This window comes from Lygodium microphyllum, chromosome 12 (assembly GCF_053477565.2).
Source record: "Lygodium microphyllum isolate KBCC chromosome 12, Lygodium_microphyllum_v1.1.10, whole genome shotgun sequence".
NCBI lineage: Eukaryota > Viridiplantae > Streptophyta > Polypodiopsida > Schizaeales > Lygodiaceae > Lygodium > Lygodium microphyllum.
Window position 1 is genome coordinate 155,227,458 of NC_141146.1, and position 72,089 is coordinate 155,299,546.

The 72,089-nt window shown below is 39.6% G+C and overlaps 1 protein-coding gene across 2 annotated transcripts; it reads right to left on the reverse strand.

Annotated features, from left to right (window-relative positions):
* Nucleotides 1-24,715: 24,715 nt before the first annotated feature.
* On the reverse strand, nt 24,716-35,022 carry LOC148028471 (agamous-like MADS-box protein AGL3). 2 transcript variants are annotated; one of them, XM_087689065.1, is made up of 7 exons: nt 34,622-35,022; nt 33,241-33,300; nt 33,090-33,156; nt 32,912-32,970; nt 31,758-31,857; nt 31,597-31,682; nt 24,716-25,062 (listed from the first exon to the last, which is right to left on the reverse strand). In XM_087689065.1, the coding sequence occupies exons 1-7, from the start codon at nt 34,804-34,806 to the stop codon at nt 24,915-24,917; spliced, it is 705 nt and encodes a 234-aa protein (XP_087545191.1). In that variant the 5' UTR covers nt 34,807-35,022; the 3' UTR covers nt 24,716-24,914. The 2 variants fall into 2 exon arrangements, with proteins under 2 accessions (XP_087545191.1, XP_087545192.1); XM_087689066.1 differs by lacking the exon at nt 33,090-33,156.
* Nucleotides 35,023-72,089: the final 37,067 nt, after the last annotated feature.

The window sequence follows — 72,089 nt, forward strand, 5'->3', positions numbered from 1 at the left end:
TGGTTCAGATAGTAAACAATATATTTTTGCAATGATGAATGTGACCAATTCCATGTTTGTGTTTATCAGTTTTCTTGTTTAAGAGAAGCATTAGCACTTAAGTGTCATGCTCAATGTCTAAAGAAATCTCTTTGAAAATATAGGTAATATAAGATTTTTTGTATGCAAATAAATTTATCTTTTTCATGTGTTTTTTTGCAGATGTCGTATCCTGGTTCATCTAGCAATGACCCAGATGTGGATCGCATGAATGATACATTGGCCTCCTTTGGCAGGGGGGTTAATGCATTTTTTGGAGGTTTTTCTAGTAGGGAAGACTTCATGGGAGAGATGACTAGACACCTTGGCCGCTCTCCCACAGCGGACGAGGTGTTCAGTGTCATGTCTGGGATGCCTCTGGCGTCTTTACCTGGCACTACTTCCCAGACTCCATTTGTAGGTACTCCACATACAAGTACTCCTTATGCAAGTATTCCATTTGCAAGTACTCCACGTGCATCGGTTGAAGCACAAGCATCTGCAGAAGTACGTGCATCTGTAGAAGCTCGTGCGTCCAGCGAGGCAAAGGGCAGTCGACAGAGAGGGAGGAGGGAGAGTCGAGGGGGAGGACGAGGCTTGTGTGGGGGTTTCCTAGGAGGTGGCGAGCGATCACCCTCACTAGTAGATCACGTAGAGGAGTTTGTACGCCAGCACTATAGAGTTACAGATGCTGGTGGCATCTTTCATGATGATGAGGGAAGGGATGTAATGGCGTATATGAGGAGCGTCGTGCATGCGACATATAAAGATTGTTTCATTGCCTTTAAAAATCAGAAAAGCGGCTTGTGCCAGGAGGGTTGAGGGCAGTCCATAAGAGGAGCACCATACCTCCTCATGAGGCCTTCTTTTCTTGTTTATGTATGATATCTCTTTGAGCCTACTGCTTGCGGCCACGCTTTAGGTTGCAAGCACTTAAACTTCCCTTGTAAATGCTTTGATATATAATGAATACATGGACTTTTATTTTCAATTCTCGTGCCCGTAAGATATATTGTCTTTTTCCCAAATACACAATCTGATGTATGGGAGGGGGAAAAAAAAAACAAAAGAGCATGATGCTCTTTGGTTTTTTCTAAAGAGCATGATGCTCTCTGGTTTTTTTTTCCAGTTCTATTTCGCGCGTCTATCAACGCGTCTAAATTGCAGATAATTCGCGTTTATTCGCGCGTCTATAATGCAGACTACATGCGCTTATACACGCGCTTCATAATTGAAATTAAAAAATAAAATTATTTATAAAAAATGACATTTTTTGTTTTCTATTTGCGTCTATCAGTGCTTGTAAAAGCGTGTCTACCAGCGTGTCTATATGCGCGTGTATATGTGTGTCTATTGTGCGTCTATTTGTGTGTGTAAATTTGTTAATACATGCGATTATAGATGCGCAATTGTAGATGCGTAAATAGACGGGCGGATAGACGCACCCGTAATAATTTCTCTATATTCAAAAATCGCATCTAAATGTGCGTCTATGGGCCTTTTTGTTGTAGTCGTACCTTCTATGTACTGCCTGCAGCACCTCTTGCCACAAACCATTTTTTGGGTGCTTGAAGGGAATCATGCAATCTTTGTATGTGGCATGCACGACACTCCTCAAGTAGGCTATCACTTCCCTCCCCTCAGAGCTATGTAAGATACCGCCAACATCAGTGATGACAAAGTAGTACATTTGTGGAGGCTCACCTCTCTCATTTTTCGATGAGGGTGATCGAGAGCCACCACCTCCTCGTCCTCCCGCAAGACTCTCCCTCCTCCCTCGAGGGGCACTACCCTCTACCTCACTCGATACATGTGCTTTTGCAAATGCACGTGCTTTGGCCGATCCATGTACCTCAGCTGATCCCTGTGTAGGCAAAGATATGATAGGTGTCCCATACATCACACTGAAAACCTCCTCTGCAGTGGGAGGGTGACCAAGATAATTGGTCATCTCCCCCATGAATTGCTCCTTGTTTGGATCAGTGCTGGAGGATCCAGGATTCCACATCTACACAAGAAAAATCATATTACCCTGTGCAGATAAAACATATTACATCCTACATCTATATCTGTGTCTCTGTGTGCATCTGTTAGCACGTCTATTTTCCCGTATATACCTGTGTCTACACTGTCATCTGGATGCGCTGATAGATGCGCACAGTCGGATCATTTCTTTTCAAACTTGATTAAAAAACGTGTAAAAAAACCTCCATAGATGACAGGATCCAACATGTGAAGAGAGAGACAAACATACAGAGAAAGCAAACAAGATTGAGAGAGAGAAGAAGAACTCACCTTCTTTGCTTGTTCCAACGGGTGGTGGCTAGGTTGCAAGATCCTTGTTCTCCTTCTCCCTTCCCTTGGTAAGTTGCTTGAATCTTCTTCTTTTCCTTGTTGTTTGGCTCTTTTTCTTTACTCTTTGGCTCTTCTTTCCTCCTGTCCTCTTTTTACTCTTATTTCCTTGCCTCTTTGTCTTCATGAAGTGATAGATAGACATGAGTAGTGATGTCGAGCTCGAATTGCAGAAAACACGCAAAAAACGTAGGAAACCACAAGTTTGAAAAGAAAGCCACAAATTTTTTTAAATTTTTTTAATACCTGCGTGACGCGTCTATAAGCGCGTGTAATTGCGCGTGTATATATGCAGATAATCCCTATTACACGCGCTTACAGACGTGCAGGAACAATTAAACTGATGAGATGCTAGCTTTTGGTTATTTTTGGATCAACATGACATGACTTTCCTAGTCTTTCAATATCAAAATATTTGCCTCCATGTTGTAAGTATCAATGCATGCATTTAGGGAATATGACATATATAGATTGTATGTGCATAGTGGTCCAACAAATCAGGCCTTATTCTTATTTGCAGGCATTATATATTGTAGTTAAACTCTAACAGTTAATATTGTGCAAAAAGGTATCATTGATTTAAGCTAAGATCTTGATTTACATTGCTATTCAAACAATTTAATTTATGTTGGGTTGGCAAATCTGCTTGATTAATGCACGATATGCTTGATATGATGTTTTTGATTGAGAATACTGGTGAAATATATAGAAAATCTTGGGATAAGAGATGGTACACTAGCAAATCAATTGACCTATGTGGTGACATATATAACAAATCTTGAGGATAAGAGATAACACATTGGCAAGTCAATTGGCACATATGTGGTGACTTACTAGACCATCCCACTTACAATTGCATGCAAGTATCAATAGGTGGATAAAGCACGAATGGTTTTTAGCTAGAGAGAGATAATGCAATGAAGGTGTATATGAAAGAGATAGAGAAAGGCATATTATTCATCAATCAATCAAAGATATGTACATGAAGTGACTTGATATAGTAATTAGAGTATCGTCATTTTTAGAATGCTCCATTGACTTTTGTAAGTATATGTGCAGATAATCCCTATTACACGCACTTACAGACGTGCAGGAACAATTAAACTGATGAGATGCTAGCTTTTGATTGGTTTTGGATCAACATGACATGACTTTCCTAGTCTTTCAATATCAAAATGTTTGCCTCCATGTTGTAAGTATCAATGCATGCATTTAGGAAATATGACATATATAGATTGTATGTGCATAGTGGTCCAACAAATCAAGCCTCTTTCTTATTTGCAGGCATTATATATTGTAGTTAAACTCTAACAGGTTATATTGTGCAAAAAGGTGTCATTGATTTAAGCTAAGATCTTGATCTACATTGCTATTCATACAATTTCATTTATTTTGGGTTGGCCAATCTGCTTGATTAATGCAAGATATGCTTGATATGATGTTTTTGATTGAGAATACTGGTGAAATATATAGAAAATCTTGAGATAAGAGATGGTACACTAGCAAATCAATTGACCTATGTGGTGACATATATAACAAAGCTTGAGGATAAGAGATAACACATTGGCAAGTCAATTGGCACATATGTGGTGACTTACTAGACCATCCCACTTACAATTGCATGCAAGTATTAATAGGTGGATAAGTCACGAAAGGTTTTTAGCTAGAGAGAGATAATGCAATGAAGGTGTACACGAAAGAGATAGAGAAAGACATATTATTCATCAATCAATCAAAGATATGTACATGAAGTGACTTGATATAGTAATTAGAGTATCGTCATTTTTAGGATGCTCCATTGACTTCTGTAAGTTCCTATAACCTTGAAGTAGAATATAGCCAACCACACTAACCATGGAAGGAAAACTTGACCTCATCAAATTAACCAAGTTAATTTACTTATACATTTCATAGATAAAAGATTTGTAGTTGGCTTGTTGGTATTGCAAAGTATCCTTAAAGTGATCTATTTTAGTCACCAACAAGTAGACACACTGGCTAAAGATGATGAAAAGAGGACATGTGCACATTGGTTACATATGGTCCACCTTATCTAAAATTATATGTGAACTATAAGTGTACCTTGACATGATTGGAATAGCTTGCACATGCACAAGCCAACTGATTTACATCAATCTACTCATACTATGAATTGGCATGCATGGCTAGGTTAAGTGCACAACAAATGAGACATGTGAGTGTATTGATCAGTTCTCTCTCTCTCTCTCTATATATATATATATATATATATATATTGCAAATGCACAAGTCAACCTTTGATCTATAAGTTTTAGCCATGGCTAGGTTTAAGTGCACAATAGATGCAACATATGAATATATCAATCACTTCTATAATAATTATGTCGTATATATATCCAATCATCATGCCCTATCCAATCACAGTTGTATAGGGCATGATTGGATGTATATTTTTAATACTCAGAAAGAAGTAAAGTTGGTAATGTATATCATGTCCTATGCATGTATATGCCCTATACATGTATATCATGTTGTATATACATGTATATCATGTCCATATGATCCTATACATGTATATCATGTCCTAGCTTATGATCCAGGTGTAATTATGTCGTATATACATCCAATCACGTAACGCGGATATATAGACGTGTTCTTTATACTAGCGTGAATAGATGCACTGATACATGCGCTTATAAACGCGCACGTTTTTTCGCGTGTACAGTGCGCGTCTATAGGGCCTTTCTCTTCTAGTGGATTGTATTACTAAACTTACCGATTGGATTAATACCCAACATACTTGTATAGAACATCTAGTAGAACAAAACCAACAAAGCCTTGTATCTACTCCTCCTACTGTTTCATATTCTCCTTCTCCAACTGTATCTAACCCTTCTACTAAAACTCTACAGTCTGGTTCCCCTAGTGCTGATGTTTCTCCACAATCTCATCCTCTTCTTTCCGAAGATAGGAATGAACATCTTGCACTCACTTCTCTTGATGTTCCACCACAGGCTTACCATAAGCAAGAGAATCTTACATCAAGTTCTTACGGTGGTCCTAACCAACATTTCCTATCTAGTTCTTCTTTTGTCATGCTCCAACAGTCTCTCCCTGTTGCTCTTCAAGCCAAACACAGAGATCTTACATCTAGTTCTTCAACCGAGCTTCAATTTGATGATTTCCACAAGGTTTTTGTATTTGATTCTTTTCCTGTTGCTAAGGGAAAGAATTCAGGTATTCTTTTGCAGTCTTGTCTTGGTGATACTCAACTTGGCAAACGTAAAGATCAAGTGGTGCGCAGATCGGTCGCAGATAGCTCACGTGATGAATCCCGGAAGGTCCCCAAGAACAAAGTACTCTACTTTTTAGCACAAAAACCCATGTAAAAGCAAGCACGACAAGAGGCAAGAGACAAATTGGGTTCAATCTCCCCCATGCCTTGTGTGAGCGCTTCACAAAGCATGTATTTTATGTATATTGCCAATCTTCATGCTCAATAATAGCCCAATTACAAAAATATGACAAGCTTTTAGCTTTTGAGTTTGCTTTCTACAAAAATAGTAAAATAAAGCTAATGGACGGTGCCCATAGTGTCTGGCACGCCCAATCTCAATGTCCAAATAGAAATAACATATCCAGGCGCATAAACTCATATAAAATAATAATAAATAATCGATGTCTCAATAGACATAACAAAATATAGGCGTGGCGCATATCAAAATCTAATCCAAGAGTCAAAAGCCCGCTAGACTCCAATGCTTTCCTCCGCCACTGCTGCTATCTCTACACATCAACTGAAGCATTCACAATCGTTAGTAAAATAACACAATTAAACCGACAAAAGTGAATACCTAGCAGTCTTCAGCTACATAAATAAATCAACTGGTTAGAAATAAATCCTAACCTTAATTTATTACGAGTGCGCACTCTAAACTCATAAACGTTTATTAATTTAATATGCATTTTGCGGAATCACCCGCTATGGAATCACCCATGTACACACTAAATTAATGAAACGTCCGAAAAGGACAGGCGTCCCCATCAACTTCTCGCACAAAGAATCCTCTTTGCGTATGAGCCCCGGTCATCTAAGTTTACGGAATCCACCGTAAAACCTCACGGAATCCACCGTGGCACGGAATCGACCGTGGAATATGCCTCCTGGCATCATACCCCCGGGGTGGGATAGCAATTGACCTCAATTGCTATTAGCTCAATGTGGAGCTAACAGAGTGGGGAAATCATTTAAGTCTCTAGCGTGCATCCATTGTGCTTCCTCTACAGGATGGTTCTTAAATTTCACTAGATATCTAGAATACCTTCGGCCAGTTCTAGTGGTCATGTAGTCAGTGTCTATAATGGCTTCTGGTTCAAGTATTTCAGTCTCTTCTTCTAGTAAAGGTGGGTTTTCATAGACAGGGTGGATAGGTAATTGGCCTCTAAATGGTCTCAATAAACTAATATGAAATGTATTATGAATTTTCCAATGAGATGGCAGTTCTAACTTGAATGCATTGTCATTAATCTTATGAATGATTCTAAATGGTCCGTAGAATCTAGGAGCTAATTTGACAACTGGATGTCTATCTACACTTTGCAGTCTACGCTTTTCTATTCTAAGCCAAACATAATCATCAACTTTGAAATTCATGGCTTGTCTTTTCTTGTTGGCTTGTTTGGTATATGATTGTTGGGCTTTAGCAATCATATCCTTTACCTCATAAAAAATAGAGTTATGCATAGTAGCAATATCATCGGCACTTTGTATTCTATTAGACAAAGATGCAACAGGTGTAGATAATCTATATCCATAAATAACTTCAAAAGGTACTTTCTTTATAGATGTGTGCGGTGTATTGTTATATGCAAACTGTAATAAATGTAAATGAGTATCCCATGTCTGAGGTTTAGAGATAGTGTATGCACGTAAAAGATCTAGAATGGTGCTATTTGTGGCTTCTGTTTGTCCATTCGTTTCTGGATGAAATGCAGATGAGAAATCAATCTTTGTGCCTAGATTTGCAAACAGTGTAATCCAAAAATTATTACAAAATCTAGAATCTCTATCTGAAATAATCACTTTCGGCAATCCATGGTTAGTAAAAACAGTTTTCAAAAATAACTGTGCTGCTTGTGATGCTGTTAAAGTTTTCTTACATGCAATGAAATATGCTTGCTTACTAAATCTATCTACAATTGTCCAAATCATGTCATGGTTAGATTTAGTATTTGGTAAACCAGTAATGAAATCCATAGATATATGTTCCCAAGGTTTAGATGGAATAGACAAAGGCATTAATAATCCATACTGTTTACCATGATGTCTCTTTATTCTTTGACAAATCAAACATTCAGAAACAAAATTAGATACATCTGCATCCATATGCGGCCAATAAAAATCTTCAATTAACATGCGTAATGTAGAAATGATACCTCTATGACCTTGATATGGGGGACAATGAATTTCATTCAAAACAAAAGATCGGAATGGAATAGTAACACACAGTCTCTTTTCAAAGAACATGAATCCATCATTATATGACAATGAATCAACAGGAATGAAATTATTTTGAACTAATTTTTGCCAATCAGAATGAAAAGTAATATCCTGGTGATATGTGTCTTTCATAGCAATCAAAGAATCAAAAGATATGATAGAAATGTTATGAATTGCAGGTCTTCTACTCAATGCATCAGCAACTACATTTTCTTTTCCAGGTTGGTATTGAATGATAGGATGGAAACTTTGAATGAATGAAGCCCATTTGATATGACGGTCAGAAATTTGGGGTTGGCTAAGTAGATGTCTAATGCTTTGCTGGTCGGTCTTTATCATGAATTCTGAACCCATTAAATAATGCTTCCATTGTTTTAATGCTTGGACAACTGCTAAGAGTTCCTTGTCATAAGTGGAATATTTAAGCTCAGAGGGTTTCAGCTTAGAACTAGAATATGCTATTGGATGGTTGTCTTGCATTAGCACGGCTCCTATTCCTGATCCGCTAGCATCGGTCACAACTAAAAAGAATGGTCTGTTAAAGTCAGGCAATTGTAGAACAGGGGCATTGGTTAATGCACGTTTGAGTAAGTCAAAGGATTTCTGCTGGTTTTCAGTCCATTGATAAACAATGCCTTTCTTAAGAAGTTTGGTCAATGGTAAAGCAAGTAATGAGAAATTACGTACAAACTTCCTATAGAAACTAGCAAGACCAAGGAATGAGCGTAATTCATGTACATTTTTAGGAACAGGCCAATGCAATATTGCATCAATTTTCTTAGGATCAACTTTTATTCCTTCTTTTGATACAATATGACCTAGATATTCTATTTTTGTCTTAAAAAATTCACTCTTGTCAGGATTTGCAAACAATTGATTTTCTTTCAGTAATTGAAAAACTAATGATAAATGCTGATAATGCTCTTTTTCACTTTGACTGAACACTAAAATATCATCAAAGAAAACAATCACACAATATTGATATTTAAGAAAAATACGGTTCATCATTCTACTGAAAGTGGCAGGTGCATTAGTTAATCCGAATGGCATGACTAAGAATTCGTAATGGCCAAACTGTGTCCTGAATGCAATCTTAAATATGTCGGATCTATCTAGCCTCACCTGATGATATCCAGACTTAAGGTCAATTTTACTAAATATAGAAGATCCTTGCAGTTTGTCCATAAGGTCATCAACTCTAGGTATAGGATACCTATTCTTTACAGTGATCTTGTTTAATGCTCGGTAGTCAATACACATCCGATAAGTATTATTCTTTTTCTTGACTAAGAGCACAGGTGCACCGAATGGAGAACTGCTAGGTCGAATTAAGCCTCTATTTAGTAATTCTTCAACTTGACTCTGGATTTCTTTTTGCTCTATTTGATTGTGCCTATATGGGGCTTTGCAAGGTGGTTGTGTGCCAGGTATTAGGTCAATCTTATGGTCTTCTGGACGTGATGGAGGTAAACTTGGTGGTAGGTCTTCTGCAAAACAGTCCTTAAAATATGCGAGAAATTCCTTATGCCTAGGGTGCATATGATTTTCCTTTGCGTGCAATTCATTTACCCAAATGAGATTTAGTATTCTTGCGTAGTGCACGTTTTGCTTGAGTATGCGAAAGCAGTGGAAACATATGAGATGCATGAATACCAAATAATGTAATAGATTTTCCTTGAAAATTAATATTCATTGTGTGTGTGGAATAATCTATATTGGGATTATGTTGGTGTCTCCATGGCATTCCTAGAATAATGTCGCTTGACTGTAATGGGACAACTAAGAAAATTCTTCTTTCAATATATGGACCAATTTGAATTTCTAAATCTTGAACTTTTTGTGTGCCATTGTACCTAGTGCCTAAAAATGCAGCTTTTATGCGATAGTGCGTAGGTACAGTATGCAGTTTCAATTCCTTTACCAATTTTGCTGAAATAAAGTCATGGGTACTACCGTCATCATGCAATATAGTTCTTTCTTTTCCATGCACCATACATTTCATAGTCAACAATGAATGTGAAGTAGGCATACCTGGTAAAGTGTCGGAAGTAGTAGTAGGATCATCCTCATCTTCAGTGAAATCTGGCATATCCTCATGCTCTTCTTCGTCCATGGCCCCAAGGTAGTTGATATGTGCTGATGGCTTCTTTGAATGACAATTTGCTGCGAGATGCCCTGGCTGGTGACACTTGTAGCATACGATGGGCTTGGCTTTGATCACATTATTTGCAATGGCTGGGAGTCTGGGTATATTTGGATTTGCTTGTGGAATAGGTTTAGAATTTGGATTGACAATGGATGGTAATGCAGGTGGTTTAGGCCAATTCTTGCGGAAAGATGGTGATGAGAAACGACCTGGATTAAACCTTCTGAAATTGGAATTGAATTGTTTAGATCCATAATTACCGTTTACTTGGAATGGTTGTGGTCGTCGATCTCTTCCGCGTAACTTATCTTCAGTGTCGTGGGCTAAGGAGATGGCGTCTTCAAGGGTAGCAGGCTTGAACATGTTCACTTCAGCGTAGTAATGTCCAAGAAGTCCAGACATATACTTCTGCTTATGTGTCGTCTCTGGTACGTCTTCAAGCATGCGTAACTGTAGGAGTGGATTCCAAAAACGCTCTGTATACTGTGGAATAGGCTCACGATCGCGCTGTTGAAGTAAATCCCATTGCTTGATAGCCTTCTCATGAAATTGCGGTGGTAGGAAATTTTGCATGAACTTCTTCTTGAAATCTTCCCATGTAGCAGGACATTCTATACTCTTGCGGACTACAGTCCACCAAAGTGATGCTCTGTCTATCAAATGATTAGTAACATACTTGATTTTATCTTTTTCGGGATAAGTTTTCTCATGGAAATAGTCATCAAACTGGCTAATGAATGATAAAACAGTCATTCCTTCTCTTATGCCATTGAAAGTGCGGAACTTGAAACTTCGTTTACTTATCTTGGATTCCTTGCGAATGGTTTGTGCTTCAAGAGTGGCGTCGATGGTACGGCGAATCAAATCTTCAGCTTGGGGTTCTTCTTTATCAGTGGACGCTCCTTGTAGCTTTGTCAATTGTGCTTGCAAGGCTTGCCTAGCTCTTCGCTCTTCTTCCAATTGCAGCATGATAAGATCCAGCTTTTGTTCCATGGTAGGCTCGAGTAGGTCATCTTCAGCCATAGGATCATCCATATGTGGGGTAGTCATCCTGTAAAACTCAACAAACCTTTCTCACTCAAAATCAGTTAGCGGGATGAGCGTAGCTCAAATTTGGGGTTACAAGGCTATGTATTTTTGGGTATTTCTTCTTCAATTTTCAGAAATTCTGCAATATTTCTGTCTCTGTTTGCTGAAAGTACTTCAATGAACTTGTAGATAGGTAGAACAACTTGCTGCGAACAACTTTCCAGTTCAGAGTTTTTGCATATGAACAAGTCTTCTATGAGTTTTAAGCACTAGTCAGTTCTGATTTAGTCTGACTTGCAGAGTTGCAGACTTAACAGACTTGCAGAGTTGTTGACTTGCTGGACTTAGGTCGACTTGCAGAACTTGCAGTACTTGATTCCAATTGACTTGCTGAACTTGACTTTTGATGCGTAGGACCCGGAGTTTACAGACTTGTTTGCCCTGTGTGACTGGAGTGATTTGGCTTAACTTAAAGAAGTTAAGCTTAATAGCTTAATGGCAGGCCGTCATCGATTTCGTGAGGGGGGGGGGGGCGTTTTTTGTGACGGCGTGAAAAACGCGGGCATCCTCTGATAGCACGATGATAAATTTTGGAAGCTTAAAAGCTTCTTAAGCTTCTTCTAAGCTTAACTTAAGCTTAACTTATGAGAGATGAAAGATATTAATTTTGTTTTCTCACTGTTTCTTCACAACTTGTATGTGAGGATGTAGGAGTGGTCCTCCGCCTGCAGAGCCTGGTCCTTCGCGATCTGACAGTGGAAACAGGGGTTCTTGATCGCCAGAAGTCTGTCTGTATCGACGGTTCGCGACGAGATTGACTGTAGAGGCCGTTTGTTCCTGGAGCTCCGCCTTCGTCCGAGATTGGTAGCGATTGGAAGCTCTTGATCTCTGCTCCGCTCTGATACCACTGGTGCGCAGATCGATCACAGATAGCTCACGTGATGAATCCCGGAAGGTCCCCAAGAACAAAGTACTCTACTTTTTAGCACAAAAACCCATGTAAAAGCAAGCACGACAAGAGGCTAGCAAGACAACTCCCCCAGACAATCGATGGTCTTTCACTCACTCAGGAGATGAAGTAGACGTTGAAACCAAAAGGCAACCCAGCATGAAGATCTCAAAGCCTACAATGCTAGTCTACACTAAACTAGCAAAGAAAAAGAAGGACCAAGATGCCACATCCAAATCTGATGGTGACATCATCAAAGAACCATTTAAGGAAAAGAAGAAGCATCACAAAGCTGCAACGCAATCCGATGGTGAGACTTCATCCTTTCCTTATTTTCCTCCAACACCATTTAAGAAAATTTTTCCAAAGGAGGATGAAAAGGAGTTTTGCTATGAAGAATGGGGCAACACTCAGGGAGACATATATAAAAAGGGTACTCTTCATTGACAAAACACTGAAAACCAAGATGGCTCGCTTGACAGCCTGTCAAGCTCAGAAGACTCTGATCCTGGACTAAACTATGCAGTCAAGGATGACCTTGCTTGGCCTCCAGAAGGTAACTACCCACATAACCTCCAGCAGTTTCATACTGAAGGGCAACACACATGTAATATTTTTGCTCAATGGACGGATGACTATGGTTGGGAAAATTGTGAATCCCAAGCCCAAGCCAGACCGAATGACCTTGGCAATGATCCTGGTTGGGATTACTATGGAGATGATGAATATGAATGCCCATATCCATACAACCCTAACTATGATAAAATACGCCAATTTGAAAAAACTGTCCTTGGCTCCACTAGCGTCCTGCAGTATGTTCCTGAATATATTCTATACCATCCTCGCACAATGGGATGCCCTACTTATAATCGGCTGGATTATGATCCACCCAGCTCTACAGAATTAGGGAGCTGTGAAGGATGGGACACTGAGGACAATGAAGACTATGTGGGCGCCCTTGACTATGCAGACTTCGACGAAAACCTACTTCTGATGATTTGCGGGTCTGACTGTCTCTTCAATGCATTTCTTAGATATTAGCACACCCCATTTCTAACTCTAAGTATGCTTTCAATAAGGGACATTCATTAGCTTGGCCATCCCTGCAATATTCGCAAACCAACATTGCATACACGGTGCTCTTCTCTATAAGCATTCAACGTTTTTCTATGTATGCTACTTTTGGTTTAAAAGCCGATCTCCGAAGATGGTGGGAATCCCTAAAAGCAGTTTACAAGATCCAGGGGTTCTCTTTCTTCTGGTCCCAGAACAGGCTCATGGCAAGAGCAATGCCAAAAGGTTCCATGCAAAAGAACAACCCAAATCAAGCATGGAACACTCCAAAGGCGTATCCTTCGCAAGACAATTTCCTTTTGGCCCTCTACAACACCCTACAATGGTGACTGTCATGCCCACGAATTCAAAGGATAAAATAATCCTAAGTAAACGCATTTATAGCCCCATTGATAAAAAACCTACTTTACTTCCACTAAAAAGGAGGGAAAAGAGAGTCCTCCAAAGGGATCCAAAATGTGAGCAAATGTGTAGAAATGCACATTTGACTAAAAATCTTGGAAGGAACCAAAAGCATGCAAAAGGAACAAAATGTGAGCAAATGTGTAGAAATACACATTTGAACAAAAATTTGGAAAGAAAGGGAAGCATACAACAATCCTTAAAAGGGTACAAAAGAATTGTGCAAATGTGAACATTCACATTTGATTCAAAAACAACCCTTAGGAGGATTCAAAAAAAATAAGTGCAAATAAATGTGCAAATAAATTACACATGCACATTCATAACTTGTCCTAATACAAAAAATGGAGCTATACTTCCTTTTGAAGCTCCAAACCATGCACAAAAGCACATTAACAAAAATTAAAGGGACAAGCCATCCATAACAAAGTATTGTCAAAAGAATAGAAATATGCATGGATGCATGGTTGTAATAAAAAAAGGTATGGATGAGAAATAAAACAATAGATGGGAAAAAGCGACCATAGGTTTAAAAGAAAATCACCTCTTTGACCCATGGACCAAAAAATACCATGTGCAAAAAAAAAAACTTTTTGAAAAGGCACATGGAAAACCAAGAGTGGGCACATGGAAAAAGCAAGAAGACAATTCGTATGGAAATCGTACTCTCCCACGTGAAGAAACAGGTGGCTCCCCATATGGAAAACCATTTTACAAGAAAACCATGTGGCTCTCCCATGGTTTTAGAAAAACCACCTTCTAGAGAATTCTTTCTCTAGAATAAAAAATCCATCTATTTTATTGTAAAAAGGGACTCCCTTGCAACTATAAAAGGGGGATCTCTCATCCATAGTGGGGGTGGAGTTTTTGTGTGGAGTCTTTCAGTTTCTCTCCGCCCTTGTACAATTCTTTTTCTTTCGAGTGTATTACTTAGTTATTAGGGAGTGCTCAACAAGCCTTACTTACCTTCTTCCCCAAGCTTCCTTGTACACATACCTTCTCCTCCAAGATTCCATCTCTCTCCCTCTTCAAGCTTCCCTTGTATACACCATCTCTCCAAGCTTCCATATCCCTCAAGCTTCCCGTATACACCATCTCTCTCAAGCTTTCTCTCCAAGCTACCCTTGTACACAAGCTTCCTCTCCAAGCTTCCCTTACACAAGCCTACTTCCCCAAGCTTCTCTCTCAAGCTTCCCTCACTACCTCAAGCTCTTACCTTCTAACTGCTTCAAGCTTCCTTCCTCCATAGCCGTAAGCCTCTCCAAGCTTTCTTCCTCTCCAAGCTTCCTTTCTCTTCAAGCTTCCATCCTCTCCAAGCTTCCTTTCACTTACCCTCACACCACTCCAAGCTTCCATACTCTTCCCTTGTCCATACCCTCGTCGTATGAAGCTCTTCGCCATACTCCTCCAAGCTTCCAGACTACCTTCCCCATCAAGCTACCTCCACCACTTCTCCCAAGCTTCCTCCTTTCTTTACCACTTTAGCCTAAGCCTCATACCTCTTCATCTAGCCTACCACACACTCTTGTAACTACCCCTTCCACCATATCCACCTACCTCATGAACCCTTCTCTACCTTGTACAAGAAGCTTCATGCTTCTCATGCAATACATATCGGCTTGGTCTCCTACATCAAGTGGTCTCTGTCTCCTATTTGGTTCTCTGTTCTTCATTCGTGTTGGTATTTCCGTGCGCTCGCTCTGAATTTTGGTATCAGAGCCTAAACCCTAAATCCTAAACCCTAAACCCTAAACCCTAGTAAACCCAGTAAACCCTAAACCCTAAACCCTAAACCTTGAACCCTAATCCCTGAACCCTAATCCCTAATCCTAAACCCTAAACTCTAACCCTAAACCCTTAAATCCTAAATCCTAACCCTAAATCCTAAACCCTAAAGAGCCAATGAAAGGCCACTAAGATAAAGGGCACCCGGTTTGGCATTCTACTTGGCCCAAAAGGCACTGGACCTTTCGACACCCGCCCGACACATAAGCCGACCTACCACACGGGCCACCCACGGACCAGCTCAAAAGGCGCCCACTGTAGGATTGTCGCCCTCTACATGGGCCACCCGATGAAACGGGTCGCCCAGTACGAAGGACGGACACCCGACATAAAAGGGCACCCGCACGTGCCCGCCCGGACCACCCGTAAAAGGGCACCCGCACACGCTCGCTTGGACCACCCGCCAATGGACAACCGCGCCCAAATCACCTAGGCCCCAGCCCTTTCCGCGTCACCCTGGGATCTTACCACGTCAGCCGATGATCGCCCATGTCAAAGGCTCGTCCCCGCCATACCACTCGAAGATCCTGTCGTGCCCACACCACGTCAAAATGGGCTCGTGCCCATTAAAACACCACGCCAACATGGACTTCCAGCAAGGCGACACATGGGAGCAACTGTAAGACTGCCGCCACCCCGTCCCAGTCTCACGCCTTCACTCTCGAATACACCACCTCCTGCACCCTTAACCATTAATCATCAGCCTCCCTAAATTCTATGCGCCCCAGAATCTCATCTGATAGCATAGTTAAGGGTCGAAACCAATGTATTCCCCCACTAATTGTGGGATTAACGGCCATAAGCCTTCCCGCCACAACAGCCACCACACCCATAGCCACCCTGTGTGTACATTCGTATAAAGCCCATCTTATCTTCTATGGCCAATACCCTTTTTTCCAAAAGAAGTCCCTGATGAGTGACCGAAAGGTCACCAAACGCGTTGGAACCCCCATCTTCTTTTTTTAATGGAAATCTTTTTTAGCCCAGGCTTTACCTCTTGTACACACACTCCATATTCCATATTCTGAGTCAAAATCGCATACACAACTCAGCATATCTCCTCTCTTCTCCACGCATCACTCCTAGCTCTCCTCTTTAAACCTTAAATTTAAACCTTAATTTAAATCTTAATTTTAAACCTTAATTTAAACACTAAATCCTAAACCCTAAATTGGTTGTGAGAATTTAGGGTTTAGGGTTTAGGGTTTTAGGATTTAGGGTTTAGGATTTAGGGTTTAGGGTTTAGGGTTTAGGGTTTAGGGTTTAGGGTTTAGGCTTTTTTCCAATTCACCTTGCTCTACACATCGGCTACCAAAAATTTAGAAAATTATGTTAGAATAATAACCAATTGAATAATTGCAGCTAGCCACATAAGTAAATTAATTTGGAATTCCATACAATAATGAAATCACGAAGACGTTAATATTCGTTTGGATAAAATGGTATCACCCACGTTCACACTTGCATTGACGCCCGAAAAGGATAGGTGTCCCTATCGACCTTCCGCCTAACACAATTCTTAGGAATGTGTCCCGCATTAACGGAGAACCATTTAAGGTGCTCATCCCGCCAACGTACACACAAAGGAGAACCATTTAAGGCACTCATCCCTTTGCGTAGATGCCACCTGGCAACATACCCCCGGGGTGGGATAGCAATTGTCCTCAATTGCTATTGGCTGGATGTGGAGACGATAAATTGGAAAAATGTCGCAAATCACGAGCATGCATCCATTGAGCTTCCTCAACAAGGTGATTGTGGAATTTGACAAGATAACAATGATAAGTATTTCCAGTTCTAGTGGTCATATAGTCAGCATCGATAATTGTTTCAAGGATTAGGATTTCAAGGTCATCTGCAATGAAGGGTGATGAGTCATAAACAGGGTGAACAAGAAGAGAACCTTTGAAGGGACATAAAAGACTAATGCAAAAAGTGTTGTGGATTTTTCAATGATGAGATAACTCTAATTTATAAGCATTAGGATTAATACAATGGAGAATTTTAGAAGGTTCATAGAAACGAGGAACTAATTTTACATTCGGGTTCTTTTCTACACTATGGAGTCTACATTTTTTAACATGTAACCAAACATAATCTCCTTCTTTATAAATCATGGCTTGCCTCTTTTTATTCGCTTGTTTCACATATGATTGTTGGGCCTTTGCTAGCATTTGTTTAACTTGCTCATAAATACTTGAATGATTTTGAATCCAATCATCAATAGAAGGTATTTTCTGTGCTAGACGAAATGTGGAAGTTGGCAATTTGTGACCATAAACAATTTCAAAAGGTGCCTTTTGTGTAGCAATGTGAGTGGTATTATTGTAAGCAAAATGTAGAAGGTGCAAATGATTATCCCATGTGGCTAGAGAAGAAATTGTGTAAGCACGGATTAAATCCAAAATTGTGCTATTTGTGGCCTCTATTTCACCATTAGTCTCTGGATGAAATCCAAAGCTAAAATCAATCTTAGTTCCTAAGTTAGAAAACAATGTAATCCAAAAATTATTACAGAATCGAGGATCTCGATTGGACACAATAATTTTCGGCAATCCATGGTGCATAAAAATATGCTTGAGAAATAAGTTAGTGGCTTGTGCAGCACTTAAGATCTTTTTACAAGCAATGAAGTAAGCCTGTTTACTAAATCTGTCAACTATGGTCCATATCATATTATTATGTGAATAAGTTTGTGGTAAACCTGTAATGAAGTCCATAGAAATCTACTCCCAAGTTGAATTAGGGATAGGTAATGCAAGTAATAAACTATATGACTTACCATGATTTTTTTAATGCATTGATATACAATGCATTCAGAAACAAAATTAGAGACATCACATTGCATATTTGGCAAAAAAAAAAACCTTCTTGTAAATTTCTAAGTGTGGAGATAATACCACGATGTCCCATATAAGGAGGCTCGTGTACTTTTTGCATAATGAAATGACGAAAAGGATTAGTAATACATAACCTTTTTTTCATAAAACAGAAAACCATTGGAAACAGAAAAGTTATTAGTAGAGATCCATTGATTGTTAGATAAATTTACCCAAACATCATGAAAATCGGGATCTTGAAGATAAGTATTTTTCATTATGTCTAACGAAGAAGTAGAAGTGACAGAAATATTTTTTAATGATGACCTACGCCTAAGTGCATTGGCTACTACATTTTCCTTACCTGGTTGATATTGAATGAGTGGATGAAAGGATTGAATAAATGATGCCCACTGTATGTGTCTATCAGATATTTGTGGTTGTGACAATAAATTTTTAATACTCTGCTGATCGGTTTTAATCATAAACTTCGAACCCATTAAATAGTGCTTCCATATGCGCAATGCATGAACTACGGCTAATAATTCTTTATCATATGCACTATATTTAACTTCAGAAGGTTTCAGTTTACAACTAGAGTATGCTATAGGGTAATTATCTTGCATCAATACTACACAAATGCCAAAACCACTTGCACTAGTAACCACAAGAAAGAATGGTCGATTGAAATCAGATAACTACAAAACTGGTGCATATGTGAGTGCATGCTTAAGTATTTCAAACGATCGTTGTTGGATGTCACCCCAACAATAAACAAGACCTTTCTTTAACAAAAGAGTTAATGGTCAAGCAAGCAATAAAAAGTTTCTAATAAATTTTCGATAAAAGCTAGCTAGTCCTAGAAATGAACGAACTTCATGTACATTTTTAGGTGTTGGCCAAGACTTAATTCCTTCAATTTTATGTGGATCTACGTGTATGCCTTTGACAGACATGATATGACCTAAATATTCTATTTTAGATTGAAAGAAAGAGTTTTTGTCAGGGTTAGCATATAGATGGTTTTGCTTTAATAAACTAAATACTAAATATAAATGTTATTCGTGTTCTTTTTCAGTTTTGCTGAAAACAAGAATGTCATCGAAAAAGGCTATTACACAATGCTGAAAATGAAAAAATATTCTATTCATCATTCTACTAAATGTAGTTGGTGCATTAGTAAGTCCAAAGGGCATTACTAAGAATTCATAATGTCCAAATTGTGTACAAAAAGCTGTCTTAAAAATGTCAGGAGTAGACATATAAACTTGGTGATATCCTAATTTTAAATCAATTTTACTAAACATTGTTGCTCCTTGTAATTTATCTAGAAGGTTGTCTACTCTAGGTATTGGATACCTATTTTTAACCGCTATTTTATTAAGTGCTCTATAATCTATACATGCGGTAAGTTTTATTTTTTAAAAAACTAATAATACAGGAGCTTCAAAAGACGAACTACTTGGACAAATTAATTTTCTACTTAGAAGTTCTTTAATTTGCTTCTGAATCTCTTTCTGTTTTAATTGGTTAGCTTTGCAAGGTGGTTGACTACCAGGAAGTAAATCAATTTGGTGGTCTTTGGGTTGTGATGGAGGAAGCTATAAATGTAAATCATTAGAAAAATAATCAAAAAAATTAGCAATAAAATGATGTTGCTTTGGAGTTAGTTCAATTTTCGTAACATCAACTTCATTAATCCATACTAAGAAAGCTTTTGATTGTTTACGCAAAGCTCGCTTCGCCTGTGTATAACTAATAATTGGAAATAATTTGGTTTTTGTTAACCCTTCGAGTAAAATTTGTTTACCTTTGTGCTCAATGTGCATTGAGTGTGTGTTGTAATCTATATTGGGGTTGAATTGGTGACGCCATGGCATTCCTAGAATTTCGTCAGCAAATTGCAAAGGTGCTACTAAAAAAAATTCAATTTTCCTTATAAGATCCAATAAAAATTTCTAAATTATGAACTTCTTTAGTACCATTATATCATTGTCCTAGAAATGCAGCCTTAACTTTATAGGCAAATGGAATAGTTTTGAGTTGTAATTTTCTAACTACTTTTTTTGAAACAAAATCATGAGTGCTTCCATCATCATGCAAAACAGTCATATCATTATTATTGATTTTACATCGCATCTTTAATAAGGCATGCATAGAAATTTTACCAGAAGGTCTTCAGGTTTGTTAGAATTTTTGCCCATAAGTGTAGCCTCATCGAAGTCGGACATTGCTTCAAGGTCCTCGTTGGATTCTTCAGCTCTAAGAAAATTCAGACGCGCCATGGGTTTCTTCCAATCACGGGTGTTGCCCATGGGACAACAACTCGCAATATGACCAAGACGCTTACAATTATAACAAATTACATTTTTGGAAATGGCATTGGAGACACTTGGGTTAACATTTTTAGGTTCACCAGATTTAGGCAAATTTGAAGGTATATTGGGAGGTTTAGAATTGGAAACTGATTGACTATGATTATTAAGAACATTTCGCATACATGACCGTCGGTTAAAACGATTCTTTCCATATTGAGAATTGAAGTTACGGAAAGAATTAAAACAAAAGTTGTTACCCATGTTGTTAGCGTTGGATGCCAGAAATTGCTTTCTAAATATAATTGCTTTCGGTATTTAGACTGCTTCTTTTCAGCATCGTGAGCTAGGGATATGGCTTCATCCAGATTATTGGGCTTGGACTTCGGCTTGGATGGATGGAATTAAGCCGGACATATACTTTCTCTTGAAGGTAGACTCGCCACTGGCTCCACCATTTGGAGTTGCAAGAGAGTGCTCCAAAATCTTTATGTATATTGAGGAATAGACTCACGTTCCCATTGCATGAATAGGTCCCATTGTTGTTGCATGCGGAGCTCGAATTGTGTAGGGAGAAAATTTGCAAGAACCTTCTTGTGAAAGTCATTCCATGTGAGAGGAGGATCAACACTTTTGCGCGTGATATCCCACCATAATGCAGCTTTCTCAGTAAAATAATGAGATACACATTTAACTGTATCACCTTCTGAGTATTTCTCATTGTCAAAATAAGCTTCGAACAGACTTAACCATGACAGAATTTTGCGACCATCTTTAAGACCATCAAAAGAACTGAATTTGAATGTACGCTTTCTTATCTTGGACTCCTTTCGACTAGCGTGGATATCCAAAGTAGCGTTGATGGCACGAACTAGGTTGTCGTCGTTGGTAGAAATTTTAGTGGCAGGATGCTTAAGGGACTTCAGTTCTTGCTCCAGTTGTATGCGGTGTTGACGCTCTTCTTCAAGTTGCATGGATATTAAATCCATACGCTACTCCAAGGTTGGCTCAGGAAGCTATGATGCAAAGTCGAAATTGGTAGTGTTGGATGGCCCTTCGTGTGACATGATTGCTTGATGGAGAAATTCGGAGATTTAGGATGCCTTGCAAATGAAAAAACACCTTGCTTGTTGTTGAAGAATTTTGGCGTGTAAGACCAAAATTTTAAGCGGGCTTTGGACAAGAAATTATGGATGGAAGTAGGCAAGAAAGGCAGGAATTTTTAATGGGAATTTTGTGAAATTTATGAAGGTGGAAAGAACTGCGCGAGAACTACCTCTATGGAAGAGATAGTCAGCTGTGACTTGTGAAGATTTGCAGAGTCTATGTATGACATAGAGCAAGAGAAGATGAAGTTGATTATGTAAGTGATAAAAGAGGTAATGTAACTTGCTTAATAAGGCTTTAAGCCTTTAAAAAAGAACTTGACGCTTTAGGACAAAAGGATGTCGTGAATGTTGCCGTGATGGCAAAAAATGCCCCCCCAACAAAATCAAGATTGAGCTTAAGCTCTTGATTAAGCTTAATCAAAGCTTTTAATTAGGCTTTAATTAAGCTTGCCAATCACCTTAAAGCTCCAGTACTTCACGAAACATGGCGCCATGATGTGGGAGTGGGTCTTCTTCAATGTCTGAGAAAACAATAGAATTTCTTGACTGTGATAGAGAGGTTGGGGGTTTTGAAGGCTTGGAAATCCAGCCGTGTAGTTGGTTCGCGATGAGACAGACCGTAGAGTTCATTTGCAGCATAGGGCTCACCTTCACACCAAAGGGTATGCAATTGGAAGTCCAAGAGGTAGGTTGGGTTCTAATACCACTGTTGCGAGAAACGGATGTGTGGTTTGCGCATAACGAATGGAAGAAGCTCTCTCTTTCTCTCTTTTACTCATAAAATTTCATACGACTCATGAGAAATTAAAAGTAGACTAAAAGAGAGGGTAAAGTAAGATGAAGCCACACAAGATTGGGTACAATCTCCCCCCGACATGAAGTGGGCAGCTCCCTTCATGTCGTATTTAGAATAATATTATAAAATCTTCATTGCCCAAAATTTAGGCCCTTTATAATCACTCTTTGCATAAAAAGTTTGAGTGTATTGGAAAAGTGATAGAGTATTCTGAATTAATGGATGTTAGCAGTTGTGCATTCTACAACTCTCTAGAACCATTAATATTTTATTGGACATATCTTCTAAAAAACTATTTTGCTAATAAATATTTACATAGAGGCTATGCGTACACTTTATAAGAAATAGCGGTGCGTCGAATACAATAATCCAATAATTGCCAAATAAAATTTTGAGGAAATAATCTTTAAAATGCTTGCGCGTGGCGTGCCTTTCCAATTCACCTTGCTCTACACATCAGCTGTCAAAAATTCAAAAAATCATATTAGAATAATAACCAATTGATTAATTGTAGCTAGCCACATAAATAAATTAATTTGGAATTCCACACAATAATTAAATCACGAAGGCGTTAATACTCGTGTGGATAAAATTATATCACCCACGTTTACACTTGCATCGATGCCTGGAAAGGATAGGTGTCCCCATTGACCTTCCGCCAAAGACAATTCTTAGAAACGTGTATCGCATTGACAGAGAACCATTTAAGGTGCTCATCTCACCAACGTACACACAAAGGAGAACCATTTAAGGTGCTCATCCCTTTGAGTAGGTGCTACCTGGCAACAAGAGGAACATGATGCTATTTCTTTAAGTTCTTCTTCAAGATCAGGAGGAGGAGAGTTTAGAGAGGTATCAAAACACCGAGATGCATCATTCTTGGTTTGACCTTCAGGTTGAGACCGTAAAGTAACACCAAGACAAGGCTATAGAGTAACATTTGAATTCTTTTTCTTAGAAATAGGCAAAGAACCAAATGCAAGATTCTTGTGAAGATCAACAAAATAAGACTATTGAGGCTCAATTCAAGAACTAGATGTAAAATCTATTTGGTTGTCTTGAATAGCAACAGGATGAGATTGTCAGATTATAACATAAGAAGAAAAAACTAGGTACATAATTATGGTTTTCTTCTTTAAGAATATCGTAAGAACTTAATGCAAGATTCTCTTCTTGTTTTTCATGAATCTGTGGAGAAACATTGGGAGAACCAAATGCAAGATGTTCATTCTTGTCTTCAGGATGAAGACAAGGACGAACATCTTGTCTTCAGGATGAAGAGGATGAGATTGTTGAGGAATAATGGAAGAGTTATATGTAACAAGAGGAGAGCAATGTGGAACAGTAGGAGAACTGGATGTAGGACTTTTTTGTTTTTCTTTTAGATCTAGAAGTTTTCCTATACAACTAGCTTGAAGACTAACTCTATTCACAAGATCATTAAGATCAAGGAGAGTAGATCCTATAGAGGGATTGTCTAAATATTGCATACTAAAAGTAATTTTTAATGAACATTAGTGGAGTGATTAGGATAGGAGAAGGACTCAATAAGATTATTTCTTTGGAAAGATTTTCTAGATTTTGAAGAAATTTCATGAGAGGATATTTCTTCTAAGGATTCTTCAGGAACAGAGAAAGTGAGTTTTCTTAAGAGATAGTGAGGTTCAAAAAGAGAAGATACTCATTTAAGGATAGCAATAAAATTTAGATCACTAAATTGTATCTTAGAAGCTTCAGAATGCTTGGAATTTCTTGCGTTCGAATGAAGTGCATCTGCTTGTCCTCCAGAAGTAGACTTTGCTTCTTCTTTAGTGTTGGAGACACGCGAACTCATTTGACCTTGAAATGAAGCCATACTATTTGAAATGGGAGAGCTGAGATTGCAAGAGAAGATGGGAACTAGAGCCAAAACACCAACGCCACCATAGCCAAGGGCAAACACTGCAATAACATCCTTTGAAGATCTCTGATTGCAAGTGAACACACACTCTAAACCCTAAACCCTAAACCCTAAACGACAAACACAACAATAACGTCCTTTGAAGATCTCGAATTGCAAGCAAAGACACACTAGAACTCGAAAAGCTACTGGCTCTAATATCGATTTCATCCTAAATCCTAAACCCTAAACCTGAAACCCCAAACCCTGAACCTAACCCCTAACCCCTAATCCCTAAACCCTAAACCCCTAAATCCCTAATCTCTAACTCCTAAATCCTAAACCCTAAATCCTAACCCCTAAATCCTAAACCCCTAGATCCTAGACCCTAAACCCTAAACCCTCGAGTATGTCCATAGACATGTTCCTAAAACAACTGAAAAGTTTAACTTCTTTCCTTTTCTCTATCTTCTCTCTCACCCCTCACACACACACACACACACACACACACACACACACACACACAAATATGAACTCTATAGTTGGAAAATTTTTGGTATAAAGTTATGATCTATGTAGTTTCATACATAAATGAGCGCTTGGTATATACAATAAGGTTGAAATACCTAAAGGTCTTTATATATTGGAATGGCCTCCACATGTTGGTTTATCATTAGTCAAAGGTCAATATCTATTGTTATCAAACATAGAAAGTTTTCATTCACTATTATTCTAGAAAGAGACCCTTGTGTCTATGCTAATTTAATCATTGTCAACACATGATTGTGTATCAAATTCTTCAAGGACTCCATCTGTTTCGATTTGATTTGATTTTGATTGGTCTTCAAGGGAACTTGTTTCATCACACTCTATATCTGCAAACATTTCTAGTATGTCCATAGACATGTCCCTAAAATAGTAGAAAAGATTAGCATCTCTCTCTCTCTCTCTCTGTCTCTCTCTCTCAACCATACAAAAAATAAATATGATATTAATATCACCACAATATTACACATATATATTGATGTGTTGCTTTATTAACTAGACAATTTGGATTTCTTGAAGGTGCATCTTTAGAACTATTGTATTTGAAAATGGGTGTATCACAAGTTATTAACCTTGAAGAAAAATTACTACTTTTGAGGGTTGTGATGCACCATAAAAGAAGAGTGCTCTAAATTGTTGTATTTGTGAATGTCCCCATAACATGGGGAGGTTAACAATTAAAGCTCACAACTCCCATTTTGAGATTTTTTGGGCATTTTAGACTCCCTCAAGCTTTAATTTAATTGCCTACTATAAATATTAATAGCCCTGTGTAGATATCCATATTGACTAGCTATATTATTTTGATTTAATCTTATTACTATATTATTTTGGTTGTAGGTTCTGAAAGCCCTAAACCTCAGGGCTTTCCAAACCTCCCTTTCAAAAATTAAAACCACCTTCCCTCCCCTTTCTCTCAAGTGTAATCTCTCTTTTTCTCTTCCCCCTCCCATTTTTAATTAAAAGCCCCTCCTCTCTCTCTCTCCCCCCCTCACATTGTAGGGCCTAGGCTCTCTCTCTCTCTCTCTCTCTCTCTCTCTCTCTCTCTCTCTCTCTCTCTCTCTCTCTCTCTCTCTCTCTCTCTCTCTCTCTCTCTCTCTCTCTCTCTCTCTCTCTCTCTCTCATGCATAATCCATCTATTTCTTTTCCCCCTCCCCTTTTTAATTAAATTCCCTTTCCCCCCTCTCTCTCATGTGTTTAAGAGAGATATAGATAGGAAAATAAAAAAGGAAAAGAGGGTGGAGAAGAAAAGGGGGAGAGAGATAGAGAGAAGAAAAAGAGAATGAGAAAAGAAGACGAAGAAGAGAGAGAATTATAGAGAGAGAAAATATAAAATTTTAGAAAAGAGATTTTTTTAAAATAAAAGAGAATGAAGAGAGAGAAGAAGAGAAAAAAGGAAAAAAGAGAAGAGGGAGAGAGAAGGAAAAGAGAGGAGAGAGGGAAAAGAGAGAGAAGAAAAGCAGAGAGAGAGAGAGAGAGAGAGAGAGAGAGAGAGAGAGAGAGAGAGAGAGAGAGAGAGAGAGAGAGAGAGAGAGAGAGAGAGAGAGAGAGAGAGGAGGAGGAGGAGGAGGAGGAGGAGGAAAAGAGAAAGAGAGATGGGGGAAAAGAGAAAAGAGAAAAGCATTTTTTTAAATTTATATATTTTTGGAGAGAGAGAGAGAGAGAGAGAGAGAGAGAGAGAGAGAGAGAGAGAGAGAGAGAAGATACAATTTAAAAGAGAGGGAGAGAAGAAAAAAAGGAAAATTAGGAGACAGGGGAGGAGAAGAAAAGGGGGCAAGAGAGAGAGAGGAGAAGAGAGAGAATTATATATAGGAAAAATATATCCAATTGGGTTAATTCTTATTAAGACACCACCTTTAGAAAAACACTAAAAGGCCTCATTCAATGTGTTGGGTTAATTCTTACTAAGATATCACCTTAAAAGAATCATCCCTTTAAAAATTAATCCCGGTTTTATGATTAGATAATGACATGGTGAGGAGGCTTGTAACAAATCTATTTATGAGGAAATCTTATAACTATTTTGAAAAAGCTTCTTGACAAAAAGGCCTTTTGGGATGCTCTTTGAGACAGTGTTCTAATATGAACTAAAAATACTTCTTCCTTTTTCATTAACTGTTGAGAAAGGCACTAAAATTGATCACTATTTTCGAAGACAATTTATAACTAGCTTTTAAACTAAAATTGATTGAGATGATAATTTCTCTTCACTAAAGAGATATACTTATAAAAATATGAAAATATGAAGACATTTGGAAATTGTATCATCAAGGTCTTAACTCTAGAAGCTCATAGAATATAGATACTAAAAAAAAAAGACTAGATAACCTTTTTTGAGAATACTATTGCTTTGTCTAGAAGGGAGCAATAGAGAAGGTGGTGCATAAGAAAGATAGAGCTTAAAGATCATTAAAACATAGATACCTCATACAAAATATTATAAGACTTATAAAGGAATATGTTTTAGACAAATCTTACTACTATATTATTTTGTATGTAGGTTCAGAAAATCCTGAACCTCTAGAGGGCTTCTTGAACCTAGCCCCCCTTTTTCAAACCTCTTTTTTTAAAATTAAAACCCATTCCCCTCTCTCTCAAGTGTAATCTCTCCCTAATTAAATCCGCATGACTTGTGTTCTACAAATCCGCATGACTTGTGTCAATTATCTAAGGTACCTACTGCCCTACAAAATATCTTAATGGTAGTTACAAAGGCCCTAAAGTTACTCTCATCCTTGTCTAGATAGAATGTTGTGTCATCCATAGATTCCACATCAAGAAGCTCCTTAACCTCAAAGTATGGGTAACCTAATACCTTTGATATGGCTCTAAAGAACGAGCTCACGACCTTTGCTACAAATAAGAACAAGAAGAGGTCACATGGATAATCCCATCTAACTAATATTTAAATGATGAATTTGTCTGTAAAGAAGGAGCTCGAGGCCTTTGTTACAAATAAGAACAAGAAGGGGGACTAGTGGATAACCCTATTTAACTAATCTCTAAATGTTAAATTTATCTTCTCACACACCACTGGTCATAACTTGGTTATTTTTTGAGAAGTAAAGAGCTGCTATTCCTTTAACCCATAATTGCTCTAGAAATCCCATCTTGAGCATTGTGCTATCTAAGAACTCCAAGTCAACATAATCATATGCCTTCTCAAAGTCAAGAAGGAGCACAATAACATCTTGGTTCCTAGATTGAGCTAAACATGTGGACTCCCAAAAAATAAAGATGTTGTCGAAGATGTTGCACTCTTAGATAAAACCTATTTGTGTGGGGTGTATAATACCTAGTATCAATGGGACTAGTCTAAGATTGATCACCTTTTCAAGGATCTTATAGGTGATTCCAAGCAAAGTGATTGGTCTCCACTATGTGATCTCTTGTTTGTCTCCACTTCCTTTGGGAAAATGGTGAATCAATCCCTCGAAAAGTCTCTTTGGTATTATACCCCTGATACCATAATTCTTGGAAAACTAAGAGGAGGCTTGCATTGATGAGATCCCAACAGCTCAACAAAAGGGATACTTGCTTGAGGACAATGTTAGAAGTGCCTTCTACAACTTTTCCTCTACAAAATGGGCCATTAGATATTGGCTCAGCTTATTTGTAATCACCTTTTTTGTGCTTTTCCATATTGTCTCTCTATTCCTCTCATAGCCTTGGGGCCTAGCAGTGGACACAAACAAAGCCTTGTACTATTGTGTAGTGACATGTCTCACCTTTGAATGGGCCATGTGCAATGGATCCATCTACTCTCTTGAGTCTCTTAACACTCTATCTAGAGTGTTTTAGCCTTGTGGCGTTTTAAAAAAAAACCGTTGATCACGTTACTAGATTAAGTCCAGAAGGAGACTCTCGCATGAAACCTATACTCTGATCTGGCCTCCTTTATATAATCAATCTCTACTTTGGGAATGTGCAACCTCTCAATTATCCATTTGCATCCAAGCTTTCTCTCAGCTCCTCTCTATAGGGCAACCAATCATGATCTAGTATATCTCTCCTTCTTTAAAAGACATTTTGTCCTCCTCACGGCATCGTCCTTGAAGAAGAAACTAATCTCCCATAGGCTCTCATCCAAGTCGCTAAGTGTGCATCCAATCGAGAAGGGTCAAGATCTCTAAATCTTTGTGACTAACTCTCTGAGATTGTCCCCAAACACAATATTAGTGAGTTTCCATTTTTTGAATACTAAAAAGGTGGTACCCGGACATCATGCCCATAAGTTTCTCAAAACTATATGATGTAACCTATCATTGGAAAGTGCCTGAAAAATGGAATCTGTTGAGCTATAGACCGCTCAATTTGGAGTTATAGTATTCAAGTTATGACAAATCCAAAGATTTGACCACGTGTCCTAAATTTATCGAAAATTCCCATATTCCCCAATATGATGTTCCCATTAAAGAAGTGCTATAGAATATTGACACTATTGCCACCCCTATGGGAAGACCAATCATCAATATAAAATTGGTTGATCTCCTACTCTCTTATATCTCCTAGAAAACTAGAGCAAGTCTATGGACTGGACAAACTCTATTGTGAACCATGGGTCCTTGCCTCTCATCTAGAATAAGAGCTCCTCCAAAGTAGCTTACTCTCCTCCTTTAATAGTTTTAGCATATCTGGCTCCTCAAGGGATTCCACCATAGTAAAGTTCCCCCCTACTATCCAATGATGTAATGGAGACTAACTAAGGGTAGGCCAAAATTATATCCTATCTTCTTGGCCATTCGAGGCATAAATGATCTATAGAGAGCAACGAGACTCCTCCACTCTCATTAAGAGCCACATACCTCTCCTTGAAATCACAATACCTCTCCTTGGAATCACAATACCCTAGTCTTATACTGAATGGATCCACTACTCTCAATGCATATGCATACTCTAGCGTATATATCTATATCTCCCATGGCTGTTATCCAATAAGTGTGACTTTGACCTAGCAGTATCTTCCTACATCATTGAGATAGCCTCTCTACCCAAGGATGGTGCTCATGCAACATGAGAAAATCAATCGATCCTCCCACTAATGCTCTGTGCAAATATCGACTCATGAGGCTTTGGCCATGCTTGAAGTGTCATCCTCTGAAGCCTCATACATTCCATATCCTCATGGAGTGCATCTCACCCTCCCAAACTAGCATGGCTCTACCACCCATGCATGTCTCTATTGTCTCCTAGAATACACCCTCTCATTGTCCTCTTTGCTAGCTCTGTTGTAGAGTGTAATGGGGGGAAGTACTCAAGTATGTGTCCAAGTCCTCTACCTCCTGGTCACTCTCGTGTGCCTCCTCAACCTCCCCAATCTTTTAGATGTTAAGTACTTGATATGGAATTAGCTCTAAGATCTTCATCTAGTGAGTTGAGAGTCTGGGAGATGATGGTGCATGCGCAACTTGCTACATCACCTTGATTAGGATGGTGTCACTACCTCTTTGGACTTGTCACATCTATCTATGGTGTTGCTCTATAAATGAAGGGATGTGGAATCTCTAGCTTTTTAGTAACCAAGAGAGTGGTTGTGGAAGCTGTAGGAGATTGAGATGGCACCATATGGATTGGTGGTGAAAGGATCTTAACCACTTTCCATGGTCAATTTGCGTGTATCAGCTTTAGGCCTCTCTGCTTGTACCCCTATCCCTCATCTACACACTCTCGCTATATCATCGGTGCTATCTCCTACTTTATCTAGCATTGCACTAGCTCTGGCGCTCTGCATCATTCCTCCTTCATGTCCTAGGTGTAGCACCTCCCTTATCTTTGAATGAGGTCTAGTGCTATCGAGTCTTGGGGCACTCTGCTTATAACATGTCCAATCATCTTGCAAGTGAAGCACTGGGTTGGGAGTCTTATGTGTGTGACAAGTTGGGTGGGAAAACCCCCATGGATAAAGGGAAACTTGATGGTCGAGGGAGATTCCTCAAGGAAGGACATAAAGGACTCCGTTGGAATGATAATGTGAATATATGGGTATTTGTGTGGGCCTTCTGAGACTACATCTACAAAATTTCTCTCTCATGGGGGAATGTGCTATCAATGTCAGGAAGGTATGGCATGAAGAAGCAACTATTCCACAAGGGTACCACTCATGTGACCGTGGCTAGGGTGTCAGTAATAGTTGATTAGATGGATTCCTTGAGAATATGAATGGATAAGAAATTTCCAACCAATTTGTAGGCCAAACAAGATGCCTCAACGGCTGTTACTCTATCCCTAAGTGCCAACTCTATGTTGAGAATGAAGCAAATTAGCACAAGAATGCATCAACCATGTGTGTGTGTGGGGCTACACTAGAGCCCCCTTGTGGTGGTGATGGAGAGCTGTGGCTGTAATCTCTTTTGACACACTAGTTCCATGTTACTATGGTGTTGACTATGACTGGACAATTGGTATTAAGCTCTGCTTGGTGATTTTGGTACATGAGGGGGATGTGCTGAAGTAGGGCACACACTATGATTTAGATTGGGTAAGGGATAATGATTCTAGAAAATTAGTTTCTCATGATTCAAAGCAATATTGGCTATAAGATTCATTTATACTTTTGCTTTGAAATCATACTATTAGTGAGTTCAAGTCACATGTTCATTCAGGGGTTACTATTAAGTAGAATACTACTGTGTAACTTTTGTATGAATACCTATAACAAGTGTTGGACCTTTGGCTAAAAAGGACTATTTTCTCTTACTTTCATTGAGAGAATGAAACATATCATATATATGTTTCAAATCTATTGGAATATTGATTTTATTTAGTTGTGTTTATGTTAAAGTTCAACTTTCTTATCATCTACTACTATAATACGTGTTTGGCTTAGCCAAGAAAAGAACTAAATAGTCATCTTGATAGCTTAGTGTATGCTTATAAAATATAGCTAACTAAGTCGTACCTTTCTTCTTTCATTGGATGATTTTCCAAGTTAGTCCATGAACTAAAGATTTGCCCTGAATCTATTTGATCCAGCATTGTCTTAACCTGAAGTTCATGCAAATATCATTACTTACTACACAAATCATATAATAAAATTTTGATAAACAATTTATGGATTACCTTCCAAGCTTGAATTGCTTGTAGTTTTGCATGTATATATCGTTCCAAAAATATAAGTTGTTGTAATGAGAATGATTTGTTTGGATGCCCTTCCCACACACTACAAATAGTTTGACCATGTTAAGAGCATAATATGTGCAAGTTTTCCAAAATTTGACAATGAAGAAGCAAGCATAAAGCAATCATCAAAGTAACTCTTATATTCATGGATGGATTGATCCTTATATGGAGGCCAAGTGGAATGATGGATTCCGAAGTATAACTAGAAAAACATATATTTCAAGTGCATTTTACAAGGGTCATACATCACACACACACTCTGTGTGTGTGTGTGTGTGTAGAGATGCATATGGACAAACAAACATAATATTTATATGTATACAGATGCATATGGGCAAACAAACATATATTAGTGTGTACAGATGCATATGGACAAACAAACATAATATTTATATGTATACATATGCATATGGGCGCACACACACACACACACACACACACACACACACACACACACACACACACACACACACACACACACACACACACACACACACACACACACACACACACACACACACACACACACACACACACACACACACACACACACACACACACACACACACACACACACACACACACACACACACACACACACACACACACACACACACACACACACACACACACAAGCGCCATGTGCAACTATCCAACAATTTGACTAAGTACTACGATCCTAGACAAATATAATTTTATAAAATGATCCATTAAGTCTTTAAACCTTTATTTTGCAATGTTAGGCTTATAATCCTTCAAACATTAGAGCAAAAACATATACCTCAAGCAACACTCGGCTTTATGAATGATTCGTCGTAATTCTTGTTCATGGAATTGTAGCTCCTAGAGAAATTTGTAACACTTCTCTAAGCACAATATTGTGACCAATAAGACATGAAATGCCAAGAAGCGGCACAAAATGAGATCTATTCTTACCAATAGGTATCTTGCATCAAAAAAGGATGTATTGGTTTTTATCCAGCATCATGTGTGTTTAAGACCCAAGACCATTAGTAAGACATCATTTGATATTTAAACAATCTAACTATAATTCAATGTGCGAGTAGATAACTAGGATCTAGTCATGAATATACCTCTCAGTTTGTGGGTCACGGAGTTGGTAGCTTAGTTTGTGAGCTGCTGCTAGAAGAATCTAATCAAAAGAACAAGAGATATGAGTGGTTAAACTTTTGTATAGGCTTTGATATTTGTATGATTGATGAAGCAAATAGAAAGAGATTTAATGAAGCACTTTTATTAGCTTCCATTTACCTCTTCTTGTTCTATCTTCCTTGGCAAGTTGTTTATCTCAACTTCATTTGATAACTTTTGAGACTGACTGTAGAACCAAAAGAAACTTGCAACAAGACCAATACAAAGTCTACACGAAGTTTCAAATAAAGAAATTCAAAACCATGCTTACTTTTTGTCGCGCTCTTGCTTTGGTAAGCTTGCAAATTTCACAAGGACATCTTCTACAGGGCTGCAACGTATCATAAAACGATAAGATACTTATCACTAAAATTGTAAGATACTAAAAGAAATTACTTAGATTTGCATGCCACGATCAAGTACATGTGAATATATGTGAGTAGGTAAAAGGAGGCTACAATGTCTCCATTCACTATTGTTTTTAATGGCAAAATTTGATGCAATCAAGTACATGCTTAATATATGTGAGTGGGCAAAAGGAGGTTGCAACGTGTCCATTCACTATTGTTTTTCATGGTAAAATCTAATGCACTACTTCAACACACTAAACAAAATTTTGAAAATTAGTTATAGAGATTTTGGCACTTTCCACATACTTTAGAATCCTTTCTCATGCATGTTGGCTAAAAAATAAATGTGGCTATTGGCAATAAAGCTCGTTTAAAAATGGACAAGAGTAGTGAAGTTTTGTATTCTTTATCCGAATAGTACATGCATTGTAGCATCTGTTTACCCAAATTAGCTAATTTTGTCTAAGTTGAACTAATATCTTCATGGTCTAAAAGTATTTGAATGTCATTGAGTTGAGTTACTAATATCTAGCTACCGTGCCTAAAAACTATGTTACAAATAGAATGTGGTGTGTGAAATATTATGGTATGGGCTTGTTGCTTGAGTGGTGCTTTTGAGGATACATTTATGATATAATACAAGCATTAACAACACAATAATGTTGATGCATGATGCTTTATGTACTTACACAAGAAATTTTGGACAAATTTCCAAATTGTGGATTCTGACAACATCATGAGCTTCTTGTTTGAGTGGTGCTTTTGATGATACATTTATGATATAATACAAGCATTAACAGCATAATAACGTTGATGCATGATGCTTTATGTACTTACACTATAAGTTTTGGACAAATTTTCGCTATAATTTCCAAATTGTGGATTCTGACAACATCATGAGCTTTTGCAAAGGGGTTGGACCTCATACTTAGCTAGGTGTGGTTAGGATAGTGGGACGTGTCTCCAAACGTGCTTGGTTAGGACTTTAGTTTAACTTAAAGCAAGAAGCCCATGGCGTGGAGCAATATAAAGGGAAAGCAAGAGAAAATATCCCCTTTTGTCACATGGGAAAATGTCAGAAACCGCTATTGTGGCCCTTTTGTTTCAAGGTATTTGGTTTCAAAAACTTGACAACGCTCATGTATCACAATCCATGACACTATTCGATCGGTTCTGGACAGTGATTAATCTTTTCTGTTAGGAGCCATGTCTAGTCTTCTTTTCTTCGTATATCCAATTGCTCTCTTGAATATCCAAGAAAATTTTAGCGTATGTGATTGATTAGACAGACTATGAATGTACCTTTGCCTGCCGGAGAAGTAGGTAAGGTCTCCTGTAGGGGAAAAGAGGATGAGAGCCATGTCGATGTCGCAAAGCACAGAGAGCTCGTAGGCTTTCTTGAGGAGGCCGTTCTTCCTCTTGTTGAAAGTAACACGACGGCTCGATTCCTTGTGGATCTTCTCGATGGGAATGGGCTTCTTCCCCATGATTATCAATCATCTATCTTTCTCTCTCAATTGGTCGCGAGGAGAAAGGGGGATTCTTAGGAAGAAAGAGTGCCTTCTCACCCGGCCCTTTTCGGAAGGCACAAGAGAACTTTTAGGGCCAAAAATAGAGCATCTTAATAATCATACTTCGTGCATTTCCGAACCTTTGCAGAAATTTTAAAAGTTCTGAAACTTTGCTAAATTTCATCTCACGGGATTTACTGCTCACTGCAGAACGATCTCCTTCATGCTTACCCGTGTAGTCAGTCCTTTACTTTATCATAAGTGTCCCTTTGTACCTATAGTGGGGGTACCTTCTACTTGAGGCTTGGCTCTCCTTGGGCGCGTTGCAGCATGGGGCCCTAGTGCGTGTCGCTTGGGTATGGTTAAGTGGCTGGGGACTCCCACCACGAATAGGTGAGCGGGGATGGTGAGTGCAAACAGTGAGAGTGAGGGGGATAGGTAGTCTTTTTCATGGGGCGAGAGGTGAGTGGGGTGTTGTGCTACCGTGAAGGGTTTCGGGGATGCGTCCTTGCATAAGCACAAAGAAATATCAAGTGATATGAGGGATTCCTTGCCCGATGGGGGGAGGTAACATGGTGGACTGCTGAACCGCATCGGCGCTGGGCCGTGTCGCATTACCGTGCCGTGTCGACCTCCGTGTCGTGTTACCTTGCCGTGTCGACCTTTGTGTCGCGTTAGGCTGTGCCGTGCTGTGGTGCTGTGACGAGTTGGGGAAAGCGTGTTATGTTGTGCCATGCTGTGTTATGGTGTCATGTTGAGTTCCAAGGGGCGTGATACGTCGTGTTATGCCATGTTATGGTGTCGGGGCATGTTGACATGATTTTTGGAGTTTATCACACTTGGTATCAGAGCTGGACCCTCGTGACGCTGTGGTGATGTCCTGAGGCGAGGGGGGATTAAAATATTCAAAAAATTAAAAAATTCAAAAATTCAAAAAATGGAAAAAAACAAGAAAAGTGGAAAATAGTGAAAAGTGACCAAAAAGAAAGGGAAAAAGCACGAAACGAAGCTAAAAAGTGTAGAATTGAGAATTTGTATGATTCAAAACACAAAATTTTGGCAAGATGGCATGATTGTGAGGATGAACGCAGGATTCTATGCGCAACAAAGGTGAAATGGCTAAAAAGTGGATACGGATTTTCAAAGGGGGAAGAGGAGGATTTGGAAAGGAGGTTGAATAGAGTAAAAGCCAAACAAGTTGAGTTGAAAGGAGAACTGCAGGTGCTGAATGGCAGGTTAGAGGAATGGTACGAAGATCACAAAAAGGATACTAACCTTGAACTGCGGTAGTTGGAACAACAATTAAGATTGGAGATCATTGAAGAATATGGCGAGATAGTGGCGCAAGGGAGTATGCCCGATGAGAAGGAAAAAAGTATGAAACCCCATGCGAATAAAAAAAAACCAAGCGCTAAAATGCAAAAGATGTAAACTGAAAATGAGTCAGATAGTGAGAGTAGTGAAAGTGAAGTGGAAAAAGGAGAAAACATGTGTGCTGCAATAGAGGCCCAGTTGGCAATGGCTGAAAAGATGATCTCGAGGGGACAACTGAGTCATGCTCAACGTATAAACTTACTGCAGCTGATGAACACATTGAGAAAAGGGTTGGTGGAGCGGAAATGAGAATGTGGAGTAACGACAAAGCCACCAGATACCTTAAGTGAGTCAGATGACGAATCAACAACTGATGAACTGACTGCATGTACAGATGAGATTTACTTGAATGAGCAGATAGATTGGGAGGCCGAAAGACGAATACGGCAAGAAATGATGTAGGATGCGCAACGGATGGAAATGGAAAGGGCTCTAATAGAAAACGATCCAAGCCAATTTGAAGATGCGATCGAAGAGGATGAAATGTGCGGGGTGAGTCAATGGAGAGAAGAGGAGTGGGGGGGGAATGAGCCCTACCACGAATATTGTGACCAACCCGAAGAAGCCTACTTTGGAGATCAAGAAGAGATGTTTGAAGAGGGTAGGTGGGAAGAAAGGAATCAAGAATGGGCTCCAGACTATTATGCACAATCTCAAAGATCCGAGCATGAAGTACAGGACAACGATTGGCGCCAAGGGGAAGAAGAGGAGGCCTACGGGCCATATTCTTATGAAAGCGACCACGAAATATGCCAAACGGAGCAATGGTGGGCCGATAGGCCATATGATGAGGAGCAACTTGAAGAACTCATAATGGAGCGGGCGAGTATAAACAAAACCGTGGTCATAGAGTCTCCAGGAGGACAAGAGGAGGCCTGCGGGCCGGGTATCATGTTTGATGGAGTTCTTATTGAAGATTGCATGGAAGAGGAGATAGTCTACAAATCAAATCTTCTACCAGATGGAGTGATCTTAGAGGAGCGCGAAACGGGGAATGAGGGCGAAAGAGACAGATTTCAACTTGAAATTCCCAATGAATTTGAAGCGTACAGACCCGATAATAGCAGGAATGAGGAAGTGGATGATCTTAGCACCGAAGACTCCTACACCTGGAGGGAGTATAAAGAAATCAGGGCAGATTATTCAGAGACTTCTGCACCTAGGGGGAGTATAAACAATCTAGGACAGGATGGGCTGGAGGCCCTGATTTGGAAGAAAGGGATGAGGATGGCACAATTGTGATAGTTTGGTGGAGGATGTAGATAGTGAGACCAGTGGGATGTGTGATGACGAGAAGGGTTGTGCAGAAAAGGGGTAGAGACAAAGGCATGTGCTAAGGAGCAAATTGAATCTAACAGTGCTTCAATGTCTAGGGTGGAGGGGGAGATGACGGAGTCGACTCCAAAACCGCAAAAGACTAAGGTAGTAAGAAAGGGGAATCATGTACACTTTAGTGAGGAGGTACAAATACATTCTTATAGAACCAATGAGCACGAAGACGGAACTACATCGGCTGATTCCGAGGGAGACAAGCCCTCATACAATAGAGAAGACAGGGGTACTGGGGTGCCCCTCGTATGGACAGATAGTGACGAGTGGATTTTTTGGAATAGGACTCAAGTCGCGGAGGTGCATGAGGCTGGGGACCTTGTGTTTCGGATGAGAGTGTCTTTCAGGGAACCCACTCCGACCTTGAGGTCTACTGGCGCATTCAAGCCCATTCCGGTCTCAGGACCAAAGGGGTGCAACTTGCTAGGCGACATCATTGTGGTCGGTTGGCTTTAGGATCGAACCGAGCAGGTTGCACGGAGGCTTCACCCTCCAGGTTCGCAAAAGCAGATCCGACTCAATGAGGAGCCTAACACAAGTGCCGAGATCAGGTGTGAAGGCTTGGTCTCAACCTGGGTCACTAAGGTCTATCCCAGCATCAAAAGGCCACTATTCACAGCCAAAGAAATGAATCTGATTGTAAGGGCAAGGCGGCATGCGAAAACTTCGCGTATCGACTTGTATAAGCTCTTCTGGTCCCACTTCCAAAATCAGGCCATATAGGGCCACGTAGAGGTGGACATAGCAAGGGAGTTGGCCCTCGCGCTTCAAGCTAGGCAGTTTGATGGTTCTCATCAAGTCCCTCTAACTTATACGCAGGTGATTCAGCTCAATCTGGCCAAGTAGGGCCCTTTAATGCAAGCAGGCGCAGTTTGGCTACCTAATAGCAATGGCCGCTGCATGTATTTGCGCATCACCAAAGTGAATCAGGTCAGAGAGGGCCAACACAAAAGCTTTCGGCACAAGTGGGCAATCACGTCAGATCTAGCCAGGCAAGGCTTATTACTTCTCCACACCTCCTTTGTACAAAGTGGTGTAAAAAGGAGAAGGATAAAACATGCAGGGACTATGGACCACGCTAGGAGGGCGCGTCGACATTCAGCTTCAAAGACTGAAGGTGCGTACTTTGCAAAAGCATTCCCGAAGATCCATGCCAGTGAGGGCACTTCAAGGAAAAAGCAAAGGGCGAGGGATGGCACAGCGAAGTGGGATCGCATTTTCCGAGGTAAGCGTTACTCAACCTTTGTGAGGAGACGTCCTACTGCAAGAGGCGTGGATCCGCGCAGCCCAACGAAGACTAAGGCGTGAAGCAGAGGACTCCTTCATGCAGGAGCAATGGATAGAACAAAGAGAGCAAAAAGGTACGTGGCCTTCAAGCGCATCACCACGACATCCTCTAGTAGAGCAACAAAGAAAGATCCAGCTACAAAGAGCACAAAGAACAAAGGAGCTTGCGACGCCGACACCACACTTTAGCATTGGGGAGATCTAACCAAGTGGAGGCGTCACAAGGCGGCTTGTAAGTATACTTGAGAGCATAACTACGTAGGGGCATTCGTATAATTACCTTCACTTTTTTGAAGTTAGGTATGAGTGTTGGGATTACTCTTGTAAATAACAAACTTTAGTACCTACTCAACTCGAAGTGGGCTTCTAGTTTTTTGTAGGGGGTGTGTATAGTGGGGTACCTTCTACTCGGGGCTTGGCTCTCCTTGGGCGCATCGCGGCATGGGGCCATAGTGCGTGTTGCTTGGGCATGGTTAAGTGGCTCGGGGCTCCCATCAGGAATAGGTGAGTGGGGATGGTGAGTGCAAATAGTGAGAGTGAGGGGGATGGGTAGTCTTTATCATGGGGCAAGAGGTGAGTAGGGTGTTGTGCTACCGTGAAGGGTTTCGGGGGTGTGTCATTGCGTAAGCACCAAGAAATATCAAGTGATATGAGGGATTCTTTGCCCGATGGGGGGAGAAACATGGTGGACTGCTGAACCGCGTTGACGCTGGGCCATGTCGCATTACCGTACCGTGTCGACCTCCGTGTCGTGTTACCTTACCGTGACATGTTACCATACCGTGTCGACCTCCGTGTCACGTTGGGCTGTGCCGTGCTGTGGTGCTATGACGAGTTGGGGAAAGCGTGTTACGCTGTGCCATGCTATGTTATGGTGTCATGTTGAGTTCCAAGGGGCGTGATACGTCGTGTTATGCCGTGTTATGGTGCCGGGGCATGTTGACATGATTTTTGGAGTTTATCACAGTACCATTGGTCGACAACATGGTCATCATGCGATGGAAAGCTTATTATAACCTGCATTATCACACTGAACAAATCATGATTCACGATTACAAGGCTATTATATCTTGAATGAATATACTATTATAGTCACCAATCATGGTCACGAACTTATACATTGTATGAATGCATTATCATAATCATAATAATTATCATCATAAACACAATTTAGGGAAGTTGCCATCATCATCAACAATCACGACCATAAACTATATATGTATGATCGCATTGTCACAATCACGACCATAAACTATACATGTATGATCGCATTGTCATAATCAATAATCGTGGTCACAAGCTTATATATTGTATGAATGTGTTATCATAATCACAATTGTTATCATCATAAACACAATTCTAGAAGGTATCATCGTAATTAACAATCAAGATCACAAGCCTATTCTAGTTATGAAAGTCACTATGCATGTGTCATTGATAGATGAGGGATGGATAACAAAAATCCTTTACACATCCCAACTTCACAAAACAATGGAGTACATGTAGTCAAGATTGACCTTGACAAGACATTTACTACAAGGGGATTTTTGCAAGAACCATGCTCAACCAAAGTACATGGGAAACATAACCCCAACAATCTTTATGCCTGTTATAGCTAGGGTAGAGCATCTAGCTTCATGCCTTCTTCAACACAAAACACAATGGCTATCCTCACATCCAAAACACACAATGATCACACACAATACAATATTGTTTTGTCAGAGAGTAAACTAGAGAGAGAGAAAGGGGAGAGACAAAATTACAAAAGAGAGAGAAAGACTATAGGAAGAGAGAGAAGAAGAGTGCAGATGAGGTGTCACTAAATTGATTACTTATTACACATTCTCTATTTAATAAATCCATGTCAATAAATTAATGGCTCAATTTTCTTTAAGTGCTGATGATAATCTAGCATGGCCATGAGACCATTTAGAGACCAGTATTCCTAGTGCATCACTTAATGGGGTGATCAGAGCACTATGACTAGGATATCTGGTACAGGTAGTACAAGTTATGAAGGGGGGAAGAAGTGTCTGTCAAGTGTAAGAGTATACACAAGAACCAAGGAGTTACACATAAATGAAGATGGATTGAGTTCTAAGAAGAGGAAGTGCATTAGCATTGTGTTATGTATTGCATCCAGGAATGCCTGGAAATGTTTTACTTGTGTGTAATGAGCATTGCATTCATTTGGGGTCATCCTCTCCCCTACAAGTCAAGGTTTAAGGTCTTTTCTTTCATTAAGAAAGACGAGAGAGGAAATTCTCTCATTAAGAAATATGAGAGACGTGATCCTCTGGAAGTGAGGAGAGAAGTGATTTTCTCTTTCTAAGGTCTAAAATGACACAAGCTTTTGTGTGGAATTCAATCTTAAGGTTGAGGCCCAAGGAAATCTAATGAACACTCCTTATCTATGACTCAAGGTGGTTGCATGGACCATAAGTTAAGAGTATAGTTTAAAAAGCTGTTTTTTGAAAAATCAATTTTAAAAATATCTCGAAATAGAAAAACGATCTCTAAAAACAGGCCGCGAAGGTTATCGAAAACAGCGAGACTACAACTTTCGTGTTGGATGTTTTTTCATCCAAACAACGCACAAAGAGAGATCTTGAAATTAGTGTTTCAGAGTGGAACAACAACATCTTGCATGAAGAACAACTCAACTCTCCCCAAGAAGAGAAGCTCTTGAAAGCCTATAAAAGAGGAGGCTCTCTTTGGGTGTAAGGGAGGGGGCGAAGGAAGCATCACTTTGCATGCATTCAAGAGGAGAAGAGAAGGTGCAAGTGCTGTGAAAGCCCTGCTAGAATCAAATGATGCGGAAGCTCTAGTGAAATAAAGTGCCAAGAGGAGAGCCCTACACAATATGTGTAGGAGAGAAGGAGACTCAAGAAGGATCAAAAGGTGCCAACTTCCAAGTTGTGAAAGTGTTAGCCGGTTGTATACTGTGCAAGGAACCGTGATCTTGTTTCCAAGATCTACAAGTAAGAACTGGCTTATGTCTAACGAAGGAGCTTGCTCCTTGTCAATAATATAACTCCACAAGAGGAGGGACTGGCCCATGTTCTAGTCCCTAGTGTGTTGCCAATTTCTCTACCTCTCTCTCTCTCTATATCTTTCTTTTCTCTCATCTACTCTCCCTTTGTGCTAATATAATATTCGCTATATATATTTTAAGTATATAAGAAAGTTGAGCGTGTATCTTGGATTTTATAACAATGATATCAGAGCAGATCTCTTTGCTTTTCTCAAAGTAAAGGTGATCCTTGCAAGAAGAAGGTAAAGATAGCAACTGATGAAGCATCTACAAGTGAGCAATTACATGCTCAATTGACAGAGTATCATAGCTTGTTGGAGATTCCCAAAGTACGTCAATTGATTGATAGCTTAAGGGCAAGGGAAGAAGCTACTTATGAAGGATCGAATCCTCCAAAAGATGGTGATACTGGAGGAAACACCATTGCACCAATTGATGGGGGTCAAGAAGAGTAAAAAGACCTCACCTCGAGTGAGGCGAATAAGGAGGGAGTCATCTCCCTCAACAACCAGCTACTCCCATGATTACTCAAGTTCCTCCTCCTCCTCCTCATCTTCTAGTTTCTAGTCTCTTAGTTCTAAGTCTCGTGCAATCCACAAACAGACAAAGAGGGACCATAAGAGGAGCAAGCTTAAGAAGACTAAGACTTTCAAGTTTGGGGATAATGACATAAAGTTAGACTCTTACTCTGGTAAAAGAGATCCTGCTAAGGTGTTAGCCTTTGTTAGGAAATTTGAAGTTGCTTTTTCTGATGGTAATTTCTCAGAAAAGTCCAAGCTAAGGCATGTAGGCATGCACTTGAAATACACTGCTAGAAATTGGTGGTTGACTCTCATTTTGGAGGGAAGGAAATCTACGACTTGGAAAAAGTTCAAGAAGAAGTTTTATGCTCAGTTCTTGCCTCTTGATTTTGAGAATGATGTCAAGAAGAAGTGGGATTGGCTAGGCCAGAAAGAGCATGAAAAGGTCACTAGTTATGTGGACAAGTTTTGGTCTACTCTTCTCAAGGTTACTCCTTTCATGGAGATCAGCGATGAGGAGAAGAAAAGGAAGTTTGAAGCTGGCCTACTCTCTCATTTACATAGAACCATGAAGGTGTATCCACATGAAAACTTATCTCGCATGATGGAGTCTGCCATCATAGCTGAAAGTTTGCATACACCTGGTACATCTCGAAAGTTGGAGATTAGTTCTTATAGAGCTAGATAAGAGCAGCTCTATGACCAACCAAGAGACAGGACTAATCAAAGAAAATCTACCTTTACCCATGACCAATATTCAAAGCTAGAGGGTAACAAGAAGAAGAATAAGTATCTCTCACCCTCTGAGATACAAAAGTATAAAGAGGAAGGAAGGTGCTTTCTTTGTGGTGAGTTAGGGCATATGAAGTCTGATTGTCCTCACAAAAGGAAGGAAGCAAATGTGGTTAAAGATCCTACTCCACCATCCTCAAATTCTGTTCCGGATGTGCAAGCTAACACTCATTCAAATGAGAAGAAAAGACGACTCTTAAAGGGTTGAGGGACACTCAACAATCAATGAGTTTTGATACTCTTTGATCCAGGGTCCACATATAATTTTGTGTCAACAGATACTGTTGAAAGGCTACAAATTCCATTGGATTGATTGGGAATACCAATTGGATCAGGTTCGGTATTTGAAGGACTTACAATCAATTCTACTCCTATTCAAGGGAAGTTGAATCTTAGAATTGGGGATTACCGCGACCAAGAATCTTTTCTACTTGCACCCATAGGTAACTGTGATATTATCTTAGGCATGCCTTGGCATTACAAGCTTAGACCTCTTCTCGATTTTGTTAAGAAGACCCTTGCATTTCAATTCAAGGGTTGGAACATAGTATGTATTGCTGATGCTAGAGATTGGCTTGTGCCAATGGTTAGTCATGTTAGCATTTCTAAAGAAATGAAGAAAGCTATTTCTACGTATATGATTTTTGTGAGAGAGACAAAAGAAACTAATGATTCAAGGGCACTTGGTGCCTCTAATGAACATACAATACCAATTAATGTTTCTAAGTCTTAGACTTTAAAAGAACCCCTCTCTTTAATTGATCAAGCTAGACATGATTTTGTTAAACAATATGAATATTGTTTTAGTGATTCACTCCCAGGAGAGTTACCTTCTAAGCACCCAGAAGATCACACAATTGATCTTATCCCAGGCAGTTCACCACCTAACCAACCGCCTTACTGAGTAAGTGCAAGTCAGCAAGAGGAGATCCTAACACAAGTAAACGAATTGTTGGAAAAAGGGTTAGTTCAATCTAGCTCTTCTCCATACTGCTCTCTAGTCTTACTTGTTCAAAAGAAAGATGGTTCTTTTCGTATGTGCGTAGACTACAGATCTTTGAACAATATCACAATCAAGAATTGTTTTCCTATCCCAAGGATAGATGATATCTTGGATAAGTTGCAAGGGGCTAGTATCTTTAGTCGCATTGATCTCAAGAGCGGCTATCACCAGATACAGATAGCACCTGAAGATGTTCATAAGACAACTTTTCGTACGACATTTGGACTATACGAGTTCTTAGTCATGCCATTTGGTTTGACTAATGCACCTGCCACATTCAATCGAATGATGGAGAGAATTTTTAGACCTCACTCAAAGTTCACATGTGTCTTAATATTTTCACGGTCTAAAGAAGAGCATAGAAAACATATATCTATTGTTTTTCAAGAGCTTCGCAAGCATAGACTACAGGTCAATGCTAAGAAGAGTGAATTTTTTTTCTTTCGAAAATTCATTACTTAGGCCATATTGTTTCTCACAATTTGGTGAGAATGGATCCTAAGAAGATTTGAGCCATTGCTGAATGGATCCTGAGAAGATTTGAGCCATTGCTGAATGGCCTACACCTACTTCTGTACATGAAGTTAGAAATTTCTTGGGCCTATGTTCATACTATAGGAGGTTCATACAAGGTTTCACGTATGTTGCATCTCCTCTACATGACCTTACTAAGAAGCGAATGCCTTTTTGCTGGGGATCAAGGCAACTACAAGCCTTTGAAAGAATTAAGTTGCTTGTGACTCAAGAACCAGTTCTCATAGTTTCGAATCTTCAAAAACCTTTTGAAGTCCACTGTGATGCTTTTGGGGATTGCATTGGAGCTGTGCTTAACCAAGAGCATCATGCAGTAGCATTTGAGAGCTCACGCCTCAAGGACCATGAGCTACATGCTCCAGTATATAAGTAAGAGCTTATGACGATGGTACATGCTCTTCAAGTATGGAAACACTATTTACTTGGTGCAGATTTTGTTATTAAAACAGATCACCAAAGTCTAAGATACTTCCTCACTCAGAAGAAGCTCTCAGAGAAATAGATGCGTTGGGAAAATTTCTTATCTATGTTTCATTTTCAAATCCTTCACACATCTGGAACTAAGAATGTGGTAGCAGATGCTCTATCATGGCGACCTCGAGTAAATGCAATCACAATTGTTTACCATACTAAGTTCATGGATTTACCCAAAATGTATGCAATTGATTTCAACTTCTCAACCATATGGGATCAGCTTAACTCAGGTTAGTTGATTACCTTACTCGATTCGAGATGGTTATTTGTATCATCATTAAGCAATTTGTGAAGCATTACCATTGCGACACAAGGTAATGGATGAAGCATATGCATCTCCATATGTTGAACATAGGGGTTATTCTGCCCACTACTCAAGCATTGGAAATATATTTCTTTTGGCCCACTCTTAGAGCTGACATTGAAAGATATGTCCGTGAGTGCAAGATATGCCAAAAAGTAAAGTATGACAGGCATAAACCACCTGGTCTACTGAAGCCATTACCTATTCCCAATGAGCCTTGGGAAAGTATAGCCATGGACTTTATCATGGAGCTTCCTTGCACACAAGCAGGAAATGATGCAATATGGACTATCATTGATAGATTCAGTAAGCAAGCTCACTTTATACCTGTGCGAAATACAATCAAAGCCGATCATATGGCTAAGCTATTCATTGCTCATATTTTCAAGCATCATGGCATGCCTAAGTCCATTATAAGTGATCGAGATCCCTGCATGGCCAACCTCTTTTGGCAAGCTCTCTTCGAGAACCTCGGGACAAAGTTAACGTTTTCATCCTCTTATCATCCTCAAATGGATGGGCAGAGTGAAAATACTAATTCTATTGTTTTGGACATTTTCCTATGTCTTTGATAATCAAAGAGAATGGAAAAAGTATTTTCCTTTAGTAGAGTTTGTATATAATAATACGGTGCACTCTAGCACTGGTAAGGTACCCTTTGAGATCATATATGGTAAGCCTCATTTACCACCCATTCTTCTTACGAAGGATAAGATCTTTGCAGCAGATGAGTTTTTAGAGACATTGATACAACTTTCACTCAAGTAAAAGCCGCTATCCAAAGGACACAAGAAAAGCATAAACACAAAGCAGATAAGCATCGTTGTAAGTTAGATATCAAGTTGGGATAGTATGTTCTTCTTAAGTTTGAGAAGGCTCACTTGAAGAAGCAGAAAGGTCAAAAGAGTAAAGTGGTTAAGCTTTCTAATCGCTATTATGGCCCTTTCAAGATCACAGATAAGATAAATGATGTGAATTTTTGTTTGGATCTACCAATTCATTGGAACATTCATAATGTTTCCATATAAGTTTGCTACGTCCCTATATTGGAGAACCTCCAATGGAACCAATCAAGGAAGATTTACCTGAAATAGAAGAAACAGAATAGTTCCTTGTGCCTGAAAGAATTTTACACCATCAGGACAATACTCTAAGGTCAGGTAAGGAATTATAGAAGTATTTGGTTAAGTTTAATAATTATCCCCCATTGGACACTCAGTTTATGATTGAGAGAGAACTACAAGACTTTCCAGATCTTCTTAAGGACTATGTATCCCCTCTATAGTTGAGGTCAACTGTTTAGAAGCTAGAGGGATGTCACTAAATTGATTGATTATTACACATTCTCTATTTAATAAATTCATGTCAATAAATTAATGACTCACTTTTCTTTAAGTGTTGATGATGATCTAGTATGGCCATGAGACCATTTAGAGACCAGTATTCCTAGTGCATCACTTAATGGAGTGATCAGAGCACTGTGACTGGGATATCTGGTACACGCAGTACAAGTTATAAAGGGGGGAAGAAGTGTCTGCCAAGTGTAAGAGTGTACACAAGAACCAAGGAGTTACACATAAATGAAGATGGATTGAGTTCTAAGAAGAGGAAGTACATTAGCATTGTGTTATGTATTTATGTGTGCATCCAGGGATACCTAGGAATGTTTTACTTGTGTGTAATGAGCATTGCATTCATTTGGGGTCATCCTCTCCCCTACAAGTCAAGGTTTAAGGTCTTTTCTTTCATTAAGAAAGACGAGAGAGGAAATTCTCTCATTAAGAAAGACAAGAGATGTGATCCTCTGGAAGTGAGGAGAGAAGTGATTTTCTCTTTCTAAGGTCTAAAATGACACAAGCTTTTGTGTGGAATTCAATCTTAAGGTTGAGGCCCAAGGCAATCTAATGAACTCTCCTTATCTATGACTCAAGGTGGTTGCATGGACCACAAGTTACAGTACAGTTTAAAAAGCTATTTTTTGGAAAATCCATTTTAAAAATATCTCACAATAGAAAAACAATCTCTAAAAACGGGTCGCGAAGGTTATCAGAAACAGCGAGATCTAAAACTTTCGTGTTGGACGTTTTTTCATCCAAACAACTCACAAAGAGATATCTTGAAATTAGTGTTGCAGAGTGGAACAACCACATCTTGCATGAAGAACAACTTAACTCTCTCCCCAAGAAGAGAAGCTCTTGAAAGCCTATAAAAGAGGAGGCTCTCTTTGGGTGTAAGGGAGGGGGTGAAGGAAGCATCACTTTGCATGTATCCAAGAGGAGAAAAGAAGGTGCAAGTGCCATGGAAGCCTTGCTGGAATCAAGTGCCTGTGGAAGCTCTAGTGAAATCAAGTGCCAAGAGAGGAGAGCCCTACACATATTGTGTAGGAGAGAAGGAGACTCAAGAAGGATCAAAAGGTGCCAACTTCCAAGTTGTGAAAGTGTTAGCCGGTTGTATATCGTGCAAGGAACTGTGATCTTGTTTCCAAGATCTACAAGTAAGGACTAGCTTATGTGTAACGGAGGAACTTGCTCCTTGTTAATACTATAACTCCACAAGGGGGGGGGGGACCAGCCCCAGTCCCTAGTGTGTTACCAATTTCTCTACCTCTCTCTCTACATCATTCTTTTCTCTCATCCACTCTCCCTTTGTGCTAACATAATATTCGCCATATATCTTTTAAGTATATAAGAAAGTCGTGCGTGTATCTCGGATTTTATAACACGAGAAGAGAGAGCGACTAGATTTGGAGAGAGAAATACATGAAAAAGAGAGAAGCTATGGAAGCTGTGAGTAAGATGGGAAAGAAGGACAGTAATTGTATTAATGTGTCAAAAGATATGAAAAATTACACATCCTCTCCTTTTATACTAATGTTAGTGTGACATGGCATAATATCAATACTATTTACACTAAGTCCTTATTTCCAGCTTCTTACAATCCATCCCTTCCCAAAAGTTTTTGTCCTAAAAACCAAACTTGAAAGACTAGAAAATGATGGATAGAACAGAGTACTACTCTGTTTTTACAGCTTTACAAATGGAAAAATGAATGAAGTATGATCAATCATATGGACAAAAATTGAAGAACAAGAGTAGGCCTAAGCTATATACATGATCTGAAATACTTTAAAAGTATATGGAACCATAAAATCTTCAATATATAATCTCAAAATGAAGTAGATAGCTTGTTGTGTAAACAGACCCTGCTGGACCAAATCTGCCATAACTTCTAGTAGAAGTGTCCAAATGAGGCATACCATATATCAAAACAGAGCTCTTGAAGAGTACTTTAAGCCCATGTAGATAGCTTAATGGAAGAAAATTAGGCATGATAAAAACTGTTCTAAGACAACATGCCATCCTGATCCTGTCTGCATCATCACTAGCTCCATAATCAATAGGCTTCAGCCACCAATGTATCCCTTAAGAAAGGAAACCATCCAGTATATAATCAGGCCTCTAAGAAGCTTCCTCAGGCAGTAAACCTCTCCATTTGATCAAATATTCCACGATAGAATGAGATCGAAGCTTCTTCTCACGCTAACCTATAACAGCCTCTGGGATGTACTGAATAAGACATTCTTCATCAATAGGTGGTAGCTCATCAACTATATCCACTAGATCACCATAAAAAGGCGTGAGCTAACTAACATGGAATACATTGTGAATCTTTGTGGAAGAGGGAAGCTCTAATTTGTACACCAAGTCTCTAATTCGCTTAAGGATCCAGTAAGGGACATAAAACTTGTGGCAAGCTTATTACTAGATCCATCTTTTAATGTAGAGTACCTGGACTTGGGCACCTTTAGTAAGGCCAACTCTCCTTCTTGGAACTCTAAAGGCCGCCTCTTCTCATCAGCATATATCTTCATTTGGTCTTGAGCTTTCCTAAGATTCATATTGCATTGCTGAAGAAGGGTTTGCATTCTTTCTAACTCTTCCTTTCCATGAGGATTGATACTTTAATTAAAGATGATTGTGGGTAAGGGCACCTTGTAACCATACAAAGCCTCAAAGGGTGAAACTCCAATACTAGCGTGGGTAGAATTGGTATAAGAAAACTCATCCAAGTGTAACCAAGAATCCCATGAGGTTTGGACATCATAGGAGAAATAGCGAAGACAAGTCTCCAACCATTTATTGACTCTTTCTGTCTGTCCATTAGTTTGTGGATGATAGGCCATAGATGGAGCCAATTTAGTGCCCATAGATGTAAATACCGCCGGCCAAAAGTTACTCATAAACTTTGAGTCTCTATCATGAACAATCACTTGCGGTAATCCATGCAGTCTAAAAATCTGGTCCATAAACTGACTGGCTACTTGAGAGGCAGTAAACTGAATCTTGGTTGGAATAAAATGGACTGCCTTGTGAGTCTATCTACCACCACATATATACTATTCCATCCCTTCTTGGTAGTAGGCAAGCCATTAATGAAATTCATAGTAATATGAGTCCATTTACATGTAGGAATAGGTAATGGTAATTGTAACAAACCTCGTGGCTTATGGGTACTGTCCTTCTTTTGCTGACAAGGCATACACTTCATGACAAAGTCCTTGACATCTTTCCACAGTCCTTTCCAATAGAAAATTTTGTTGATCCTGTCATAGGTCTTGAAAACTTCTAAATGTCCAGCTAAAGGCAAATAATGTAGTTCCTCCATAATTTTCCGTGTAAAAGAAGAGATAGAAGGAATAATAATCTTGCCTTTCAACCAAATAAGGCCATTTTTGAACTGATAATGCAAGTTTTCTTTCATAAGACCTTGCTATAATTTCTGAAAAATATGGTTGAATTCTTTATCCAGAAGATAACACTACAACAAAAAGGCCTCTTAGACGTGATTTTTGAATTGAGAGAATATCTTACGGGCGCATCTATCAGCCCGTCTAAATGTGCGTATACCATTTCGCGTCTATAGTCGCATGTATAAGGAAATCCACACGCACCACATGCTCTCTGTTTTTTCCCCCCCTCCCATACATCAAATTGTGCATTTGGAAAAAACACAATGGATTTGAAGGCACGAGAATTGAAAACAAAAATCAATGTATTCATTAGATATAAAACGCATTTACATGGGGAGTTTAAGTGCTTGCGACCTAAAGCGTGGCCGCAAGCAGTAGGCTATAGAGGAGGTATGGTGCTCCTCTACGAATCTAAAGAAGAAAAATTTTCACTAGCACCACCATCGCTACTGGTGTCGCTATCCCCCTCCTCGCTATGCTCCACATTAGGGTTCGCCTACACACAAAAAAGATCAAGGTTGCTTACGTACAATTGCAAAGAAAAAGTTATAATTAATAGGAAAGTAAGAAAAATATACATCCTCTGGCTGTCGAATCCTCATAGCCCGGTTATATTGCTCCTCAGTGATGAGACCCTCCTTATAGAAGTGAAGCCATGTGGTTGCACGATTATGGCCTCGATGGTAACCTACCTCTCTAGGAGTAGGTATCCTACCAACGATAGTAGTCTGCAAAACAATTATGATATACAAACAATTATGAGACACAATGTATTAGAATAAATTAAATAAAGAATTTTAAACAATATAAATTTTAAAAAATTAAAAATCAAAATATACTTACAAACTTTGCTCCCCACGACTCTCTGCCGCTCGATCCGTAATGTGACGATCCCATAGTTTCCATTTGGATGCGTCGCGCCTCTGCGTGTTGGCGACTCTTCACTTTCTCTGCTGCTTTCTTCTTGGCTTTCTTCCACTCTATGCGGTGGCACATAGGTGGTTGGCTATAGGCTCCACGCCCCTTCTCTTTGCTCCGCAGTGACTCCCTGGAGCGTATCATGAGGTGGGATATTTTGTTGTGAAGCAAATCCCTCACTTTTGTGCGTCCCGAATCATCCGAGAATCGCTGACCCTCAAGATTTGGATACCTCCTATGGATTGCCCTCAACACCTCTTGCCACAAGACGCTTTTCTGATTCTTGAAGTAAAAGAAACAATTTTTATATGTCGCATGTACAACGCTCCTCATATACGCCATTACATCTCTTCCTTCATCCTCATGGAAGATGCCACTAGTATCTGTAACTCTATAGTACTGGCGTACAGGCTCCTCTATGTGATCTTCTGATGAGGGTGATCACTCGCCACCTCCTAGGCAACCCCCACACAAGACTCGTCCTCCCCCTCGACTCTCCCTTCTCCCTTTTTGTCGACTACCCTCTGCCTCACTGGATGCACGTGTTTCCGCAAATGCACGTGCATCAGCTAACGCTTGTGCTTCAGTCGATGCATGTACAGGCGCTACACGTGGAGTACCTGCAATTGGAGTTTGGACATTTGGTGTTTGGGAAGTAGTGCCCAGGCAAAGACGTCAGAGGCATTCCAGATATGACACTGAACACCTCGTCTGCTGTGGGAGAGAGACCAAGGTGTCTAGTAATCTCTCCCATGAAGTCTTTCTTACTAAGAAAACCTCCAAAAAAAGCATTGATCCCTTTGCTGAACAAGGCCAATGTATCATTCATGCGCTCCAAATCTGGGTAATTGCTAGATGAATCAGGATGTGACATCTGCAAATAAAACATAGGAATAAGAAAAATGTACTAAACTGCAATATTGTGTAAACTGTACTATTGTGTAACATGTTTGTATAATTCCAGAAATAAAAACTTATTTTTTTAAATCAGAGCTGGCACGTATATATTCGCGTCTGAGATGCAGAATAGACGCGCTCTCAGATGCTTCCCTAAAGTCAAAGCTTCTAAGTAGAGCGCGTGTATATTCGCGTCTGAGATGCAAAATAGACGCGCTCTCAGACGCTTCCCTAAAGTTAAAGCTTCTGAGCAGAGTGCGTGTATATTCACGTCTGAGATGCAAAATAGACGCGCTCTTAGAGACACTTCCCTGAAGTCAAAGCTTCTGAGCAGAGCACGTGTATTCTCGCGTCTGAGATGCAGAATAGACACGCTTAGAGACGCGGCCGCAGACACGATAACAACAAACAGAGTTGTGCGTCTGCTTTGGAATCTACACGCGCTATCAAACGCGCTAAGTCGGCTGCTCTCAAGCTGACAAGTGTCATGATTTATTTGTGATATAAAAACTTCAAATTCATAGAAAGAAAGATCCTTATATATATATATATATATATATATATATATATATATATATATATATAGAGAGAGAGAGAGAGAGAGAGAGAGAGAGAGAGAGAGGACTAACCTTGGGTCTTTGGTGTGGACGGGTGGTGGCGCTGCTTTCTTCCCCTTCTTCCTCTCCTTGGTGAGTTGTTCTCCCTTGATGCTTGCTGCTTGTTGTCTCCTCTCTTTGCCTCTTGTTTTTCTTGTTCTCCTCTCTTTTGTTCTCTCTTTCTTCCTCTCCTTGGCTTTCTTCTCTTTAGCTGTCTTCTTTTCCTTCTTGTCTCTTTGAAGTGAAAGAAGAGGTGAGTCATGAGGAGGTGAGTCATGAAGAGACTAGTGGAGGTAGACTGCATGTCGGCTGAACTCGAGCTCTAGAATGCGCAAAAAACGCAGGAAAGGCGCAGTTTGAAAAGAAATCGCTTGTATCTTTTGAATTTTGACATTTTCGTCTATTTTTGCATGTGTATGCGCATCTAAGTTTATGTAAACATGCTAATAGATAAGTTTTTATAATAAGTTTTTGTATTTAAGATAAGTTTTGATAGTAAGTTCTTATCATAAGTTTTTATGTATTTATGATAAGTTTTGTGTATTTAAAATTGAATATCGATCTTATAATAATTAGTACGCCTTGAAGTTTTTATGTAAACATATTAATAACAAATTTGATGTTGTCATGAAATAGGTCAAGAATTAGGTTTAATCATGTCGTCGTCATCACCTAGTGCGGTGCATGCTGATGAGTCAACGAGCACATCCTCAAGTGAGGATGAAACATTACGTCTTCATAATTGAGATACATGGCTACGACGAAAAATTAAATGCATGTGTGATTGTTGTCGAGGGTGTAGTTTTCGAGCACGTCGAGTTGCAATGTCAGCATGTATAGAGAATGGGACCGAGAAAAATCACCAGTATTCATTGTTTTTAATACTAAGATTTCTAGTCTATGTTTGAAATATATATCAACGTACATGTAACTCCCTTTTGTGGTTGAGCAGGATGTAGTGCCACATCCTTAGATGCTTCCTCCCAGGCATCGAGAGGTTGCAAAACATCGATGCGAGGAGGCAGAGTCTTCAAGAAGAGTGGAGACTGATGACCATGATAGTAGCCCTCATGAAATGCCCCATCAAGTTGTAGAGGATGAGATTTTGGACAACATGGTACACGATCTATTTTCGCAACCAGTTCGAAGGTCACTTGACGAAGCCAGATGACCCACTATATGTAGCGTCATCTACTCCGTTGTATGAAGGTTGTACGTACTCCGTTCTTCGTGTGTCCCTCGAGATACTTAACTTGCAAACAATTTATGGATGGAGTAATGTCAGTTTGAATGCGTTATTGAAGTAGGTATCAATTCAGTTTGGCTTATGAATCATAATATTAATTGTTCTATTTTGAAATCAGACACAAATATATGTTGGTAGTTTTTTAACTCACTTTTAAAAATATATGTAGGTTATTATCACAAATGCTTCCAAAAGGAAACAAATTGCCTACTAAGAGAGAGCAAGCATGACATTACTTGACATCTCTGGGAGGCCTCGATTATGTCAAGATCCATGCATGTGTCAATGATTGTGTCTTATTTCGTGGGATTCATGAGTTCGCACGAGAGTGTCCTGTTCGTGGTGAATCAAGATACAAAGTGGAGATGAAGTCAATGGATGTGCCTTGTAAGGTTTTGTGATATTTTTTGATTATTCCACGTATTCAACTTATGTTCAAGTGTAAGTCTATTGGAAAGCTCATGTCATGGCATGCTAGTCATCATTCAAGTGATGGAAAATGGAGGATCGATGCAGACACACCGGCATGGCAACATATAGACAATTTGTGGCCCGTTTTCAAAGAAGAGCCAAGAAATTTGAGATTTGGTTTAGATATGGATGGAATCAATCCATTTGGCATCAAAAGCACATCATACAGTGTATGGCCAATGGTACTGGTGAACTATAATATTCCTCCATCCATGGCAATTAAAAAGGGACATGTAATGTTGTCCCTTTTGATTTCTGAAAAGCACAAGGTAAAAAACATGAACATTTACTTAGAGCCTTTGATTGAAGAGTTAAAAATGTTATGAGAAGGTATTGAGGTGCAAGATACAAGCGCATCTGCATCCTCTAGAGATTTCACTTTGAAGGCCATGTTGTTGTGGACCAAGCATGACTTTCCAGGATATGGAGAGTGTTCAGGTACATGTATATAACTCTATATTTGAAATTCAAGACTTGAATCAATTGCATGTTATTAATTCACTTGTTTGTTCAGGTTTAACCACATCAGGATATCATGCATGTCCTATTTGCGGTCCCTCTCTAATTTCTTCTAGGCCGGCACATTTAAAGAAGGTTATCTATGACAATCATCATCAATTCCTTCCTATTGACCATCCCAAATATGTTCTCCCTACTAATGGAATGACTCCACAATCTCTAACCATTCGAGATTGGAAGGAGAGATGGATTAATGCCGCCAGCCACCCTCCACTCGGCATGAGTCGGCAACAAGTATATTTCTCTTGATTGACTTTAAAGTATTTAGCATGATGAATTATTTACATAATATATTGTTTGTTTGTTAGGCTCTCTATATTTTTTCGTCTTTCATATTGGACTGAACTCAAGATCAATCACCTGTTAGACCCCATGCACATATTCAAAAATGTTGTATCTACATTATGGGATCACTTGATAGGGGCTTGTGACTCAGTCAATGTAAGGGAGGATTTACGTAACATTGGTCACATGAGATGAGCTTGGCCACGCATTGAATCCATAGGAAAGATTGAGCTACCCCATGCACCTTGGATGCTGTCAAAGAACGAGGAAAAAATAGTGAAGGAACAAATATGTAGCTTTCGAACACCCACAGGATGTATGAGATGTCTCAAGGGAGCCTTCATAAAGAAAAAGAAAAGAGGTGTGGAGCAACTATCTAGTTTGAAGTCCCATGATTGGCATAAAATGATTCAAGTAAGGGTATCTCTAACCATGAATATAGTAATTAGTAGAGTAACTATGTGTAAACTTTGGGGTATAATGAATTTTTTCTCAACTAATCATTTGATCTATGAATATTATTTACATTCAGTTTGTACTTCCTACTAGCATATCCCATTGTGTATCCAAAGATGTACATGATATCATTTATAAGATGGAAGAGTTTGTGAGGTGTGTATACATTGTATTTTTTCATTATATATTGCATACATTATGTAGTGAACTTCTTTGAATTTCTACACAAAAATAAACAATTATCAAATACATCCTGACAGATACGTGAGCTCGAAGGAAATTGATACAAACATATTGCAAGATGCTCGAGTATTATCTGTTGAGGTGGTTTGTTTGGTGGAGGAAATTTTTCCTCACTTCATTTTGACTACTCAATTATATTTACTCATACACTTGATTGATGAGATCGCACTTTGTGGGGCAGTTCATGCAAGGTGGATGTTTTTTCTTGAGCGCTTCATGAAAACCTTGAAAGATTTTGTGAGGCAAAAAGCACAGCCTGAGGGAAGCATGGCTGAGGGTTGGTTAGTGCAATCATCCCTTGTTTATATCTCTGAATATCTTGTTGAAGTGCACCCTTCTCAACCACAACTATGGAAAGACGATGAAGACTTGAGGATGACCTCTATAATACCTCAAGGAAAAGAAATGAGTAAAGTTCTAACAAAAGAAGAACTTCGTAAGTTAAATAGTTTTTGTGTGCTTAATAGTGATGTAATGAGCAAATGGGTGACACTATATAATGAAGCAAGGGCAAGAAGAAAAAGCGAAAGATAAGCATTTCGCACCAGATATGGACGTAATGTCTCATCTCCAAATCATCTAAATGCACTCCCACGTCATATTGATATAGATTGGTTACATGAGGAAATGGAGAGAATGGAAAAAGAGGAGGTAATTAATATATCTCAAGAAGACTGGGAATACACACGATGTTGCTTATCAAAGGTGAGACATACTATCAATTAATTTGTTTCTAGTTATATTTTATATAATAAATTGACATGTTTGATCTTAATCTTTTACTACTAGTGCACATTATTCAATGCTATTTGGTGTGAGGGTAAACATCTTCGAACTCAACGTGTAGATGAAAAGAGAAATACCCAAGATTGTGGTGTCCTTGCTCACTTCAAGGATGCCAATGGTACCATGGAAGGTTATTGTGGCTTGATCCAAGATATTCTGAAGCTTGACTTCAGACGATTCTTTATATATGTACTGGATGTGAAGTGGTAACAAATGGTGAGCATTGCACAATCAGATGTCATCCAAGTGGTTTTGTAATCATTGACTCTACAAAATTTCACCAAAACAAGAATGACACATTAGTACTATCTCAACAATGCGAGCATGTATATATGCAGAAGCTAATTTTTTTATATGTATGCATGTGATACATATACACATTATAACAAGTATTTAAGTTTCTTGCTTTTGTTTTTCAAATACAGGTTGTGTATCATCCAATGGTAAACAATAACCGATGGTGGTATGTCATCCCTATATCTAATCATTCAAAACTAATATATGGTAATATTACCGACATAGAGATAGCAGATGACAATCCAACAATTAATGATGATGTACATGATGATATCATAATGGATGATATGCGCGATATAGTACAAGATGAACCTCGTGAGGATGTTCAAGGAAACACAGAAGAGGACAATAATGTGGTTGATGATGATGAAGTTATTGAGCAATATAGCAACACATCTGATAGTGGGATAGAATTATTTGTTTCGTTACCTCTTGGTAACATAGACCTAGAAGTAGATAGTTTAGTAAGGGCTGATCTCATTGAAGATGAGATGGATCATTCACTGTAACATACTTAATTTTCTTAATGATTCAATGTATATTCTTAATTCTATAAAAAATATCATATGCACATGTGCATACTCAAGAATCAATAGTCAAGTTTAAAGCTAAATTGAATTTTTCATAATAAAAAGGAAGTATTTTTTATATTCTTCAAGTAGAGAGATTACGAGATACATGCAATGCTTGCTACTAATTGTATAATAAGTTCTGTGTCGCTTGCCACTAATTAGTTATATTAGGCTTGTCAACTGGAGGAACTGCCATTCATTAGATAGCAATGCAAAAATAATTATTAACTCTAGTTTTTTTATTATATTAAGTCCAATTTCAGGTAGTTTAATAATTACGCATCTGAAAACGCGTCTATATTCGCGTCTATCTACGCGGATATATATACGCAAAATTCGTGTCTATTTACACGCTCTTTTACACACGCATATAGACGCAATGATAGACGTGCCCGAGAGCCGAGTTTTGAGCCTGAGATGTGCCTAAAATTTGCAAAAAAATCTGAAATTTAGGGAAAAAATATTTAACATCGAAGGTGGCGGCTCCAGCTAGGACGATTTTAAGCACCAAGTGAAAGATGGTTTTTAAAAGGCACCCGAGTGACACTTGTGGATTTTTGATAATTTTTTCGACTGCCATATAGGATGTCAGGAGTTGCTAGTCAGTGCAGGATGTCAAGCGGGATACCCAAGATTTTTTAGAGCTCCAATCGGAGTCCGGACGAGATAGAGGCCACAAAATGGGCAAGATTTGCAGAGGTAGACATTTTTGAGGACCAGAGGGAGGGTGCCCTTTGGAGCCTTGGACCCCCCCCCCCCCCCCCCCCCCCCCCCCCCCCCCCCCCCAAAATTTATGCAAAGAGGCATGAAAGAAATCGTGGAAAAATGTGGAGAAGAAGGACGTCATGATGCGCCATTTTTTTTGTCCTCTCCCATCATGATGGAGCATGGAGGTTGTAAGCAACCCATCTGACAGACATTACCCCTAATCTTCTCTCTCTTAACTGCGGGCAGGAAAAGGAGTAGTTATCACAAGGGTCTGTAGATTTTCTTGTCTTTGTGTGAGGAATAGCTATGTGGATGAAGAGAACAGATTCTAGTCTTTCTCTCTCCTTCCTCTCTCTCTTCTCTATGGGTTGTTCATGTGTACCATCTTGATGAAGGAATCGGGGAAGGAGAATGAAGGAAATGGTAGTGAAGATTGATAGAGATGCTGAAGATTGAAGCACAGCATTGGATTGAGAGCAATGGAGGCTCCGTCTGCTGGTTATGCAATCATTCAAGGCGTCTCGGGTTACGTAAAAATATGGTATGATCATTTTTATGAAGAAAATGAAGGATTTTTTATAGTTTATGATGATAATTATGTTCTTATTGGATGAAAATTTGTGTGAGTGCTGTTTGCATCATGAGTAATTGTTGTTTATCAAAAAATTTTGATTTTGCAATGATTTACATGCTTTAATTAATTCCCATAAACCCAAAATGCGATCTTTAAGTGATAAAATTGTAGTTTTTGTGTTTCGGGTGGGTAAAATTTGTTCCCATGGGAAAAATATGAAAGATAAATTGAATTTTAGTATGTTGAAGTGATTGAAATAAGAAAAACCGGAAAATAGTATATTTTATTACCAAATAAATCAAGAAAATAAAAAAAAAATAGTAAAAAATAGAAATACATCTTGAAAAAATAAGAAAAAATATAATGATTGTTTGTGGATGTGCGGTAGTGGCAAAGCATGAGGTTTGGCCTTGGTTTGCCCTACCTCCTTGTCAAAGTTTGTGATTTATTGCTTTTCTATACATCAAAACATGACAAAATGAACCTCTACACCTATGCAACGAAAGCAATACCTAAACGTAGGGGGTTAGGATGTTTGAATGGTGTGATTTGCTTGCTGATTGTTGCTGATTTTATGATGCACATCATGTCATAGAGTTTGTGGTATGTTAATTAAGAGGATAGTAGCACGAGTGTGGTCTCGGTGCTATTCTTTCATCGCCGCAATAGGTTAGTAAATGCATTTGGAAAGCTTGATTGTGCACAAGCACGTTGCTAATTTTAAAATGATGTTTGAGAACTTTAGAATCATTCACCTTTGCATGTGCATGATGATCATGGTATCGAAATAAAAAACCTTGGATACATAGCACATGTTTTTAATGACAATGACCCATGCTTGAGTGTGAAAAGGCATCCTAGCCGTAGGATAGACATTCGTTTCTTGTGGGATTATTTAGTAAGGACACATGGTATCTCCTGGATTACTTGAAAAATGGAAGAGTGGAGTTTGTTCGTTTGTTTTATATGTTGAGCAGCGCATCAAGGGGCTAATTCGTGCGATGTAGGATAGCTGCAGTGGGACCGCGGTGTTTCTACCGAGAGGTTGCTCCCATGTATGTGATTATCGTGGTATTTATTGCCAATGTGTATGGGTTCTCCCTCTGAAGAGTTTATAGAAAGGAAAACGTTGGACTACAAAACTATAAAACTATAAACGCATAGATTAGGCTTTAGGACAGTTTGTCCTTTAGCAGTAGATAGACACTCATGGTCCACGAGGCCGTGAGGGTATGTTTGTCTGTTATGAGCATGAGGTCCGGCTAGTGCCATAGGTAGTGCCGGCCCATTTTAGGTCCCATCAGTGGTGCATCTGGTGGGAGTTGCCAACAAGTGGTGGTTCTCAAATCTAGGGTTTTTAGGGACCAAAAAGTTGGTTTATGTCCTCTGACAAAGACCGTCAAGCCGAAATACAAAAAGCAGAACGTGCTGAGAGGGCTAGACGGTGGTTGGAGATTGTAAGTCGCTATTCTCCTCAAAGGAGTAGCCTGATACACATAAGAGGCAATGGTCTTAGCAACCCAACTGCAACACATAGTCCTTTCGGTGCAAGAGGAAGCAGAAGTTCTTCCTCTCTTCCACCAAGTCAACCGACTTCAAGTGGGGGTGTGATTCCATCAGTTCAAACTCCTATTGTCAATCTGATTGTCATCATGGCACAACCCATTGCAATTCCTGTAGGGATGCCAGATCTGCCAACTTTAGGAGTGTCTTTGCCCATTTTTAATGGGTTAGCCGAAGAAGATGTAGAGTTTCACATTTGTGAATTCCAAAGATTAATGTTTAATTACCAAATCCAAGATGAGGGACATCTCATGATGTTCTTTAACGTGACATTAAAAGGAAGGGCTGCAGTATAGAGATTGGAACTGTAACTACAATTGATCAATTTTATGCAGCTTTTTGAGGAGAATATGCCCCTGAAAGAGGTGGCCAATATTGGTTGCGTGTGTTGAATGTAACATGCCAAGATCCCCATGAGAATGTGAAAGCCTATGCCAAGAAGCTTAAGAAAGTGTTTCGTAGGTTACAAACTTATATTCCTATTCCACCGGCTGCCCAATTGCAATACTTCTTGCATGGATTGGATTTCAATATTCAGGTACAATTGAGCAGTGTGGCTTTGGCTGATATAGACACCGCCATCACACCGGCAGAAGGAGTAGAGTCACGATTACAAATGGCCTACTTCTCTCGAATAAATCTTAATGCGGGTCTAGGACCTGGAGGAAATTTACCATTGACAAACGGAAGTCAAGGAATGCTTATGAATAATCCTAATGGGAGAGGAAGCATGGTTCAAAATGTACCTTTGCTGCCAGCTCCTCCCAGTGTGACTATGCCTATGGCTAGTCAGTTGGCTCCACCAAATGTTGGAGGCCAAGTTTCGAACCCTAATGGTGTTCCTATGAGTCAACAACCAATGCCCAATCAAATTGTTAGGCCAATGGAATGACGGATAGATGATCGAGGCTATGAGTCGAGTGCCTCGAATGTCCTTGGCAAAGTGAAGGATATGATGAAGCACTACATCGACATGATCTTCGAACAATATTGACAAATAGCTATTGACACCAATTTCTTGAAGAAGCAACAGAATCTGATAGGGAGTCGACGCCCTGAAGAAGGTGGACCCTCAAGATTCAGCTATAAGTGGTGTGGCAGACACCATTTCCCTGGAAACTACCCAAATGTTAAATGTGATATTTGTGGGAAGTCAGGCCATTTAGCCGCTACTTGTTGGAGTAAGATTAGTTCCGTCCAACAAGAGAGTAAACAGCTAGGTCCAGTTAATCATAGAGCGCAAGGTAATAACCTCCAGTAAAATGATGGACCAAGACAAATACTGCAAAGGGGAAAGACCACTATAGAAGAGTTGCCACAAGGTAATGGAGTCAGCCTTATCGAGGCTGTATGTGTCAATGGCGCTGAAACCTCTAACCTACGAGTCGTGACAAGAGGCCAAAAGGCTAAAGAGGGTGATAAAGATAATACAAAACCGGTCGAGGGAAACCCTAAGAAAGGGGATAAGGGGACGCAAGTCCTGAATCCTAGCATGGAAGGTGGACCTCTAAGGCATGTTGACAAAAAAGTTGATCCTAAGAAGGATGAGGAAGGGCCAAGAAAGAAGGCAAGAGCTAAAAAAGAAGCACCAAAGCCGGTCCCGAGACCAAAAGAAAGGATGGTTTGGCGAGAAAAGAAAGATTTGGCTACCTATCATGATTTTGATGTAGCAAGTTTCCTTTGCAAAGTTAAACCAGATGTAAACCTCTTATAGTTGATTAAATTATCTCCAAGAGTACGCAAGGAATTCAAGAAGATCCTGCGTATTGGGTATATTGTAGAACCTTTGGGCATAGCGTGAGTAGGGGAAGATTGGTTTGATCATGCTGAAAAGAATTGCCCTAGGGTTCCAGCATACATGGATGGAATATTAGTAGAGCATGCTATCGTAGATACTGGGTCCTTCGTCAATATCATGAGTTTAGAGTTGATGGAGAGGTTGGGTCTAGGCATCCAAAAAGACAGCTCCACCCTTCTTAGAATGGCTAATGATAGTTTCAGACAACCAGAAGGTTGCGTTACTAGAGTCCATGTTACAGTTGCAAGTGTAGAATGCTTCTTGGACTTTAGGGTGATAAGATTTGCAGGACGTCTTAGCTATCAAGTCTTGCTATAGGCAGGCCTTGGATTCTACGAACATACTGTCAAGTCGATATACCTGCCGGTCGAGTGGTTCTAGGTAGAGGTGCTAATCGAGTAGTAGTCGATGCTTGCCCTGAGTCTCCTCAGAGTGAGAGAGCTCCTTTATCCTCTACTGAATTAGAAACAATAGATGATCCATCTGGTAGTGAGACATCATCCAATGATGAATCTAAAGAGAGGTCCACTACAGAGGATATTTATTAGATAACTCTAAATGAGCCGATAGAGCCTCAAGATAGGATAAGAGATGTGGATGTGATTGAGTTAGACCTTGGCACGTCGAATGATTAGCGGCCAATTAAATTAGGTTCCATGCTCAGTTCAACAAAAAGGGAGGACTATGTGTCCTTGATTCAAGAATTCCATGATATCTTTGCTTGGAGTTATGACGAGCTGAGAGGCATTCCTCCCAGCCTGGCTATTCATACTATTCCTGTAAAAGAAAGCAGTCGTCCTATACGTCAATTTAAGGGAAGTTGGTTTAATTTTCCCTGTACAGCACACAGAATGGTGTTCACTAGTTATCACCAGGAAGAAGAAAAACAACCAGATCCGACTATGTGTAGATTTTAGAGAGCTGAATAAGCAGATGGTTAAGGATTACTACCCGTTACCATTTATTGACTAGATTTTGGATCAATTAGCGGGTAGGGAAATATATTCGTTTTACGGATTGCTTTGCGGGTTATAACCAAATGGCAATTGCAGAAGAGGACAAGTTGAAAACAACTTTCATCACTATCTTTGGTACTTTTGCATACCATGTGATGGCCTTTGGTTTGTGCAATGCACCTGGATCATGGCAACGAACAGCAGACAAGACCTTTGGTGACATCTCCCCAGATGAGTTGAAAGTATTCATTGATGACCTAGGGGCAGCCACTGTATATCTTAAGAAAGCGCTTTGAGCGTTGCAGACAAATTTGTATCGTTCTTAACCCACATAAGTGTGTCTTTGGGGTGCCTTATGGGCTATTGCTAGGCCATGTGGTCAGTTCAGTAGGAATCGCAATTGACCCTGAAAAGATTAAGGTTATAGTTGCTATGAGTCCACCATGCACTCCGAAAGAGGTGCATAGCTTTCTGTCATCGATAGGGTACTATCAGAGGTTTATAAATGCCTTGGTAGAAAGGACGTTGCCATTAATGAACTTATTATCCTTTAGCTGTCTATTTGTATGGAGCGACCCTTGTAAGGTAGCTTTCGAGGATGTGAAATAGAAGCTAGTAAAAGCACCAGTTTTAAAAGCACCCAAAAGAGGCGAGATATTTTATATATTTTCAACAGCCACCATGTATAGTATCAGCTGATGTTTAGCCCAAATCTGGGAGGAAAAGTGGTATCATCCGATAGCTTTTGCTAGTCGAAAATTGGGCATATCAGAAATTAATTATACCTACATGGAGAAGTTGTGCCTTGCGATGGTCTTTGCGACTAAAAATTCAAGCACTACATCCTCTATGAGAAGGTAGTTTTCTATACGAAGGCGGAAGGGCTTAGATTGCTTATGAACAAGTTGCAACCACTTGATCGTTTGGCAAAGTGGTTAATCACTTTGTAGGAGTTCAATTATGAGATTAAGAGTAAGCCACTGAGGTTGTAGGGGATTGTGGAATGCCTTGTGAATTTTGGGGAGCCGAAAGAGATGTTGGTTGAAGGAAGTGATATTGAAGAAATATTTAAAATTGATACAGCTTCTATTCCATCTTGGTATGCGGCTATCACACATTATCTATCAACGGGAGAGACTGGAGTTGGTTTATCAAAATAAAAAAAGAGGAAAATCAGACAACAGGCTTTGAAGTTTTCCTTGATCACATGAACACTATATCGACAGGGTGTTGATGATATCTATCACCGATGTGTGATGCCTGACGAGGTTCCTTTCATCTTGGAAGAGTGCCATGACTCTACATATGGAGGACACTTTGCTGGATGGTTGACGGCACAGAAAGCTTTAAGAGCTGGATATTGGTGGTCGTCCATCTTCCAAGATTCTTTTGAGTATGTTAAGAGATGTGATACCTATCAAAGACATGACAGTAGAGAGAATAGGAAACGTCCACTTATGCCTATCATGGCTATCCTTCCATTTGAGAAGTGGGGCATTGATTTTGTGGGTCCTATCACCCCGTTGTCTACTACTCAGAAGAGGTACATTATAGTAGCAACTGATTATTTCACAAAATGGTCAAAAGCGCGGGCAACGAGACAGGACAATGCAAAAGAGACTGCAAGTTTCCTTTTAAAGCAAATTATCTGTCGTTTCGGTCCACCAAAGGAACTAGTGTTGGACCATGGAACCCACTTTTTGAATAAAGTGATCAAAAGTCTGACTGAAGCTTGGAAAATCAAGCACAATAAAATGACCCCTTATAATCCGCAAGACAATGGCAAGTCGAAAGTACTAATAAGTAGCTTGTGGGTATCTTGTCTAAAATAGTCTCTCAGAATAAATGAGACTGGGACAGGAAGTTGTATGTGGCAGTATGGGCGTACAATACAACGTTTAAGTGAGCTACCGGCCATACTCCATTTAAATTAGTTTATGGGGAAGAGTGTGTGTTACCCCTCGAAATCAAGTTGCCAACCATACGGTTTGCAATTAACCACTCTTTGGGAGATGAGGATTCACTCTTTGAACGTTTCACGACCATAGCCCACCTGGATGAGCTGAAGTTGTAGAGCTTATTACATTAGGAGGTAGCTAAAGGTCGGATGAAGCAGTTGCACGACCTTAAAGCAAAGAAGTATACCTTTAAAAAATGGCAATTAGTTTTGTACTACGATGCGCGTAGGAAGCTATTTTCAGGGAAGCTGGAACCTAGATGGGATGGCCCCTACAAGATTGTCAGGATAGGGAAAAATAGGTCTACGGCTCTACTAGCTGATTTGCATGGAGTAGAATTTAAAAATAAGGTTAATCTTAATAAGATTAAACCTTACTATTTCTAAGTATGCTAATACGGAGCAATGCATTGCAGGTCCATGTTGGGGTTGATTTGAGACCTGCAAAAGAGCTTAAAGTTGGTTGATGGGGCGGTTGATTTCTTATTTGGAGCACCCATATCTGGAGCAGAGATACCATTAAGGAAAACTTATTTGGTGGAGCAAAGGATATAAAGTGATCGAGCAAGAAGACGGAACCTTTGTGTGGGAGATCAAAGTCTTCTGCCCATCACTACTTACGAATGTTGACAAGTATCCCTGTTGAGTTTAATGAAGAAGGTGGGATGGAGCCGTCAATTCATCCTCTAAACATGTTAAATTTTGACTGTCATAATTACGAATAGAGGAGTTCGTGATGGCAAGCTATGTAAACCCATTGTGGATGTACATATTATATTTTGACGTAGCGTCCACAAGGGCTCTATTAAAAAAGGGAGTGTTGGAGTAGTAATCCGAGACCCCCGACGTGGAATTACGATGAAGTTAGCTGCTTATCTCGGGGTAGGATTCACTAAAAATATGGCGGAGTATAAAGCCTTGATTATGGGACTGCATATTGCCAAACAAGGTGGTATTCAACGGTTGTTAGTAAAAGGGGATTCCCAGTTGATCTTGAATCAACTAGATGGGACATACACAATGCGGAATCCCATCCTTTGTATGTATCATCGAACTGCGATGACCCTACTTGAGGAGTTTGAGAGAGTGTCTTTTCAGCTGATTCCACGTTACTGGAATCAGTTTGCGGATTCACTGGCAAATCTTGCTTATGAAGAAGACATTTTCTTCAATTGTGGTCCTAGTTTGGATCTTGCTATTAATAATGAGATAGGACCCGGTCGCTTGTGGGGAATGTTATCAGAGCATGCAATATATGGCAGGCAATGGTTGATATGGGTGATACAAAGAGTAGCCGAAACCAATCTATCATTTTTATCTTGGATCCATAGGTTGATTAGACAACATGTTATGTGTACGACTCTTGCTATATATGCAGGAGGGATGGGTCATAATCTTATGCATTTAGTTTAGGGCTGTGAGTCCTATTTTTCCTCCTTGGACAGGAGCATATTATTGTTATATCTGTACTATTTTGGGGAGGGATGTGTAGGTTTATTATGTTTTATCTCGTTAGGCCAAGAGGGCCGATCAGTTTTTTGTAGAGAAATGCTTTATTTCATTAGGCCAAGAGGGCTAGTTGTCTGTTTAGTACAGGTGCGGTTAATGCTTTCTTGTTTTAGTCTTGTGGTAGACAGGTTTAAAGAAGAGCTTGGAAGGAGCCTTTGTCGCGTGGAGTTTCTCGTGGCCCTATCCAGGTGATATCTCTCCTTTACGAGTACTGTGTTTTTATGCTATATGTGTCTGTATACTTATAGGGGATTTTCTTTTCTTGTTGGGGACCGGCATCCAAGGCATGAAGTCCCAAGTTTAGGTTAGGTATGTCTGAGGGAGGTCTGAGTAGTTTTTGCCTCCTGTAAAGACATTGTTAGGCATCGAAAGACATGTTTTAGAATGTAGTTTTAGTGACCCTGTTTTGCTAGCCTGCTAGGCAGCTGTTCTAGGGGTTCTTGTTAGTTGTGAGGCAGTTAGAGAAGCCTGCTAGAAGAGGAAAAAATGATGATGATAGAGAGGAAAAAAAAACACTGAATATCTCAAAAGAAAATAGATATATACAAAGGTGTGTAAAAAGGGGTTCTAACCCCTATAAAAATAGAAAAGAAAAGAAAGGAAAATTTATAAGCAGTTGCTCATCACCTTGCGGAGGCCTGGTAGGTTCCTGGGGACAAGTCAGACCTGGAGCCGATGCCTTGTCTTCCTAGGGGTGGTGTCTTGCTCGAAAAGAAAAAAGTAAGGAAGGTTGGAGCGAAAATAAAAGTGAGCATCAGAAAAGGATTAAGTGTTGCCTTGCGAGGACTTGGTGGGTTCTTGGGTACCAAGACAGGACCTGAGGCCGATGCCCTGTTCTCCTTGGGTCACTACGCTCAGGTTCCTCCTTTTTACATGCCCGAGTATGGAAGAATGAAAACCTAAAAGAAGAAATGTACTAGAAGAAAATACTTCTTGATTAGGCTATAGTAGTTCTCGCCCAGTAGGAGCTCCTGGTTGTGTTATCCTTAGTTAGGTAGGTAGTTCAGACCCTCACTTAGGGCAACCTCTTTGATAGTTCTTTTTAGTTTGGCCGTGTTGGAGCAATTGGTTAGTGACTAGCTTCGGACCTTTTATCAGATTATGCTAGGCCTACTCCTTGTGGATTTCATGCCTTGGTTTTGTTAGGGGGTAGGGTGAGCATTGTACTATGTTTTAGTATGTATCTATTTTGTATCAAGTTGATGCTTCCTTTGGTTGTTTTGTGCAGATCTGTTGTGGGATTTGACGGGCTGAGTCGCCCTATCCCGTGGTCGCCAATGAGAGCGGAGTTTTGAGCCTAGGATGTGCCTAAAATTTGCCAAAAAATCCGGAATTTAGGGGAAAAATATTTAACATCGAAGGTGGCGGCTCCAGCTAGGACGATTTTTAGCACCAAGTGAAAGACGGCTTTAAAAGGCTCTGAGAGACACTTGTGGATTTTTGATAATTTTTTGACTGCCGTCATGATGTTAGGAGTTGCTAGTCAGTGCGGGATATCAAGCTGGACGCCTAGGATTTTTCAAAGCTCGAATTGGAGTCCGGACAAGACAAAGGTCACAAAATGGGCAAGATTTAAAGAGGTGGACATTTTTGAGGACCAAAGGGGGGGTGCCCTTTGGAGCCTTGACCCCCCCAAAATTTTATGCAAAGACGCATGAAAGAAATCATGAAAAAACGTGGAGAAAAAGGACGTCAAGTTGCGCCGTTTTTTTCGCCCTCTCCCATCATGATGGAGCATGGAGGTTGTAAGCAACCCATTTGACAGACATTACCCCTAATCTTCTCCCTCTTGGCTGATGATTTCGCTTGTCTTCGCATGAGGAATGGCTATGTGGATGAAGAGAACATATTTTAGTCATTCTCTCTCCTCCCTCCCTCTCTTCTCTATGGGCTGTTTATGTGTACCATCTTGATGAAGGAATCGGGGAAGGAGAATGAAGAAAATAGTGGTGAAGATTGATGGAGATATTGAAGATTGAAGCACAGCATTAGATTGAGAGCAATGGAGGCTCCATCTGCTGGTTATGCAATCATTCAAGGCGTCTCGGGTTACGTAAAAATACGGTATGATCATTTTTATGAAGAAAATGAAGGATTTTTTATAGTTTATGATGATAATTATGTTCTTATTGGATGAAAATTTGTATGAGTGCTGTTTGCATCATGAGTAATTGTTGTTTATCAGAAAATTTTGATTTTGCAATGATTTACATGCTTTAATTAATTCTCGTAAACCCAAAATGCGATCTTTAAGTGGTAAAATGGCAGTTTTTGTGTTTTGGGTGGGTAAAATTTGTTCCCATGGGAAAAATATGGAAGATAAATTGAATTTTAGTATGTTGAAGTGATTGAAACAAGAAAAATAAAAAAATATTATATTTTATTACCAAATAAATCAAGAAAATAAAAAAATAAGTAAAAAAATAGAAATACATCTTGAAAAAATAAGAAAAAATATAATGATTGTTTATGGATATGTGGTAGTGGCAAAGCATGAGGTTTGGCCTCAATTTGCCCTACCTCCTTGTCAAAGTTTGTGATTTATTGCTTTTCTATACATCAAAACATGACAAAATGAACCTCTATACCTATGAATGAAAGCAATACCTAAACGTAGGGGATTGGGATGTTTGAATGGTGTGATTTGCGTTGTTGAGGCAAACGCACCAACAGTCGGGACTTTGGACGGACTTCTATTCTTTCAGAAGCTGCAACTCACGTTGGCGACAATCTCTCACCTTGTCTCTCACGCTCCGCTCTAACTAACCAAGCATTCTCCTCTCCAACCCAAGGAAGCAAGAACACAAGACTAGCTCGAGTTGTAGTGAACTCACCTAACTTACCTTTCAAAGGCTCGAAGATAGTTCCACGACCACGATCAACACGATTCGATGCCGTCGCTCCTTCGCATCCACCACCAAGCACACCAATGAGTCGAAGAGCTAGTAGAGACAACGAGAAAAGCAAGAAGACGAGGAAGAGCTTCACCTTCCCTTAGTCCCTCGCTCAACACACCTCTCACTCTCTCCCTCTCAGTCACTCTCAACACAATGGAAGCAAGATGATAGAATAGAAAGATTGAATGGTTGCACTAACAGAGCTTCCGCAGCATGAATGTGCCAAAAGGGGGTGAATACAACTGAGACCTCCCACCCTTATATAGACATAGAATTAGGGTTAGGGTTTGCGTCCCTTTTGCGTTTAGGGTTAGGGTTAGGGTTTGCGCCCCTTTTGCGTTTAGGGTTAGGGTTAGGGTTTGCGCCCCTTTTGCGTTTAGGGTTTCCACAACTGTGAATTAGGGTTTGCACCCTCTTTGGGCATCCTACCCACATAGTGGGCTTTAGGCTGGTCAATCCTTGAAACATGCTTGAACCTTAGCCTAAATAGACCAAGCCTACACTATTCTAATCACAATTACATGTACGCAACCCATGCAACACATGCGGGTGCGACAAATACAACTACGGGTGATAAATACAATGTGCACGGGAGTGAGCCCGGCTCTCATAAAATAATACAACCATGATAGTCTGATGATGTCCATGAGTAAAAAGTAATACACAAGTGCCCAAAGTAATACAATGAAGCTCCACAAAATAGTAATCCACTAAAAAATAGTATCCAGCACTTACACTTTCTGCAGCCTTCTCAAAATACCGTTAACATTATTTCCCCCCTAGACGAGTGCCAGTCCCAGGGCACTCATGTCATAGGTAGCATGCTGTAGCTTGCACTGAAGACACGGAATGCTGGGAACAGTCCTGATCAAGTAGTATTCCTGATGGAAAAGAAATGGATGTGGCTGATGAAGAACGGTGGTTGTTGAAGATGAGGATGTTGCCTACTGCGAGTGGTACAAATGATGTTGCTCAAATTGTGGTAGATGGTGAGACTGATGGTGTTGCTAGTGACAAATCCTATAAAAGTTGGCTATGCTGAAGATACACTTGATTGTTGATCCTTCTGATGAATAGAACTTGAATGGTCATTGGAAAATGGAATAGAGGTCGTAGAAGATGGGAGATGCAATGTTGATGTAGAAGTGATGCGCATGATTCTCCACAACTCGAATACCTGCAAAGTAAAACCTCACGTGCAGTCACTCCCTAGGGGAAAAGTGCTAGTCTTCTGATCGTGCACAGGACATATGATGATGTTGGTTTGGGAGGCCTGAAGTGTTGTCCCACACTTGAGGACCCAAAACCGTGAATAGGTTATGGTGCAAATACTATAGTGTGTGCACGTGCATACATAGTCTAATACATAGGTAGAAGACTTCTCCATGGGTGCTTCTGTTGATGATGATGCTCGATGATGAGGAAGCAAGGGAGCTTGATCTGATGAAGATGGAAAGAATGGTAGGTATTGAGAAAAAAAAAGGTTGTTGTTGAAGATGCAAGGGAGATACCTAAGTGGGATAGATAAAGGAATTCTTGAAGCGCATGGTTCTCCACTGGATCAACCACATGTGGTAGGTGACCTGAGGTGATGTGGTGTTACTGAGATAAATGAAGTAGAAATGAAAAGTGCATATATATCTCTTTCCTATTCCCCTACCGACCCTTCTGGCCGACTTCCCTACTTATTCTCGTTAATCTGTTTCTCCTTCTCAACTGCTTCCACTTCCCTTCTCTCCTAGTCTTCTTCCTCAACTTCTCATATTCTCCTACGCTTCCTCTTCTTCATACTCTTATCTTCTTCTATCCCCTTCTTCTTATTCTTCTTATTCACCTTCTTCCCCTCTTTCTTCCGCTTCTCCTTCTCAACTGCTTCCACTTCCCTTCTCTCCTAGTCTTCTTCCTCAACTTCTCATATTCTCCTACGCTTCCTTTTCTTCGTACTCTTATCTTCTTCTATCCCCTTCTTCTTATTCTTCTTATTCACCTTCTTCCCCTCTTTCTTCCGCTTCTCTTATTCTTCTTCCTCACTCCTTCTTACTTTCTTCTTCTCTTGTTTTTCTATCCTCCTCTTCTTCTTCTTCTTCTATCGTTCTTCTATCTCAATCCTTGCATCTTCTTCTTCTTCTTCTTCTTGTATTCTTCTTCTCTTCTTCTTACTCTTCTTCTTCTAGCTCTCTTCCTCACTACCTCTTGCCCTTCCTTTTTCTCTATTTCACCCTTTTTTTCATCTATCTCTTCTTCTTCCCAACCATCTTCTATCTACTTCTTCTTGGCCTTCTTTGCTTTCTCCTTCCTCTACCTCACAAGCCAAGAACTTTAGAAGACGAGTACAAAGGCAAGTAGTATATTTGGTTAGATCTCAACCATAAACATGTATGTAACCAATGACAAAAGCAAGAACGATGAACCCTCATCTCCCAACGTTCCCACACAAGATGTCCAACAACAAGAAGAGCGCTTTGAGTTTTGAGTTTTGAGTTTTGAGTTTTGTGTTTTCAGTTTTGAGTTTTGTGTTTTCTTGTGTTTTTGTGTTTTTGAGTTTATGGTTTGTGTTTTCTTCTATTCTACCCTATTCCAATCTCAATCCAACAAACCGATTCCTTTCG

Bases quoted from the DNA above. Each gene is read 5' to 3' on its own strand.
- LOC148028471 (XM_087689065.1), bottom strand. From the start codon at position 34,806: ATGGGGAAGAAGCCCATTCCCATCGAGAAGATCCACAAGGAATCGAGC. The intron at 31,858-32,911 runs GTATATTCATGA...AACTATTTGTAG, and splicing joins CGTGACCCACAAACTGAGAG to TGTGTGGGAAGGGCATCCAA. The intron at 25,063-31,596 runs GTACGACTTAGT...CTACTATTTTAG, and splicing joins CATCCAATGAAAGAAGAAAG to GGACATGTCTATGGACATAC.